This window comes from Pogoniulus pusillus, chromosome 1 (genome assembly GCF_015220805.1).
Source record: "Pogoniulus pusillus isolate bPogPus1 chromosome 1, bPogPus1.pri, whole genome shotgun sequence".
Taxonomy (NCBI): domain Eukaryota; kingdom Metazoa; phylum Chordata; class Aves; order Piciformes; family Lybiidae; genus Pogoniulus; species Pogoniulus pusillus.
The window spans coordinates 17,150,980-17,223,068 of NC_087264.1; the positions used below are offsets into that span (position 1 = coordinate 17,150,980).

The 72,089-nt window shown below is 44.0% G+C and overlaps 1 protein-coding gene across 2 annotated transcripts; it reads left to right on the plus strand.

The window, feature by feature from the left end:
• Window positions 1-899: 899 nt before the first annotated feature.
• PRIMA1 (proline rich membrane anchor 1) lies at window positions 900-60,299 on the plus strand. Of its 2 annotated transcripts, none has more exons than XM_064142454.1 (4): window positions 900-1,141; window positions 7,217-7,367; window positions 34,188-34,317; window positions 53,263-53,358. In XM_064142454.1, exons 1-4 carry the CDS (start codon window positions 1,049-1,051, stop codon window positions 53,276-53,278), a joined length of 390 nt encoding a protein of 129 aa, XP_063998524.1. In that variant the 5' UTR covers window positions 900-1,048; the 3' UTR covers window positions 53,279-53,358. The 2 variants fall into 2 exon arrangements, with proteins under 2 accessions (XP_063998524.1, XP_063998515.1); XM_064142445.1 differs by lacking the exon at window positions 53,263-53,358 and adding an exon at window positions 55,976-60,299 and having other exon boundaries at window positions 901-1,141.
• The last annotated feature ends 11,790 nt before the right edge of the window (window positions 60,300-72,089 follow it).

A 72,089-nucleotide genomic window follows, 5' to 3' on the forward strand; every position in this document is an offset into this window, starting at 1 on the left:
AAACATTTCTGCGTGCGTAGTTTTTTACACAGAGACACAAATGCCATGAAGCATCTTCCTTATGACATCCCAGAGACACCGTGCTGGGGACGAAGACTCGACAACTCTTGCCCGTCACAGGGTATGCTCTTATACTGGAAAAAACACCAACCCAACAACCAAACAAAAACCTGCCAACCCAAAAACTATCTGGTTGCAATGTGGGATGAGGTTCCTCCAGGACAGGGGGGTGCTGCTTGATCCCTCTCTTCCCTCTTGGCTTGGTCTCACGCCCGGATGCTGGGAGGGCGCGGGGGGCGGGTGCGGTCCCTCTCGGGCTTGCCGGAGCTCTCCGAGCCGCCCCGGGGGCCGCCCCTGCCCTACGCCAGCCTCGCCGGGGTCGTGTGAAGGGAAGCTGCCGCCGGGAGGAGCCCGGGCTGCGAGGGAGAGGCGAGGGGAACCAGGCGCAAGGGACTGCCTCGATGGGCTTGAAAAATCACTGCAGCAGCGGCGACGGCGGGCAGGGGGGAGATGCAGCTCCCAGGTTGCGCTGCTACACCGCTCTCCTCGCCGCTCCCCGCCGACTCCGGCAGCACCTCCGGCAGCGCCCGGCCCCTCTACCCAAGCGCCGGGCTCCAAACTTTTTCCACCGCTCGTACCCCCCGCGGGGCCTGAAGGAGCATCGGTCTCAGCGGTGAGCATCAGCCGCGGAAGCCCAGGCGCAGGCAGACTGCCGGTGGCGGCCGGCGGAGCATCCCGGGGATGGGAAGTCGGCGGGGCTGACGAGGAGGGAGGCGGGCAGGGCGAGGGTGGAGGCATGTCTCCCTCCTGAGGGAGCCGGGACTTGAAAGACGCTGGGTTTTCCCGACCACCCTTTCCCCTCCGCACCCGCCCATCTCCTGCCTCCCTCCCCCCGCTCCTTCCCTCCCTCCTTCCCTCCCTCCTCTCTAGAATTAAAGTTGGGACAGTCGTGCTCCGGGGATGGGTGCGAGCCAACGCCTCTGCTGCCGGCTCGCTCTGCTCCCTCCCCAGGTCGTCCGGAGCCCGCGCCTCCGCCCTCCCAGGAGGGATGCTGCTTCGGGAGCTGCTGGGGCTGCTCCGCTGCTGCTGGCCCTCGCTGCTGCTGCACTGTGCCCTCCACCCGCTCTGGGGCTCCGTCCAGGTAGGGCCGCCGGATCCTGCCCGTAGCTGCGCCTCGCCCGTTCCACACGGGAAGCGGGACGGGGGGCGGTGGGGCCGGGGCGGGGGCGGCAGGCAGAGCCCCGCGGCCGGCACACCCGGCAGCGCGCGTAGGGGCTGAGGCGGGCGGGCGGCGGCGGGGCGGTGGTCGCGGCGGTCCGCGGCCCCGGAGCAGGCAGAGCTGTTGCTCTTCCCGGCGCGGTCCCACCTTGCCGGCTGCCGCGGGACGGAGCGCGCTATGGCTGGCGGCCGCCTCAGGCCCTCGGGAGCCCTGAACTCGGCGTGGTCGGGCTGAGCAAGATGTAGTTGACTTTTCTTAAGCGCGCTGGCAGCCGGAGGGTTTGTAAGTGCGTTTTGCTGTGCCAAACTGCACAGAAAGAAGCGATGTACGGAGGGACGCCCCAGCAGTCTAATTTTGGTTATGTTTTACCGTGGGCTTTCAATGTCGATTGCGAATTGAGGATTCTCTGGGATGAAGCAGCTTTTGCCAACTCCGAAGCCGTGATGTTATGTGACCTTGATTGTAATGTGGGGTGACCAGCAAGGTGGACTAGGAGAAATCGGTATACAGTGAGAGAAAGTGCCTGTCCAGTTTGGAGAGTCAGAACAGCAGCAAAACTCAAATGCGTCACTTTGATATTTTAAAGTTTATTTATAATACATGCCTTGAAAGGAGTGATTGATGAGCCAGCCAAGTGCTCAAGAACAGAACAATTATAGCTTCTTTCTTGGAGAAAACACAGTGGAAACTCCACATCTTTTACTCCCTGTTCTAAACTTAGTATCACGAGATCAAAGATACGTTTGTCCTAGCGTCTTGTTGCTTGTCGTGAATGACAAGGAAGATTTACTCACCTTACAGATTAAAATGAACAGAAACACAACAAAACCGACCTCCTTTAAACCCATACTTCCTCCAGCACTACCTTCCTGCTGTCCTGTGCAAGTATTCCGGTAGATAAGCTGAAGTTAAAACCGTGCCAGCATTTGTAAGGGATGTGCAGTTGTGATGAAATTCTCCTGTAACCAGTCAAGTCAATCAAGCAAAGGAAAAAAACCCGCTTGCATAAACATCTTTCTGGCAAACTCTGATGATCTAAGCTGGTCTTTCAAAAATAATTATGTTTATAAGAATTGAAGCAGGCTCTAAGAAATGCAAAAGCCAAGGGGCCCAGCCTTACCCTGCGGTAATTTGGAAGTTTTGTTGCCCCATTCATCATCTGTACTTATGCAATGCCTGCTGTTCTGGGGAACAGCAATCAGTAAATCTGCCCATACTCAAGCTTTTTTCCCCAGATCTCCCAAACTAGGATGTACCTAAAACTCATATCAGCAGGTACAAATGGAAAGGGCAGATACGGAGGACTCATCAGCACGCTGGCCTTCCTGTGCCCAAAACACCCTCATCTTTGAATTCTTCCCATGACTCCCCTTTCCCTATATTGAGTCATGATCCTTGGTTTTATCTTCAAAGTCTCTCAAGCCATACTCTCAACTAATTCAATAATGTCACATCATGTTACTCCCCTGTTTCTGCTCAATATATAGCAGCCATTGTGTTTTCTCACATCTCCTAGCCCTTCTTCACCCATTTGTCAGTCAGATGCTAATCAGAGGGGAAGAATGTGTCTTATTAAAAACCAAACCAACCCAAACTGCATGATCTTTTCTTATTAGTGTTGCAGCCAGCACTTCAACGAGAAGGAAGGGGTGATTCTGTCTGAAGCTTCTGACATAATTAAGAAAAAGAGCAGTAAGTGTCATGATAAATAGCAGGGTCACGTTTTTTTCTGGTTTCATAAACATGGATCTGAATTAACTCTGATGTGAATTATGCAGAGCTGTCCTGGAATTTATGCAACAGTGTTGAGATCTCATCTCTGTAGACCGCTTCCAAGAGACAAAGCTCTTGCCACATCAGCAGGCTCTTAGAGGTCTCTGTGCCTTTTCAGTCAACTGCATTTTTCTTTTTTTCAAGCTTTCCTTCTTTTTACCTGATTCAAAAAGTCATAAGATGGCCATGCTCTGGGGATTGTATTAATCCTCTATTCCCATCCCACTCTGTAGAGCATGCTCCTGGACTACTGCAACCCCATGGGACTCTACTGAATTACTAAACGACTCTGACCACATGCAGATTTATTCTTCCATGCTATGCAAAGCAGAACTAGGGGCACTGTTCCTGAAGGAAATCTTGTATTAAAAAGGAATACATCACAGGCATGAACTTCAACAGAGACTGCAAAAGGAAACCACCAGTTACCACTTTCTGTTCTCTTTTCCCTGGACATTTGTGGATCAGATTTTCATTGCCATGAATATTTAAAAGCATTTGTCCGTTTTGCAAAACATATTCTTGTCAAGTCCACAGATCCATCAACATGACTGCATTTTCAGAGCAGGGCAAAAAAGGCATCAGCTTGAAGTCCAGACATCACATATATTCAAGCTGACCAAGAAGCTGGGTGTGTTAAGAAAGGCTCATGCCAAATAAGCGACCAAGTTGTAGACAGGCTAGGGAGGCATGCATTACTGGCACCTCCAGCACCCGGGGCAGAAGTAACAACTAAGGAGCAAGCCCTGTGTGGTCTATCTCCAGAGATGACATCTTTTCAGAGCAATCCCTACAAACTACCTGGCAGCACAGTGAGTATCTGATTAGTCATTATCTGCAGGGTGGTTATAGAGCCATTCTGGGGCTGTAACGGTGTCTGGGAGAACAAGCAAGCAATGAAGTTTGAAGCTGGACTTGAATTAGCAGATCTGGTCAGAGAAAGATTAGGCTCTTTCAACATTTCTTTCTTCTGCCATCTCCTGTAAAGTCAGCATAGCTTGAATTGCAGACAGTAAGAAAGAAGCATGGAGTAATATATTTCATCATCTTCTGCCAGAGCAAGATTGTTCCCTAAAGCATATTTTCTAGTGATTTGTTTTGCTTACCTTTAGAAGACACAAGTAATAGGCTTCATTCCTTTCATAGGAAGACTAATAGATGTCAACAGTGGGAATTTTGTTTTCTTGAAAGGGAGCCAAATATCTCTTCTTTTTAATTCTATCTTGCTACTGTTAATTTATCTTCTTGCAGCAGTTCTTGACTATTTCTCTCCTACTTGAGGCCCTCAACCTCAATTCAGGTCTTTCCTTTTCCTGCCAGATTCAGACAACTTATGCTATCTCTTCACTATTTTAAATTAACACTCTAAGACAAACCCCTGGTAGGAACACCCCTGGTAGGAATACCCCTGGTAGGAGTACCCCTGGTATTCCTATTCACATCACCTAACAATCAGGCATTTGACTGAGTGACAATAGAAGGGAAACAAATAGGTGAAGCCCATGCTTTTAACTCTCAGTTCTTTCCCAACCATTTAAAACTTAGGATGGACAGTTTTTTTTCTCAGATATTTCAAAAGTACACAGGAGCAGGGAGTGGCTGGGAATATATAAGGTTAATTTTGTCTGCAAAGTAATGGAGAAAAAATACCCACTGGTTTCTGAGGACAGTCTATTACCAGCCTAAGATAGAGGAGCCACCTGGGATTTAAAAGCAGTCAATAGCTCTAAAAAAAGACAGAGCAAGCATTTTGTTCTGGTTGATATTAAGTTAGAGCAATAAGCCAATGTAGCTTTTCCATACCAGCACCATCTTCAGACTTGTATACATAAAGCCAATTCTGGTCTGCACATGAAGCTGGCTCCAAGTCTGCTCAGTGTTATTCTTCCCTGACTCTGTGCTGTCCCATTGCACTGACTCTTGTGAAACTAACTAAGCTGTAGGAACTAGGCAGGGGACAGTAATTGTAGCTAGGAGTTCATATTTGCTTCCTAATCAGCTGCTAGAGCTAGTGGAGAGATGTTGACTTCTCTGTCAGTAGAGTAAATGATCTCACCTCAGTACAACTGGGAGATGCCCCAGCTGTGCCGCTGCTACTGCATGCAGTAGAGGCTCTTCCTACAGGGCTTCTCTCCGGAGAATTCCTAACACTCCAACCCAGTATGTGAATGGGTTGCAAGAGCTGAAGTATGGAGGATATTCTGCTGCCTGTGATCACTTTAAAAATAAATAAGCCTGCGCAGACAGATTTATTACCAGCCATGAGGGATTATGTAGCCACTTTGATTCATTAGAGCCTTCAGAGAGTTTGTGTAAGTTCCTGGAAGCTGTCTAGGATGGGCTTTAACCATCCTCTTACTGTTACCTGATGGTCAAGAGGAAAGCTGGGATGTGCCTGTGCAGAATTTGTTTTTCCCTATGTTTGGTAATAGATTTTGACAAGCTGTTTAAAGAACTGAGTCTTCTGACTTGTGCTGTGCTTAGCTGTCCTTCCGACTCAGCTACACATAGCCTCTTCTATTCTTTCCTCTCCCTCTCTCTCTCTAATATTTAATCAACAAAGCCCTACCTCCATTTCCCCGAGGCCAGAGTAATGCATCTTGCTGCATTTAGAAACCTCCTACGCATGCGAATATGTCCTTTGTGCTGTGTGGTTGTGTTAATTACTCATGTCTTTCTTTTTGGCCAGAAGTACATGAAATGTCTGCATACAGCTTTCCTGCAGCCAAGAGGCAGCACATCAGCCTTGATGCCCGGCTGTGGGTGGTGGGAGAGGCTCACTGACAGTGCTGTGGCTAGGGGAGGGTAGTTAGAGGTGGAAAGGCAGAGAAGACAGACTGCTTGGAGCTGGCAGTAGAAGGGAAGCAAAGTTTGGGCTGGAGAGAGGAATGGAGAGAAGGCAACCCTGCGTGACTCTAGGGATAGGCATGGAGGCAGAAGGTGCCTTCCTAAAACAGATCTGAAAACATGGCATGAGACATCTCTTCATAATAACCAGCATCTGGAGAAAAGCCAAACAAAGATGATGTTGGGCCAAAACTATTAGGACTAACCTGCCTATGATCAAACTGTACAAGGCAAGAGTTGCATGCTAGCATAGGTATCCTTAGCTTCAGCAGGACACAAGTCCGTCCCAGGTGGTTCATCCTACAAAGTGCTTGTTAGATAAGATGCTTATTTATCTTTTAGGATTTGTCTCCTTAGAATTTTATCTGGTATTTTCCATCCAAGTATCATTTCATTCAAAGAGAGCTGTCTTAAGAGACCTCTGAAGTTAAGACCTCTTAGGAGACCCTGTGATGTGCCACAAATTCCCTTTTCATTAGAGACTTACTTTTCATTTCACAGCATTAGGTTGGGAATTTTACTGGATATTCCTTAAGTCTTTACTCATGTAAAGATTACCGATAGTAAGAAGAATATGCTGTTAATAAATAGTTCTTGTCTCTGCCAAGCTATTGAATATATGGTATACCAGTACCAGCTAAAATGTTGTCCGTGACCAAATGATGCCTACACTTGGATTCTGCATTATGTGCACTTGTGTAGTGTAGTGCCTCATGTTGGGTGTTATTGGTAGCTGGCACTGCATGTTACTAAGGCTACATGTTACAGTTTGTGGCATTTCCACTTTGACTGTGCCATAGCTGTTGTTTGCAAATGAGTGAAATGTGGGCTCCCTCTCCTCTCGGTGGGAATTGAGATGCTCTGAAACACTCTCTAGAGGTAGAAGTGAGGCTGGCAAAACAGGGGAGAGACCTCCTTAGGTTTTCAGTTTTGCTGTAAGGGAGATGAATATGATCATGACCCTAACTGTCTTGTCATTTTTATTAGCTTTCTGGCTTGCAGCAATGACCCTGTGAATAATACATGCTGCTAGATGGCTTTCCTAAGGAAAGAAGGCTTACACAATCATATTGTCTGCCACTACCTACCTTCTCCTTACCCCATAATAACTCAGAAATGAAGCATCCAACATCAACCACGTTTGGCAGAGGGAAAGACATCTTGAAAATATGTGATAAGTTAAAAAATTAAATATTTTTTTAAAAAAGGGACCGTGTAGTGAAGGGACCTTTTGTGATGGCCTCAATGAGGAATATGGACTTAAATTCTAGGTGCTGGTCTGAGGTGCCACTCAGATACTCAAGTCCAAGAAACGCTTTGGTGGAAAAACATTTTTCATTGTTTCTGCTGCTCATGTAATGTCTTTTTTCTTCACAGATCACTCAGGGTGAGCCCCAGAAGTCATGTTCCAAGCCTGTAGCAGAGAAAGTCACAGAGACCTGCCAGCAAATTTGCCAGTGCAGGCCACCTCCGCCACCACCGCCGCCTCCTCCACCTCCACCGCCACCGAGGTTGATAGCAGTGCCAAGTAAGTAGCTGCTGGTTTGCTTGTAGTGTGCAGAGAGAGGACAAAGCGATGGGGATGCATGGACAGATGGAAGGAGAAAGAATGTGGGAGAGGGCACAGCTAGCTCATTTGTCATTTTCCACTTAGCAAATGGAGGAAAAAATGTTCTCAGTAGAGATGGAGATCTGTTATCTGATCAATGAATAATGCTTGGCTTTTGGAGGAAAGCCAGAGAAATTCCCTCCTTTCATTGTATTATATATGATTCCCCAGCTTTAAATGGTTCCCTGATGCCCTAGCCCTGTGAAATGGTTTCCTGTGGAGACATAATGCTGTGCTTTATACTTAAGTTACATGACCTCCTGTTTTGCCACATGTGTAGCTTGGAGATCTGTGTGCTCCAAGGCAGTTTAATGTATAAGCAGGCAAAAATTCAAACACTTCACCTAGACCATCCTGCAGGTTTGACTGTCTTCAAGACACTGGATGTCTACTGGTTTAGACACTGGATGTCTACTGGTTGACCATAGCACTGAGTCAGGTTCATTAGTTTTAATTATTTACAACTAACAAAAGTCAGAGGGGTGTCAGGAGTCAATAGCAAGTGAGCAATTTTTGTGCTAATAGCCATGCAGGCTAGGACTCATTTATTTCTCTTCATACAAATCAGTGCTCCCAAGCCTTATCCAGTCCATCCAAGCTCCTCCAAGCTTCCAGCCGTGTATCCACAGGCATGCAGTTTCTGCTGGCTGGCTCTGCCACTTTCCTTCCACATCATTATTCCTGTGATCCTGGATTCACAGATACTTTCTGGAGTCTGATAACTGTGCTGATGGTCCTTAGAAAGATAGTATTTCCACAGTGGGATGGAGCTTGCTGGTGCTACTTGGACTAGCTGGGTGTAGGAGCATGGGCTGGATCCTGCACAGACACTTTCATGTCCCAGTTATTTGGTATCCCAGCAAATCTCCTTAATACTTCTGTATATTCTCAAATTTATCTCTCCCTGAAATGATGCCTACTAATTCTTTTCTCTGCGTACATAAACTCACCCAGGAACAGTCTTACAAAGTATATCTAGTATCCTTTCCAAAGGATCTCCCAAAGGAAAAGAAGTAATTTGGTTGTTTTTCTGTATCAGTGCCATAGATGTGCAGAAAATACGAAGAGGGCTTCTGCACAGCTTTTAGCCAGGCAGAGAACAGGTGGAATTTTGCAGTGCGTTTTCTGCCAAAAGCATGGTTTGTATTTGTGCCACTCTGCAGGAATTTAAGGCAAAGGCAGGAAAAAAACCCAATGAAATACTTGGGAAAGGCAGTACAAAGACAGCTTAGAAAGCAGGAAGCGGAGATTAAAGTAGTTTTATAGTAGGAAAAATCTCTTTCCATGTTCAGGAAAGTGTCATGGACAGTAAAATTGAAAATTCCCTTGGTCTCTGTTTCATGATCAGAAAGTAAAGTACTTTTCTAGTTTGTTTTCTTGTACCTAGGCTACACCATTGCCCTGAGGGAGCTGATCTTAACCCACACAAGATGTGGCAGAGTAGTGTCATCACAGCTGCTTGGGGAAGAGGGCACCACTGCCAGGCTGCTTCCCCTCTCTGGGCTGCCATGAGGCAGCTGGTCTGACGTTGTGGATTGTGATGAGGTGGGAGAGGATTCAAAGCAGAAAAAGAGAAGTCTGTCACACATTGCAAAAAAAGGGGAAAGAGAAGTTAAATGTGACTGGGATAGCCTGCTGCTTGCTCAGGCTGGATTGCCAGGTGCTAACTCAGTTTTAAAAATTACCTATATAAATCCAGATGACTAATATTTAAACAAATTATTTCAAATGCAATTAAAAAATAGATTACACACTCCTTTTGCCAGTAAGCTTTAGAGTAGTAATCAAGTGCCTCATCTTGGAAAGTGCTTTCATTATTATCAGCTGCCCGGGCACTGTGATTTAGCCTACGTGTACAGCAACCCCTAGCCTTGTGGGAATGAGCCAGCCTTGTGGTTAAATATTGATGCTATAGGCACAACTTTTAAACAGCATTCAGAGGAGAGGGCAGTAAAGGGGCAAGACAGGATCTCATTAAATGATTTATACTAGACTTTTGCTTTGCCCTCTTAAAGTTAAGTATGGGAAAGACCTTTGCAAGAAAACAAGCCCAGGAGCTGTGAGTGTTTTACCTTCTCAAGGTGTAGTGTCTGCACTGTGAGGCACTTTGTGTGGATGTTAGCATTGCTCTCTGAGCTTTGTGAGCCACAAAAGGCTGCAGCCTGTTAGGCACTGTCCTTAAAAGCTTGATTTGCAATCAGACTAAATGTTATTGGAGGTTTGGATCGTCTCTGCACCCCTCTACAACAGTCACTGCGGCTTGGGCCTGGTGATTAAAGCAAATAGATACAAAATTCCTGTCCATTCAGTTACTATAGATATGGACAGCTCAATTATCTGCTAAACAAATCTAATGCTCTTTGACATGTCCTGTCTGGTCTCCAGCTGAAGGAGGAGACCTCTGTGTCCTATCAGCCCCACCCAATTGTTTTCCAAACCCTACTTGGATGTCTAAAATCTGTTAAATGTTTTGAATTCTTGAATTCACATATTAGTAACTGGTAGATGTTGTGTTTACTCTGACAGACAATAACCTAATTAACTCCACAGAAAATGGGGAGAATCACGCAAGTTGGCAGTCAGTTTAAATACCTGAGTGATGTTAGTAACACCAAGCTTCCAGACTTTAGGAGACACTGCACTGTTACAGTCACATATTTATGACAGGAATGTGTGGAGTGTGTTTCAGTGCACCCTGTGGAGGCATATAATTTGTTCAACAACATGAGTATGGGAAATTAAATTAGGTCCTGTAGCCCGTGTGTTTCCAAATATGCACAACAAAATTATGGGCCAGTGAATTCAGAGAATGACTCAGCCACTGGACGGATGGGCCATAGGAGAGAAAACAGACTGCTTTTGTCTTCCTTCAACCATGACCCCAAGCCTCCTTTTCTCACATTTCTTAGTCCTTTACACAGACCAGCGGGGTTTCCTAGCGTCCCTTCCAACTCCTGTTCTTACCTTCACTCCATCTGCTCTGCAGCTGTCATGGGACATTCCCTCATGGCAGCATAGCCACATGCCTCTTCCTTACTAAGTGGAGGACTCCTTGTCTTTCCCAGTGAATGTTTGCTCTGCAGTATCTAAATGAAAGCTATGATCATCCATGCTAGTCCCTGTGGATGCTGATTCTCTTGGTATTGCTAGTTCAACCTTGTCTTTTTCTGTAAAGTGGGACACATGGTGGAGCATTTCAGTTTTGAGTTTCCTGAGTTTCATTCTAGATGCAGTCGGTTGGCACTTCGCACTGTCCTGTTCAGTATAGATGCGTACCAAACTGTGAGTCTTCAAGAAGAGGGGCTCTAGCCCGTAGAAGTAACAAGGATGATGGGGACTCTGACAAAGTGATAGGAACTCTCAGAAGACATGATTGCTGAGCCAGCTGCAGTTCCTTCAGACTGTCTGGGATATTGATGTTTCCGCAGTAACTCTCCTTATGCAAGCAGCAGCCTGCTCTTTAACCTGTGCTTAGAAAACTGTTCATCGATGAAGTGAAGGGAAAACTCCTGAGGCTCTGAGGGGCCTAAGGCCAACTCAGCTTAGATGCTGACAATAAAGAAGGAGGAACTTTCAGTGAAATGGAGTGTGTTCACTATATGTGACTACTGACCTGAAGAAGAAATAGATGCTCAAAATATGGCCTTTAATTGTTTCTTTTTTTTCCCTGTCTTTCCTCCTTGCCTCTGGATTTCATCCAGGACTAAGGCAAGGTGGGTGGAGCACTTGTTTAGGCAGAATTTGTAATCCAGCTTCACAGGCTCATAAGATTAAGATTGTTCAAATTATGTTGACCCTTCAAAACCTTAAGTGCTGCTGTTGTCCACTCTTTAATACTTGGTGAGCATACAGATTTCTCCAGGAGCACTGCAAAGAAGAAAGGTCATTCTTTTAAAGTAGAAGGTAGGCCAGAAAAAAATGGATTAGAGCTGGACAAATGCTGCAGTCAGTATCACTTTTAACTTGTGTAAGATTTGGGGAAAAAACATTTCAAAAGTGTATTCTTCAAAATGTTCATCCTGGTATCCTCACTTGCTGGTTAGCAGCACTTGCTCTCTCTGCTCTACCCATCTCCCATGTTGGGTGAGGAGGTCATGCTATTGCCATCCCCTCTCTGGATGATGGAAGTGCCCAGTCAAACATTACTTCAGTCTAAATTCAGAGTAGGAAACTTAAATAAATGTTTTTATTTGAGAATATGATGAGCTGTACTCATACATCTGAATCATGTTATGTGAATCGACCTCTGACTTGTAGGATGCTTGCACTTAGGTGCAGAGTGAGGTCTTTAGCGCTCCTGACCTCAATGAAAGTTTGCCCTGAGCTATCAGTTGAGATAAAGCATAATCAAGTAAGTGCAAAGCCAAAGTGCAAAGCAAAGACATTACTGCAGGGGACTCTAATCTCTATGCCATCATACAGCGTTGTATGATTTTTGTTTTCAGGGTGCAGTCTTTATCTTTGGAGATAGTGCATCTACTTAACTAATTATTTGGGCTGGTGAAAATGTCAAAGTGAAAATGACCAACTGTAGGAGGAATGCAACTTTTTCTGGCAACTACCTGAGCACAGATGTATAGCTTCATTTCAGAAAGTGTGCAGGATCTGTTCGGTGCAAGTGGGAAAACTAAGGACATTCAAGCCTTTCAGGACAGATGGTCACAATGCGTGCATGTAGGTGAAAATCTGAGTATAGGAACAGTCTAGAACTCCTTAACATTTGAGTTGGTTTTAAAGCAACTAAAATGTGTGTATTTTACTTGTTGCCTGTTAAAAACACAGTCTTTCACAACTGAAACACAGCCTTTTAGTACTAAAAGGCATATAGCTCTTGGACATAAAGGAGTAAGAAATGTTTTTTTCCTTCAGCTTTTTGACAACCCATATCCTGGTGGTAGAATGAACCTATTATGCATCCAGAGAATGAGTCTGAGCCTCATGCTAAATACTGTCTCCACATGGTCGTTCAAATAGGAAGGCTGAGCGTCGTCTTGATGCTTCTTGTACTATACAAGTATAGATGTTGTTGTTCTTGCCTACACAGTGGTGAAAGGACTTTTGTCTTTGGCAGAGGACTATGATTGTCCTCCAGGAGCTGATTGCAAGCTGAATTGAAATCCGCGTGGAAGCCACCACATATTTAAACAAATGAGGCACCAAAAAATTTGCTGTGGGAAGTTGCTGCAGTAGGGAGCATGCAGTATGTGCATCTCAGAGACATCTGACTTTTAGGTTTCTGTTTGAGTTGCCATCCTTCTGCTGGAAGGACTGGTTCTAAATAATCATGAGATATTTGGGCACACTTGAGGAGTCTTGTATTAACTTCTTGCAAGTTCTGTTGCCCAAAGCATTTGTTAGCAAATGGTTGGGGTGATTTTGTTTTATAATCTGGGGAAGGTGTTTTCTTTTGTACTTCATAAAACAGCATCTACAAAAAACTAAACAGTAGTGGGAGAGAACTACAGTGGCAGGGGCCACATTGTCTCCTACACCAAGAGATTTATGATGATGACAGCTACTGTGAGGGAATATTGTTTTACCACAAGTCTGGTCTAGACAGTGATTTTTTTAAATGCCAGCAGAATGCTGAAACAGGGAAGCCCTTTCAGTTTTGGTAACACAGCTGTCATACTGTGAATTGCAGTCTTCTGTGAGAACATTGTTAGTAATTTACAAAGCAAAACCAAACTGTAGTTCTTGCCTTCTCACACTTACACTTTTCATTTTACTAGAGAATTGTGACTCTACAAACTGGCAGTGGGATTTTTAAGCTTTCAAATCTAAACTGAAGTCCCTTCCCACAGCCTGAAGTCACAGGTGATGACACATGCAGACTCTAGTCCAGATCCCCATCATGTTGTTTTCATGTCACAGACACTACCTTCTGTGTTAGTACACTGAACTCAATCATTAGGAATCCAAGATGAAATTTAGGCAGAATTCACCCACCTAAACCAGAAATGCAGTTATTAGATTTACTGCCCAAAACTGCAGGTATCTCTGATTTTATCACTAAAGACATAAAGACTTCAAAATCCTGGTATTTTTTTTGTATTTGGCACAGTTATTTATGGCATGAGAATAGAAGTTACAAATCTTCACATCCCAGTCAAAATGAGAAAATTATTTAGGGTGAGGAGATTTATTAAACAGCAGTCAAATAGAAAGTCTGAAATAGTTTGGACATCTGGGATGTTATATTAAGTCTGAGGAACAAGAGTAGTAACTAGAAAGCAAGTAGGTTCATGCTAATACTTCCGTGATAGGATTCTGATATCACTCATGCACCTAACATGTCTTCATATGGGGCTGCTGTAAGCTCTCTGTCTTTGTAAACCACCAGTTAGACCAGACTCTCAGTCACAGCTTCCATTGCTTTTCCTGCTCTGAGTTTTTCACTAAAACAAATTCTGAGATGTTTTGTCAAGTTTTAATTTTTATTTAAGCAGATAATTGATCTTCTGCCCTGCTCTGGGACCTTGGAGATTTGTTGTGGATTTTTCTTGCAGTAAAAAATCCATATTAGGGAAAAACTGATGCTCTTGAATTGATACTTATTCATACATTTTGAAGTATTTAAAAGTAAGGGCCTTAGGCCAGATGATACTGCAGTTCAGGAATCAGTGGGAGCTCTGTTACCTATAGATTAAAAACATTATCTAACTTTGAAAAAAAGAAGCATCAGATATTCGACTGATTCTGCAGCAGAACAGTCCTTTCTAGTCTGAGAGGCATACCCTAATGGCTCGATTGTTACTTCTTTTAAAGAAAAAGGAGTTGGCCAAACTAAAGAGATTAATTCCCTGTGTGGTTGGCAGTCCATTTGTACATGCCTACCATTTCACTGATGAAAAAGATAAGAAATCTTCAGTGAAATTACTGATGAGTCAGAGGCTGCTGATTTACAAGTAATTGTAGGTTCTCCTGCTTGTGGCAAAAGGAGTTGTGCCTCATCTCAACAAGTCAGAGAATGCTTAATTGGCACAAGCTGTTCTGGCAGAGAGGGCTAGGGAGCTGACCTTGGTAAAGCAGACCCACAGAAGTGTATGTTCGTGTAATGGTTTTCTGCATTATCTTTGTTGTAAAGGTGATATAAAGGGGTTGCACTGCCTGTTTGATTGTAATTTGGGGGTTCTTGTTATGTTGATATAGCAGGTCAAGGAAGCAACAATCTGGAGCTTTGGGATGTTATCCCAAAGTAAGTAAATGGTGTCCATTAAGACAGTAAAAACACAGGTTAATAACTGATGCTGCTGCCAGAAACTGTCATTAATAATTATGTAAGTTAATGTAATGCTTCCATCGGTGTATCATATCACACTATAACCACATATAGCAAATTGTGAATTCCAAATTGTTATTAAAATGAATTGGTTAATAATTCTCAAGTGTCTTTTAAATGGAGCTGATATTTCACCAGTTCATTGGTTAGAAATACTACATACAAAAATCTGTTCCTTGGCAAACGCTGGACTTTTACCAGGAGCACTGCTGCTATTAAACTGGTCATTTACCAATGGAGCAGATTCTATTGAATCATCCCTGGACATTTTCCTTCCCTTCTGGGAGCAATGCATAATCTTATTTCATATCCACTATCAAAGGAAGTAACTAGCGTGGAGTAAAGAGAATGGTTTAATACTGGGTTTGATTTAGCAAGCTGCAGGTGCTCAAACTCAGCTTAGAGGCATCATTCTGCAGCACTGGCTGCAGTAGGGAGCGATGGTGAGCAAAAACTGGTCTACCTGTGCAGATCCAGGTAGGACTTGTGTAAAGTTTGAGGAAAGGGCAGATAGCAACCAGCTTGCTTGCTTTTGTGACTCCTAAGGTTTGTGTCTTGTCTTTTAGCTTTCAGAGTCACAAATGTGCTCTCAGTGGTGATCAAGGACTTCACGGTGGGCATTTGGCACAGTGAAATGACTTGATCTGTTAATGCACTGTCATTGCCATTTTAGGTATTCTATGTTTTATAGACACTGAGTGAAAATGTATCAGTTGGTAAATGTCACATAGAATCACAGAATCATAGAATCAACCAGGTTGGAAGAGACCTCCAACATCATCCAGTCCAACCTATCACCCTGCCCTATCCAATCAACTAGACCATGGCACTAAGTGCCTCATCTAGGCTTTTCTTGAAGACCCCCAGGGACGGTGCCTCCACCACCTCCCTGGGCAGCCCATTCCAATGGGGAATCACTCTCTCTGTGAAGAACTTCTTCCTAATATCCAGCCTATACCTACCCTGGCACAACTTGAGACTGTGTCCCCTTGTTCTATTGCTGGTTACCTGGGAGAAGAGGCCACCCTCCACCTGGCTACAATGCCCTTTCAGGTAGTTGTAGACAGTAGTAAGATCACCCCTGAGCCTCCTCCTCTCCAGGCTAAACAGGCCCAGCTCCCTCAACCTCTCCTTATAGGATTTGTGCTCCAGGCCCCTCACCAGCCTTGTCGCCCTTCTCTGGACATGTTCCAGCACCTCAACATCCTTCTTGAATTGAGGGGCCCAGAACTGGACACAGTACTCAAGGTGTGGTCTGACCAGTGCTGAGTACAGGGGAAGAATAACCTCCCTTGTCCTACTGGCCACACTGTTCCTGATGCAGGCCAGGATGCCATTGGGCACACTGCTGGCTCATCTTCAGCTTACTGTCTATCGGTACCCCCAGGTCCCTTTCCTCCTGGCTGCTCTCCAGCCACTCAGTCCCCAGCCTATAGCGCTGCTTGGGGTTGTTGTGGCCAAAGTGCAGAACCCTGCACTTTGTAATAGTATTTTAAAGAAAATTAAATTTACCTCTGGTTTGGAAGTCATTTCACACTTCAATTCCATTGTACTCTGGCTGGATCATCAGTTTCATTTCCATTAAGTTGAACATGAATACAATTTGGAAAAGGAACTTGAGTGCACTAGATATAGGACTTATTAACTGGTCTCCTCAGGGACATTTTTAAGTGTTATCCGTATCCCTTACTTCCAGCAATAACTGAGCCATTGAAATAAGACGAGGAATAAACTGTGCAATATCAAGCAGGGATTATGCTTATGTAGGTGCTGCACACTAATAGAATTATCTGCTGCATAGTCAGCTGGCTGTTGCCTAAAACTCAGGCATACAATTTTGCTGTATGGCTTTCTTTGTAAAGTGAATTCTTTAAAGGCAACTGTACTTGCCAACTTAAAGTATATACATGTCCGTTATAGCCTCTCCATATAGTATCTGAATGCCCAGCAGACAAATGGTTTGTTTTTCCAAGACAGACATAAACCAGTGCCTTAGAAATTGCTGCTGCTAACACTTTAGGAAAATATTCCAAGTATTTCCAAGTCTTCCACAATCTATGTTACCAAATTCAATCTGCAGCTGTCTGAAACTGGTTTTGTTTCTGGTTTCCCTGAAGGTGCTGATTTTGACAAAGTTTCAAATCTAAGATACGAGGCTTGTCCAATCTTTGCTATTATCTGGAGGTTCCTCAACTCATTAAAAAGCTGCTAAGGATCTGAGAGATAATATCTTAATGATACCAGTATCATTGAAATTTGCTCACAGTTCATAGCCAGTGACTTTGAGGGTGCACTTACGTGCATACCGTTCAGTCTGAAGAAGTTCTGCAAATCTGGACCTTAATTCAAATTATGTGGAGAACATTATGCCAAGAAAATCTGTCACCTTTCTGTGGGATTGAATCTGCCAACCTTGAGGTATCTTATTAATCATTTGCTGGCAAAAGACTGGTTGTCCACATAGGAGCTTAGACTTCCAGAATCATATTTCATTTCTTTGAATGTCAACATATATCATCTCTCCTTTGAAGACCTGTTTACTGCAAGAGCTGGACAATGAATAAGCTTTCAGGTGACTTGATGGTGAGCTACCATGACTTCCAGAAAGGAGGCAACTTGCCCACCCTGCAGGGAACAGCAAAAAGAGGGTCCAAGGTGATGCTTATTTCTCTGCCATCAACCTGCTGGGAGATCCCAAGAAAGTCACCCACCCTATCAGCCACTCAGAGTTATCATATTTGAAATGGAGATACTGTTTCACCTCTGTAAACTTTGGATTTGAGACTAGTGAATGTCAGGTGCTGAAGATTATTGTTTTTTTAAGGCTCAAAAATGGACAGTAATTGCTACAGAATTGGTCAGTCCTGCCACTTGTCAAAGAGGAAGCTGCACCACCACACACAGCAAGCAGGATAAGGCATTCACTGTGCTAGGAGCAAGGGGCAGAGCCTATGGCCATGCCCTCACTTTGTAGTAACGAAAGAAAGGCAGCCTGAGGGAGTGGACAAGAACTCATGGTGCAAAACAGCACTGTGTCATGTCTTATTTCTCCTCTGTCAGTGGTGATACAGCTTCAACAAAACCCTGACAAAGGAGCATACATCAGCAAATACAGAAATTAACAGCCTGGAAGGGCTCTCACTATATGTAGCTACTGTGTCCATATGGGTGCCACTACCAGCAGTACCTTAACAGGCTCAGCTGTACCTGCCTTCACAGCACTTGTTGGGGAATGGATTCATTCAGGGGTGCCTGAGGCTTAATAAAAGCAAAGGCTAGCTTTTTAAAGACTTTTAACACCTAAAAATGTGCTTAACTCCCAGCAGTTTTCCTAAGCCATTATTTTGAAGAGAACCTTCCACCTTATTTTGAAGAGAACAAATGCTTTCTGTGTGCAATTTACTAAGCACTACCTCACTGTTGATCTGAGATGAGTGGGGGGCAGCAGGTCTCAAGGGAGGCCACAGGGGGAAAAGGACAATTTTCTGCTCATGTCTTTTCCCCTTGGCAGTCACTTCTTCGTGAGATGCTCTCCCTAGATGCACAGCCCCAGGCAGGAGCCTGTCTCTCTGAAATAGTTGGCAGCTGGTGATGAGCCTCTGTTCTACCCTTATTACAGCCTCTGAAACAGCCTGAAAGAAAAACTAGCTTGCCTGGAGGAGACAACAGTCCACAAGGCACTTTCTCTTCTTATGTATCTTACTGCAGTGGATATTTTTAATGTGATGAAGGAGAGCTCTGTGGGCAAATGGATCTCTTGTCCCCAATGAGTTCCAGTTTGGAAGTGACACTTTACTTCTTTAATTGCTCACTACTTTTGACTGGTGTTAAATGCCTCATGGTCCAATGCTTGTCCTCTTCCCAAGAAGCTTGAAGAAGTCTCCACATAGTTGATGCACAGCAGCAAACCTCCTGTCCATGTTGAAGCTGCTCAGGCTTGCTCTGAGCTCTGTGGGTCTCAGTGGACAGGAGGCCCTCTTCAGCAAATGCCAAAATAGAAGCTTCTGAATTTTTTCAACTTTGTTACGAGACACAGCAAGAAAGCCAGAGCCTCACACAGCGAGGCAGTCAACTGCATCCTCTCAAAAGCAGTCATGGGACATACTGGGGCATGGGGCATACTGGCAAGAGATGGGCAGCAGCGCTGGGTCTGCAAAGCCAGTTACAGCCTATTACAGGAGTTAAGTTCATCCTTAGAACTTGTGGGGAGTTTACTCACCTCTGCATATCATATTCATTGTTAAATGCTCTCTAGAAAATCTGTGCCAGCCAAAGCAGAATAGAAGAGGGAAATGGATAGATACCTGCATGTGAATAGATGCACACACCTGATGTGTGTGTGCATGCTTGTGTGTGTGCTTGTTGAATACTGATTGAACACTGCTTGTTGAATACTGAATACTGGAAAATGCTAATATGTTTTCAGGTATAAGAGTGCTGAAATGGCAAACGCAGACTTAATATGAAGGTTCAGTGCTTTCGGGCCTCTTTTTCTCCAGGATGTGTTTTCCACTGTTGTGATATGATGAGGTCCCACAGCTTTCTAAAGCAGGCAGATGATCCTCGGATCTGATACTTCTCTGGAGAATAGCTGCTGCTCTCTGTGTATATTGCTCATCACTGGAGAGGCAGAATGTGAGTTCGTGCAATGAAGTGGATGGTACTGTGCTGGCACATCTCTGTGTCTCTCAGTTGTGCCTCTGTTCAAAAGAACTGAGAAATTACTGTCCCTAGATCAGTGTTGTACTCCTGTTGTTCTGCCATTTAACATGCCCTCGTTGCTGTGTTTGCTGAATAGGTAGTTGGTGGGAAGGTTGGGGAAATGCAGCTAGTTCTTACAGAAATGTAGGTAAAGTACTTTTACATTTATCTATCTGCCCTATCGCAGAGTTGCAAAAGGAGTAACAAGAGTGCTAATGTACAGCCTTTGTGATGCACTTTTTTTAACCCCTGCATCGTGAAACAGTTTGAATCTGTCCCCATCCTGGAGAATGAGTAACAGAGTGGGGAGAAAATCTTTCCAAAATCACCAAGCAAGCAAGGTGGAGAGCTGAGGCAGGAACCCACATTCTGAGGCGAATATCTGCCCCCTATGCATAGTGATACTCTGCCTAAGGAAAGAGAGGATAAAGCTTGTGTCATAAAACTCAGAAGATTAAACTTGAAGTTGTGTATGTATGTACCCAAGGTAAAGCAACCTGGCTTTCTGAGTGCTCAGAACCTCTGGAAATCAGGTCACCTTCTAAAATAAATTCCAGAGTACTAATTTAACAACAGATTTTCTGGCACTTGAGACCTGTCTCTTAGAGGCACCAGATACCCACTAATCTGATTGACAACTCCTGCATTTCAGAAAGCAGGTCACCAAATGCAGCAGGATTCTCCTAAGCGACAATTCTCACGGGGAGGCAGTGCTTAGGACTATCTGGGGATGTCACTGGGACTATCTTGGTGCTGCCCAAAGCGGCACTGTTGCAGGTTGTGGAGCGCAGGGAAGTGTGTTGGTGCTCATGGAGCCCTTCAGAATGACCATGTTGCTGCAAGGAGGAGGCTGCCTTGCAAGGCGCAGGCTTCGATTCTCATTCGCTCGGGACAGAAAGCAATGGGGTGTGATTTAATTAGGGTTAAAACAATTCCACTCTTCTTGCTGAGAGGGAATCAGAGGGCAAGGGAGAAACAGTGTCTCATCGGGAGGCTGCTGCTGAGGAGAGCATGTGACAAAGTCAGATCAGAGGGCAGTGGCTGACGCGAGCCTCCGTTATATAGATAAATGCCAGAGCCGAGGGTTAACACAGAACTAGCTGTGATGTAATCTCCTTAAAAGCCTTTTACCCACAAGGCCTTTAAATGCTACCCCTTCTCCAGATTATGCTTTAGAGAACAGACTCTCCCTCTATGCTCGCCAACCCTGCTCTCCTCCAAAAGACCTTGGCAACTGAAACCATCTTTTGTGCCTATCTGTGGGGTCATACCTCAGTTCTGGCAGGTCCCATCAGCTTCAGCAAGAGCCTAATAAGATTAAGGCTGGTAGATCTGGCTCTCAGCCTGTTGATCATTTAGAGCACAGACTTTCCCTTCTGACTTTTTTTGATAGTCCTTTGATTGCTCTGCTGTATGCATCATCATCCTTCCATAAGCATGTAGGAATCTGAACTGAAATCCTAGTTTGTATTGGCAGCTGTGCAAAACCAGTACAAGCTATCCCACAAGCTTAAGGTCAGCCCTTCCTGGTCATCTTATGGGATCTCACCTTGTTTCTGTCCATAGGTTTCAGATGCACAGAGCTCATGGGCACGGCGTCAGCATGCCGGCTTCAGGCAGAGATTTGGCACCTGCCCAGGAAGTCAGCTAGGGAGTTTGCTGCTTCCAGTCCTGTAATGTAGTTATGGCCAAATCCAGTGTTTGCATCTACTCCTGAGGTGGAGGCAACATGATCCAGAGGGTAGGACTGGCCAGGAGTCAAAAGACATTTTGTTTCTTGGCTTTTTCACTGAGCTGTGGTGACTTTGCACAAGCTGCTTCTTCACAACGTGCTTCTTTCCTGCTTGGGCAACTGCTTCTTACTCCTGCTATTATTTTTATTTTGGTCCTACTGATATGTACATTTTCTAAAGGACTCTTGAATCTACCAAAGAAAAGCAGCTGCCTTAGACCTACCAAGACATCAAAGCAACATGGGGAGTTAGTGAAATTCACTGCAAAACCCAAACATAAATACATGCAGCTTCAGTAATCTCTAAAGCTTAGATATTAAACACCACATTTCAAACTCCCCCAGCCAGCTCCTTTCTTTTTCACTGGCTGTATTTGCACTGATAGTTCCAGTCCTGTCTTGCAATGAGCTGTGCACTACTCTGTCGCCCATGACCTTCCTAAAACTCCTGCAGAGCTGCCCCTTTTTTCCTCCTCCTGCAAACTCCAGTCTCCACAGTCAAGCACAAAACTGAGCATGTTTCTTGTTTCAGAAGGTGAGTATTTTTAGAAAGGGGGAGAAAACTAAGATGAGGGAACCAAGAGTGTAGAATAACAGCATCTATAGTGTCGAAGCTGCAGGGGAGAGAATTTCTCCAGCATCATCCCACACATTTTTATTATAGCAGACGTTCCCACTGTGTAGCAATTGCAATATCCCCCTTAAAAGTGTAGTAGAAGCATATGCACAGAGCAGCTGCATGGCATAAACTTGTCTGCAATATAATGTGATAAACAGAAGTATCATTTGCTACAGGAATAGCTGATTTCCACTAGTGTTATTTAACCTAGCTACTCCAGGGAGGCAGTAAATCAGGACAGCCTTTCTGCTGAGCACACCACTATTTCCTGGAAAATAGTTGTTTACACAACTAGCTCATGGCACTCTGGAAATGACCCTAACATTGCAAGCAACAACAGGAATGGCACAGGTCTGTAAGGAAGTTTAAAAAAAAAAAGGTGAACCAACCTAGATTTTTTTTTCTGTTTCAAAATTTGCTCCAAAATCAGTGATTCTTATTTTCTTTGAGCCAATCCATTGCACATTATATACAGTTACAATTCCAAAGGAGAGGGTAGTGGGATAGGATATTGCTGGTCTAAAGCAGATTTTTCTTTGCTGGGTAGCATCTTCTTTCTGTGCTTGTTCCCTGTTCTGGGATCTTGGGGAACAAGTCCAGCAGAGAAGCTTTCTGGGTCATTGCTCCTTGGAGACTAATCCTTTCCATCATGTTTGTGTTTACTGGAGATGAACTTGTCTCAAGTGGACTTCATCTGTTGTTGAAGCTGTCATCCACTCCTGCTTTTCATTCCTGCAGCACTGCTCCAGGTCCTGTGGTTAATGATGGTTGTTAATAGGTGTGATGCCCATCCTGCACTCTTTTCTCCAACTCCCTAAATAGGTAACAGTGTGGCTACCAATTAATCCACTCTGCTTCAGTGTTTGTATCTCTCTTCTGGAGCTTGTTTATTTCTGCTTAGCAGCAGGGCTGGGGTCACATCCCAACTGTTGCACCCAGAAGCTACAATACCAAAGCACCTTTGTACCAGACAATTAAACATCATAGAAGCAACATAATGGTTAGGTCAGAAGACGTTTTTAAAGCTCATCTAGATCACCTTTCCCTCACCGTGGGCAGAGATATTACTCACTAGATGAGGTTGCTCAAAGCCCTTTTCAGCCCAGCCCTGAACACTTTCAAGTATGGGGCATCCACAGCTTCTTGGCATATATATGCAAGCATACAGCAGTACATGTGACACTGTCTTGCTCCTCTAAGGTGATCTGCTCTCAATATCTCCTCTAAGTCATTTTGTATTTACAGAGGTTGACACTGTAGCTGCCACGGAGGTGCCAGGAGGGGAGCAGTCTGTGTGCAAAGCCCTCCAGCCAGCAGCTAAGTGCATTTGGTTATAACCATGGCTTCCCATGGAGCAAAGAAATTGCCTCATAGCAGTTATGGCCAAATCCAGTTTTTCTTTCTGCAAGGTTTAATTGTGTGCACACACTGCTGACAATGGTGACTGTTGCCACCACCAGCTCATGTTGTTTATGCTGGCTTACCCAAACAGCTCCTGTCTTGGATCCACTGTAGGTGCAGTCTGCAAATGTCTCTACCTTCCCTTCTCTCAGTCTGTTCACAGTCTTTGCTCTGTGTTTGCCATGCATTCTGCAGGCGGTGCAGAGGATTATAGCCTTTTGCAAGCTGTCTCTGATGCTGCAGCTGCCCAGCCAAGGAGGGGAGCTGACCCAGCTTGCAGGGCTCCCATTGATACTAACATTGTCTTTGGCATTTGACTTGATGTGCTGCCACATCTCCCCTTCAGCAGTTCAAGTGTGTCCGGGTGTGAATGCCTGCAGGCAATGACTGTGAAGGGAGGCTGATGAAGTGATTTTTGTACTTGCCAGGGAGACAGACAGCAAATGCATCCATTCATATCTTATAGCTCCTGTGTCTTCAGAATTAATCATTTCAGGTACATACAAAGGTGCTCCAAATGCGAACGTTTGCCATTACATGTTCAGCCCAGGTGCAGGGAAGAGGGAGAAGAAAAAAAGGGGTTCATAGAATGATAGAATGTTTTGAGTTGGAAGGGTCCTTAAAGATACCTAATTCTAACTCCCTTGCCACGGGCAGGGACACCTTCCACTAGAGTGTTCCTCTCAAAGCATACAGAGACATGACATGGTTAGATAAGCCTCTTCATCTGCCAGTGGAAAATGATAATCCTTCCTTCTGTAAGCCTATCTTTGTACCTGATTGCCAGTTGCTTTCTGTGGGCAGCAGTGGTTGCAATGTGAATGTGAGCTCAGGTTTCCCTGTGTGTTGGGGCAGGTGAGTGGAGGATCTGCTCCATGGCCACACTCGTGCATAGCTTTCTGCCCTGCGAGGAGGCAACAAGGTCCCACATCTCCTAGTCATCTCCCCCCATCCTTCCAGGAAATTTTCCCATCAAATCCAGGAGTGTCAGTGGATATGGTTTGAAGGGAACACATAACTTTGTCCCTTCTTGAAATGCCTTTTAGAATAGTTGCTCAAGATCCATACTTGTCAAGCAGTACCACAAACTTCATTAGAAGCTCTTTTGAAGGTTTTGTTTTTCCCATGCTGTCTGCCTGTTGCTGTTAGCAATCCTAGGTAGACACAGCATGTTCTTACCGTGTGGATTATCCAAACCTGTATGTGGCAGTTCCTATATGACAAAATACAGCAAAGAGGAGACCCTTGAGCTGACACTGACTCGCAGATCATAAAATCGTGGGATCATTTCAGTTGGAAGTCACCTCTAAGATCATCAAATTCATTGACCTCATACCACTATGACCATTAAACCATGTCCTGAAATGTCATGTCTACACTTTTTTTTAACATCTCCAGGCATGGTGACTCCACCCTTCTCTGGGCAGCCTTTTCCAATACCTGACCACTCTTCCAGTACAGAACTTTTTCCTAATATGAGATCTCACTTTCCTAATATGAGATCTCCCTTCAGTCTCCTCCAGGCTGATCAACTCCAGTTCCCTTAGCCACTTCTCATAAAGCACAGAGTCCTGCACCTGGGAAGGAACAATAAACTATACCAGTTCAGGTTAGGAAGTGATCTGCGAGAGAGCAGTCCCATGGAGAAGGACCTAGGAGTCCTGGTGGGCAAGAAGTTATTCATGGGTCAGCAACGTGCCCTAGTAGCCAAGAATGCCAGTGGTATCCTGGGGTGCATTAAGAAGAGTGCATCCAGCAGATCGAGGGAGGGTCTCCTCTCCTTTACTCTGCTCCACCTAGAATATTGCATCCAGTTCTGGGCTCACCAGTTCAGGATAGACAGGGATTTATTTCAGAGTCCAATGGAAGGCTAAAAGGATGATTAAGGACCTCATGAGGAGAGACTGAGAGACCTGGAGCATTTTAGTCTGGAGAGGAGAAGGCTGAGAGGGGATCTAATAAATGTATATAAATATATGAGGGCTGGGTGTCAGTAGGGAGGGGACAGCCTCTTCTCAGTTGTGCCCTGTGGTATGACAAGGAGCAATGAGTGTAAACTACAGCATAGGAAGGTCCACTTCAGCATGAGGAAGAACTCCTTTACTATAAGGGAGCACTGGAAAAGGCTACCCAGAGAGGTTGTGGAGTCTCCTTCTCTGGAGCCTTTCAAGACTCGTCTGGATGCGTTCCTGTGTGACCTGAGCTAGATGATATGGTCATGCTCTGACAGGGCAGTTGAGCCCAAATTTCTCCTGATGTCACTTCCAATCCCTAACATCTTGTGACCCTGACCTGTTCTCTAGACCCTTCATCAGCTTTCTTGTCCATCTGTGGACCCACTTGAGCACCTCAATGCCTTTCTTGTATTTAGGGCCCAAAACTGAACACAGCACTCAAGGTACAGCCTGTCCAGTGCTGAGTACAGGACAGCAATCACTTCCCTGGTCCTACTGGCCACACTATTCTTGTTACTAGTCAGAATGCTGTTGGCCTTCTTGGCTCACTCACACACTATAGCTCATGTTCAGCCAGCTGTAAACCTATGTCCCTAGGTCCTTTTCTGCTGGGCACCTTTCCAGCCACTCTGTCCCAAGCCTGTGTAGCACTGCTGGGGGTTGTTGTGACCTAAGTGCAGGATCCAGCACTTGGTCATGTTGAATCTCATATGATTGATCTCAGTCCATTGATCCAGACTGTCCATCATCCCAGGATAGGTTACAAATCCTGCACCTGGAGAACCCACAGTCTCCAGGGCTTTGGGGGCTGAGCTCCTGACCTTCAACAAAACTTGGAGCCATGCTTAGGAGCATCATTATCCAGATGTTAGGACAAGGTCCTCAGGTGGCACTAGCCTCATGGCTAGGTGGGCTTCTACTAATTTACATCACTTGAACTCTTGGCCCTTTTTTATTATCTGCCTAAGACTTCATTTTAATGTATAATTACATTAATCAGCATTAAGTTAATCAGCAGTCACTTGACGATGAATTTACACTGCTGGGGGGAGTGAAGAGTCTTCTGTGAAAATATATACCAGGCCTTAGGCTCAGCACTGAAATTAGCTTTCTCAGAAAAGATGTGGGTATGTAGTGAAGGCTTTTCTTGGTTCTTGTCTTTTACACAACACAGTGCTTATAGAAGAGTATCCAAACCTTAGTGTCTGTGCGTGTAACTGTTCCTCTGTAGGGTTTCACCTCCCAGAACTGAAGTTATTTCACGTAATTAGTGGAATGTCCTGGGAGTTTTTTCATATACCTCAATATGTGAAATCACATCCAAACCTTTCCACATTTTCTGAGCTTGTTTCTGCATCCCAGTGTGATAATGGCTGTAGGAACTACTGGTTTCTTTCTGCCTTGTGAATGGAGATGCCAATGTGCAAATGATGTAAATATATCAAACTAATACACCAAATAAGAGTCAAGATGAGACTAGAAACCCAACCCCCCACCTTAGCCAGCAGATCAGTGGGTCTTTAAAATACATGACTGAGGCCCTTGGAATAGGAACCTGTCTTTAAAATAAAATCCACTCTTGCTTCCTAGCATGCTAATTAAAAGTGCATGGCTGATTCAGGCAGCCCTGCAACAGCAAGAGGAATGCTGCAGGCAAAAAGATGGCAGGGTTTAGCCTGCTGTTTGTATATGATATTAAAAACGGGCAGATGTCTCATAAAGATGATTACTACAGCATTCTTGACCTTCTGCAAGAGCAGGAATAAAAGCAGGAGGAAAACCAATAATCACTTCTGATTTATCTTGAAACTGTGCTTCCTTTTAAGGCATGAAGTTGCTGTTGTAGAGAAATGGGGTGGGGTGGGGGGTGTTTACTGTCACCCTTCCATGTCATGTCAGTGCATACTCATCAGCTGTCTGGAACTGAACCTGTAAGTGGATTGACACACTCAGACCTCATTCAGAGACACTTCCCCTGGGATTGGGAGCATGGAGTACTTGGGAGCATGGATCACTGCCTCCCTTAGCTATTTTCCAGCTCAGCCCTAGCCCTGTGTTTGGTTTGGGTTTGTTTTTTTTCTGTTTTGTTTTCCATTGCTTTGCTTTGTTGGGCTGGCTGATGAGTGAGAGCTGGTGGGGAGGGATGCCTTGATCCACACTCCCTGCCTTAGCATTGCTTCTGAGGGCTGCACCGAGGCACCAACTCTGCCAAGCGTAACCCTCGTGATGAAGTAATTACTGTGTCCTGACAGACTTAGTGGCTGCATCCTGATGTCTCAGCATTCCCACACAAAAGAGCTACTAGCTTACAACCCACATCGCAGTGGAAAGTAATAACCCCAGTACAAATAAATGATGGGAGTACTAAATTCCCAAAATCTGAGCTCCATAAAGCACAGCCATGCTCACTACAGATAATCTGAGGCTATAGCCAAGGATTCCAAGTGTCGTTTCTCTATTCTGTCACAGGCAGCATAAGCTGCTGTGGGTCAATTTTCTAGCATCCACAAAGCAATTTTATGCTTAATCCAGAAGGTTAAACAGCTTCATCCCTGTTTTGTGGGGTTGGTAGCGCCAAGCAATTTTGAGAGCGACTCACTCTTAGGTTTCCTAAAAAGAAATCAGAGACTTCTTTGTAATTCTATGGAAACTTCCTTTCTGGTGACACAACCTCTATTTTTGTGCTTGGACACCGAGGGAAACCCTCTGTAGCTAAGATAATCTTCCTGGTATGCACATTTCTGGCTAGAAGCATGTGTGTGCAGATACCTGCTAACATTAGAACTAGAGCTATGTCTTTATGCTGAGCCTTCAAAACAAACTTAGAGGACACAAGTGTGTAAGTTTTTTGGTACTGAAATAGCTTGCAGGATGGCTTGACTTTGGAAGTGCTTTTCATGAGTTTGTTTTCAGTAAGTTGGATCCAGTCACCCCCTGTACATCTGAAAGGGATCTATTCATTTTATTCATTTAGTCCGGGCGCTGTTTGTAGTGGGAGAAGGTGCTGGCCCTCCAAGAGTAAACCTAACTGACAATCTATACTTCATAAACTGTAAGGACAAGGGGGAAAGGACATTGTGCTCATGTGGACTTTCCAGAGACAAAGGATTTTAGGAAGGGCAGTTCCTGCTTGACCAACCTGATCTCCTTTTATGATCAGGTTCCCTGCCTGGTGAATGTGCGGTAGGCTGTGGGTGTAGTCTGCCTGAACATCAGCAAAGCCTTTGACACTGTCTGCCGCAACAAGCTCCTGGCAAAGCTGGCAGCTCATAGCTTGGACAGATTCACTCTGATATGTGTCAAGAACTGGCTGGAGGGCCAGGCCCAGAGAGAGGTGGTGAATGATGCCACATTCAGTTGGCAGCTGTCACTAGTGGTGTTCCCCAAGGACCAGTGCTGGGCCCAGTCCTGTTGAATATCTTTATTGATGATCTGGATGAGGGGATTGAGTCCAGCATCAGTAAGTTTGCAGATGACACCAAGCTAGAAGCAGGTGTGGAGCTGTTGGAAGGTAGGAGAGCCCTGCAGAGGGACCTGGACAGGCTGGATGGGTGGGCAGAGGCCAATGGGATGAGATTTAACAAGGCCAAGTGCAGGGTTCTGCACTTTGGCCACAACAACCCCAAGCAGCTCTACAGGGTGGGGACAGAGTGGCTGGAGAGCAGCCAGGCAGAAAGGGACCTGGGGGAAACTGGTGGATAGCAGGCTGAAGATGAGCCAGCAGTGTGCCCAGGTGGCCAAGAGAGCCAATGGCATCCTGGCCTGTATCAGGAACAGTGTGGCAAATAGGACAAGGGAGGTTATTCTTCCCCTGTACTCAGCACTGGTCAGGCCACATCTTGAGTACTGTGTGCAGTTCTGGGCTCCTCAATTCAAGAGAGATGTTGAGGTGCTGGAAGGTGTCCCGAGAAGGGCGGCAAAGCTGGAACACAAATCCTATGAGGAGAGGCTGAAGGAGCTGAGGGTGTGCAGCCTGGAGAAGAGGAGGCTCAGGGGTGACCTCATTGCTGTCTATAACTCCATGAAGGGAGGCTGTAGCCAGGTGGGGTTGGTCTCTTCTCCCAGGCAACCAGCAACAGAACAAGAGGACACAGTCTCAAGTTGTGCCAGCGGAGGTCTAGGCTGGATGTTAGGAGGAAGTTCTTGCCAGAGAGAGTGATTGGCATTGGAATGGGCTGCCCAGGGAGGTGGTGGAGTCGCCGTCCCTGGAGGTGTTCAAGAAAAGACTGGCTGAGGCACTTAGTGCCATGGTCTAGTTGACTGGATAGGGCTGGGTGCTAGGTTGGACTGGATGATGTTGGAGGCCTCTTCCAATCTGGCTGATTCTATGATTTTGTAATTCTACAGTTTTGAGACATACCAGTTCTGGCTTTTAATTCAATTTACTTGTGCTACACAGTAAGTGTGGCTTTATATTTTTGTAATCCAAACATCATGTGGAATTAAGTGAGATGTCATACCAAGGTTTAAAGGTATCACACAAGCACTAACACATCTATTTACCAAACTCTTAATCTTCTCAGAAAGTGTCTAGTTAGTTTGACAAGGTATGTTTTCCTAAACCTATGCTGTTTAGCATCACTTTTTTATTTTAATATTTTATTAATTGAATGAGAACTTTATTTTGGCAGGATGTCTGTGAGGATGACAGACTGTGAGTGCTTAACTCACTCTGCTTATCTTCTTTAAAATGTCATCACTTTCCTACTGCTTTCCACCCAACCATGTGTTCTATGGGCAGAAAGACACTTCAGAGCTTAGGAGGAAAAGCACATTTTCCTTGAGTTGTTTGGCACTGTGTAAGTCATTTTCTCCATTCAGCTGATCTTGAGACCAGTGAAGAGCAGCCAGGAATTAGTCAAATCAGGGGGATATAATGCTCTGAACAGCTGAAGTCGCTCACATGAGACTGGGCATGAGTGTCAGAGTCAAAATCAGAGGCTATCCAGTCCTCAGCTCTTGGTAATCCTCTGGTGATGACAAAGGAACTCCCTGAGTCTAGCAATATCTTCCTCATATACATCACTGTGAATGACCACAGTATGTGGCTTGTTGTTCCTTTTACACACCAAGAAGAAGAGCACAACTTGATTCTGAATCCACACACCTTTTAGAGGTTTATAATGGATTTGAAAGAGGTGATAGAAAGAAGGAAGTGCCCATGAAAATTGTTTTCCTGAATTTTGTCAAAGCTTTTATGACATGAGTATATGATCAGGCATTGTCATTGGTTTAGGTAGGTGGTTTTGGTTAGAAATGCAATATCTTAGAGGAGAGTTTGGAACCATGTCTTTGCTCCTCCAGAGAGTGCCTGAGAAATGCTTTGCTATTCTGTGCAAAGTGGCACAGTCTCAAGAGGATGTCCTCACCCCAGGATAATTTGTTCTCATCAATGCCATGATGCATGTGGGCTCAACCCTGGCCAGGTGCAAGCTGTTTTTTCTCCACTGTAGGCAATGAGTGGGGCCTGGGACCCATGCACAGGACAGATAGCCTCCCCAGCCCTGGGCTTCCCCAAGGAGCAGAGCTGCCAACCCCAGACTGAGGGGTTCACCAAGAGCTCAGTATAGGACCCACCAAGAGGCACCTCTCTGATGATGTGGCACTTCCCCGGCATCTTGCTGGCTCTTTGGGAACTTCCTCCTCTCACATGACTTTCCCAACTGCACACAGAGGCATCCATGCAAAAAGGGCTTGGGCTCCCCATCATCAAAAGGGACACAGGCAGGAAGATGAAGGGGTTGAGAGAGGCCCTGTGGAGAAGGACTTTCGGTAGCATTGGTGCATGAGACATGAGGTGATGATGTACACTTGAAGTCCAGAAAGGCAACTGTGTTCTGGGCTGCATCAAAAGAAGCATGGCCAGTAGGTCAAGCAAGGTGATGACTCTGCTCTATTCTAGTGAGACCCCAGCTAGAGTACTGTGTTCAGCTCTGGAGTCCTCAGCACAAGAAAGACAGGGACCTGTTGAAGTGAATCCAGAGGATGACCACAAAAATTATGAGAGATGGAACACCTCTTCTATGAAGAGAGGCAGAGACAGTTAGGCTTTGATCAGCCTAGAGAAAAAAAGGTTCTGGGGAGACCTTATTGCAGCCTTTCAGTACTAAAAGGGAGTCTCCAGAAAAGATGAAGACAATCTTTTCACCAGGGCCTGTTGCAGGAGGACTAGCAGCAATGGTTTTAAGTCTAAAAGAAGGTAAATTTAGACTAGATATAAGGAAGAATTTTTTATGAGGAGGGTGGTGAAACCCTGGCACAGGTTGCCTAGAGAGGTGGTAGAAGCACATTCAAGGTCAGGTTGGACAGGGCTCTGAGCAACCTGATCTAGTTGAAGATGTCCTGGCTTATTGGAGGGGAGGTGGACTAGTTGAACTACAAAGGTCCTTTTCATAGAATCAACCAGGTTGGATGAGACCTCCAAAATCATCCAATCCAACCTATCCATCCAGTCCAACCTATCCAACCAAGATCATCCAGTCCAGCCCTATCCAATCAACTAGACCATGGCACTAAGTGCCTCATGCAGTCTTTTCTTGAACTCCATCACCTCCCAAAATATTCTATGATTCTGTGATTAAAAGCAGTTCTGTTCATCCTTGGAGGATAATTGTGAAGAAAAATGTATTAAGGACATAGAAATACCATGGTAATGAGGGCTATGTGAATGCATACTGAGAAAGGCAGAAAAGAGTGTGCAACTAGGAACTTTCTGGAAAAAGAGTGGACTTTTTAAAGGAAAATAAGATTATCTAGCACTGCAGTAATAACTAGAAATAGAAAATAGTTTTTAAAGCACTAGCCACTAAGAAACAGGCTTCAGTAGCTTCCAGTGTCATTTCCTGTGCTTCTTTCTGAGTGCTTAATCTGGAAAGTGGAGAAGGGAGCTGAGCTAGGTGGGTTAAAGATTGCCTCCACATCTGCAATTCTTCTTTTCCTGTCAGTAGCTACATAGAGGCTCTCAAGAGTTGTATTAATTATTAAATCCTACATATTTCTGTGATAAACTATCAAAGAGCACATGGTGCACTGGCATGGCACAAACCTTGCTTTATATCCTCTCTCTGCCATTTGTCAGCCTCGTTGTGCCAAGAAGCAGCTCGGTTTGCTCACTCTCTCATTTTGCTGTATGAGTAGTTGGGTTGATCTTGCCTTTGAGAAAGAACAGAGACTAAATAAAGGTAGCTGCACTTGCCTCATTTTTTATGATCTGATCAAGTCCTACACAGGACCTGCTGATTTTCTTTGATTTCACCACAACCTTTTGTGTTTGTCAGGACAATACAAGGAGGGTAGAGTCAGCCCTGAGACTGCCTGATTCTTCAAGCAAACATGTCATCTGTGAAATGCCTACTGTTCTGGAGTCTTAGAGGATAACACTATTGAGAACTTTCAGAGAATACTAAAAACATCAGCTCTGTCACAAGGCAACAGATAGTTTTGTCACCCACTGAAAACTGACTTCTGCAGTTGACACAGTAATAAAGTAGAAATTCAGTTGTTGAGTTAGTCTGGAAGTTGACACATTGTCAGAAGAGGAGCCATGAACTAGTCCTTTAAATTACTTAATCTTTGAGCTCTGTTTTTCTCCCCCACAAACCCAAAATGCATAAACATGCACATCCCACACCCCACAGTCAATATGTGTGCAATAAACTGAAGATGATATTTGCTGGACAAATATGATAGTGTGTGTCACCAAATGCTGAACTGCCTGTGACTTATCAAGATGTTTGCTTTATTATTTTGATGGCTTCTTGTAGTTCTTCACTTAGTCTTTTTGTAAGGTGCTCCTGTGGGTTTCTTGGTGTGAATGTTGCCAGTTCTTTCACAGATCGTGCAACTGGGGGGGGGAAAGTCTTTTCTCAGTAATTGTGTACTTCAGAGTTTAACCTAGTGAGCACTAACCTAAGGGTATATGTATGTCTTTTCCTAACCAAACACAGGAGGCACAGGAGATGTTGGATCACAATAAAGGATGCAAGTGTGATGCCATTTTAACTTGTGCGGCTATCAGTGATGTGTGAAGTTGAGAATATATTATACATCAGATCAAATCATTAAGACTCAAAAAAAGTCTTTTGCTGTGTGTGATTCTCTCCCATACTTAACCGAACATAGAGACTTAGACATCCACATTTACTAAACTTCATTTATGAAACGTCATTTACAGTGACCCAGATTCTCATGGAGTTTATGTGGTTGCACACATTGCATTAAGGGTCTCTTCCCCCTCTGCAGTGCACTGATACTGCTCATGGCATTGTTGCTCACTATCCTTCAGGAAATGTGTCCCCTCAAACCATGTGAACAGGAATATGGCCCTGAAGGAAAATACTTTAGCTAAATGCCACGAGTATTCCTTCTGATGCAAAAACATTACTTGTTTTGGGTGGTACTTAGCCATAAATTGGATGGGGGAGAAAAAGTAATAATAACTGCTTATAATTTCATGAGCTAAGGTTTTTAAATATTGGACTTAACAGTTCAAAGACAGTGCAGTAAGAAAGCAGCTTGTCAGCTATAGTCTTCTAAAAGCATTTATAAATACAATGAACTCCCATTCTTGTAAAGAGTCCCCCTTCCTTGCTCCAGTGATAGAAGCTGAAATCCTGATTAGTAGGCTCTGCTGTGGGGCCCTGAAAAACCTCCCCTAATTGGCCTTGAAAGTCTACCTTTATCAGCTGAGCAGCTCTCTCCAAAACTCTGCAGAAGCCAGCAAATGCAGAGGGAGAAGGAGTTTCCCACAAGTAGCAGAGCTGAGACTTTTGCTTTCGTGTTCAGCACTGGGTTGTGAACAACACTGACACAGGGGACTTGGTCATCTGGGCACCATGACAAGAAATAGATGTTATCAAACAGAGCAGCTGATTGAGCAAAAAATAGGTTCTAAAGGTGAAATAGCCTCTTTGCATTTATCTGTAAATAGCCTCTTTGCATTTATCTGTGGACCTGGCACGGTGCTATTGCATGGGCGACTGAAGCATGTCTGATTACATACACACTGTCCATTTGGGAGAACTCATCTATTTTTCTGCACTCTTTACAGCTCCCAAGTCTACCTTTTGTCCCACTGAAGAAACCTGGTGGCCAGGCCTGGTTATTATCATTGCAGTATGCTGTGCCACACTAGTGTTCCTCCTCGTAGTTGTCATCATTTGCTACAAAGCCATAAAAAGGTAAGATTCCAGATGCTTTTAATGTGCTTAGGGCAATGTAATTCCATAAAGGTTGAGCCAAGGCTTGCTTGACACATTGTTTTGTTTAAAAGGCATCCTAAAGGCAAAATGCATTCTGTAGCCAACGTGTGTTTTAATTGGGAAGTCACTTTTTTACACTGTACCCTACCTGTGTAAAGGTAGGTGCACATTCAGTGCACAGTCTGAGTGTGAGGAGGAGAAATAGGAGAGCACCATCATGTTCTGATTAGTAAGAACTTGTCCAAAATGAGATTGCTGTGAGTTGCTGGGGAATGGTGCTAGCTTTGGCTTGGCCAGCTGTAGAGACAGGAAACACTGGCCTATCCATTTCTGCTAGTGTTCAAAATTTGCATGTGGGATGTGAGAGTTTTGGCTCAGACCCATCGCTAATTGTAACATTTTGAATTGATGCAAGCTCTTTTAACTCAAACTGTATGGTAGTCTGTGTGATTTTTCATCCAGGGACCCCACTTGCCATTTTTTCTTGCTTCAATATCATCACCTCCAGAATCAAATTTGAACCTCGTTTCTTTTAATGTAAACCCATACATGAATCCAGAACTGTGTGTGGAAGCTGTTTAAGTTCACTGTCTTTGCAATAGATGTGCTTGCATAGGTCTCCAGCAGTTAGAAAGTATTGACTTGGGTTACCTTGAGAAGTAGGAATGGGAATTATTTCTCCACCTAAATAATATATCATATTTCTGATGGGAAAAGATAACGTTTGAACATTTCTGTATGAAGGTTCCAACTGCAAAACCAAAGCATTTATTTACAGAAGAAAGTACCTTGTGGCAATTATAGCCTGAATGGATAGAGTTTTCTTTCCTCCTCTTGTAGTCTCCATACAGCTCTGGCAACACCTCACTGTTCTGGCTTCATGATGTCACTCTTTTATCCCATGAGGGTCTGCAATTCTGTTAGCACAGCTGAGTGATACAGCCTGTGGGAGAGAATGCAGTATGGGACCCCTAATACTTGTGAGATAGTGTAGTGACATCTGAATTGCAGCTTGGATTAAATGATGTTTTTTTCAACATTGTGATTTTTGAGTCACGTTTGGGGGGGAGGGGAAGAAGGAAAAAAAAAATTAAACTCTTTCATTTTAGATGTTATGAGACTTGGCTAGGATATCCCAGTGGTAGACCACTGCACGTATTTTGTGGCTGCCTGAAAAATGTGTGCAAGGTTTGCAGGATAGTGCATCCAAGATCATCAAAAAGGGAGCATTCAAACAAGAAAACAGAAGTCTGTATTGAATTTCTTATTAAATTTACTTAAGTATCTTTGCTATTCTAGTTTAACTAAAATGAATGCTTATTAGTTTGTTGGAGTTGGAAAGCTTTCACTGTAGTGGCTGCACTTTTAAAGTTCAGCTGTGGAAGACTGAAACTAGAGCCCAGTTGAACTGGGACCACTGTACCTCTTACCTGTAATTCCTAATCTACCATTGGCTGCTTGTAGGGGATTGATCCAATTCCATGTGGAAAGCTGTATTCATTTCAAAACGAGCTATTGTATCAGTCTGCTTAGTGCCAAATAGTGAATTATTTCTGCCAAGGATGCAACATACACCTATAGGAGCATCTCCAGGGCAACTTGTGTCTACCAATGAATCACTCTTCAAATCTGCTGTGATGGGAGAAACAAAAAAGAAATGCAAGCAGACACATTTAGAGCTGCCTTGAAAGGTTTTGGGAGTTCACTTAACAGTCTTATACTTCATGTTGATGAACAATAATCCCAGTACTCAATGTGGACACCTGTTATTTGTAAATAGTGTGAATATCAACATACAAGGCAGATGCTTGAACAGACATTAGGCTCGGAGAAAAGTGACATTTCCTCTTAGATCTTCTTATTGTTGAAATTCATGCTGCTGGCAAAGACTAAGCTGAAAAGTGCTCAGATTTGAGATAGACAGCTATAACAGAAAATCCTATTAATTTTATTTTAACAGAGTAAATAGAGCAATTCTTTTCATCAATGAATCCTTCCTAAAACAGCTCTGCTAAAAGGATGTGCTAAAGTGCCTGGCAGCATTCCCTAGTAATTCAGATTCCTTGATCCACTGTAAAAGATACTTATTGATAAAATCTGGGAAATCAGATGCTTCACCACAGAGGCATCTCTGCCTTTGGCACAGCACATTATCACATGTTGTTGAGCTGAAGTGGCTTAACCCAGTGAGAGTGAGAAATCCTTCAGTCAATTTTTGGCTGGGAGGTGGAGGTGGTTAGAGACAGAGTAAGGGGATTAATCTGGGTGCTGCCAAAGTTAAAGAGTCTCTGCACTGTGTTGGCAGCCTCTGACTCTGTAACCGTGCTTTGCTCTGTCCTTTCTCACATCCCCATCTGACCACCTCTCCTCCTCTGTCCTCCTCCCTGGCCCTTGTTCTATGTATCTCCTGGGATTAGGACTTCTGTCATTGCAGCATCTCTGACAGATCTGTCTCCTACCTCCACTGAAGTGAAATAAGAGCAGTCATCTGCTTGCAGGGGATAGCAAGACTTAAATGTTATGGTAGGAAAGTGCAGGCAGAAATTTATTTGCACAGAGCTTGGATCTGTTGTATTAATGCCTCACTTTCACAAGAATCCAATTTGATGTAGAAAGAAAAAGAAAAATCCGATTGTGCCTAAGTTAAAATCCCATTTAGTGGTTTCAGAGGGCCAGATCCAATCAAACTCCCTCATGTCTGCTTTTCTATAGCAGGAAGAAAGGGAGTGACTGTCTCCAAGGTATCACAGTTCTACTGTAGTTTTGTTTCATCTGTCTAAAGCTGTTTCCTCTGAGGTACTTTATTTTCCCCTGTAAAAGCTAGAACTTCAGCATATCACCAAATTTAGGCATTAAGGCTTTCTGTGATAAAGTGCAACCCAGTAGATCAGTGCTTTTTATGTAAAATAACTATTAGAAGCATCCTGCAACCTTCACACCTGCATTTTTCCGGGAAATACTCCAGTTCTTCCAATACAGAATGGTCATAAGAAATGCCAAAGACCATTCCATTGGATGAATTTAACCTGTCTCATTAGGGAACTAATACCAAAAGGTGTCAGTCAACTTCAATAACTGGAAAACTACTAGATGCCTTAAACTCCTAGGAAGATACTGTAGCAGGTTAAAGTGCTATGAACAGATTAACTTGCCTGTTTACCCCCAGCACAGAAATGAAGGTTGAGATTAAAGACTCGGGGTTGAGATAAAAAGAGTTGAGATAAAAAGTTTCACTGAGCAAATCAGATAATAATAATAATACAACACACAACGACCTTAACTAATAATATAATGCACAGTTACCTTAGCCTATTTGCAGGAAATGAAGAGTGCAGCGTAAAGCAGACAAGCAGTAGCATAAAGCAGAGAAACAGGGAACTAGCCAGTTCCCATCCGTCTCACTGCCATTCCCACAGGAAAGAGCCAACACCCAAAATCTGCAAGGCAAAAGCAGCAACCACAACAGGAAGCCTCTCGTGTTGCAACCTGAACTTCAAGCGCCATAATACTTTGCTCCAGACAGCACTTCCATTGTGAAGGTGGCATGAGGCAGGATGGTCTTGAATAACAGCAGCAAATATTCAACTTAACCCATGACAGCTTTATATGAGATGATTCTTCAAAGGCTCTTTAAGCATCCTCTGAGTTTCCTATGTCTGATGCTGGTGTCTGCAGTGCTGAGCACTGCATGATGAGCGCAGAGTACGGATGTGTGCTGCTGCATGGAGCAAGCACCAGAGGCAACCACGCAACATGGTAACATGTTGTGCTGCAGCAAGTCACACACATGGTGACAGCACCCTCAGTTTGGTAGTGGAGGAACAACTTCTTTTCTCTGGTCTTGGTGACAAAGGGGTATTTCCTCTTCTTAAGAATATTTCTTTTCTCTTAAGAATCTTGCCCATGGCACTTTAATACAAAAAAAAGGATTGGTGCTTAGCACTGGCAGCAGCCACTTTTGTAGATTTCTAGGACAGGCCTAACCATTGGCTGTGCCCCAGACCCACTGTCAGCAGTGGGACTTGCCTGTTTGTTTTGTAAGGGAACTGATTTCACAACCAGTGATTTCTGTAACATGTAACAAGAGCAGGTGAATGACAGGTTCAACATTTGGAATACCTCTAGGTATTGCTTTACCACGTCTCAGTCTATAAACACCTGCCATTCTTTCTCCTTCCCTGAAAGACTTGTCACCAAGAAGTAAAAGCAGGATGTCAAAGGACAATTCAGAAATGTTAAGAGTTAGGGCTGGGCCAACCACTTGACAAATTACAGATACTCTCTATTAAGTACTCTCCCTTATTCCCAAAGGGAAAGACAAAGGGAATAAGGGGGAGACACTTATGAAATGAAAAAAATATAACTAAAAAAGCTTTAATGAAAACAATAATGGTAATTTAAAAATTAAATGTATATAAAAATATATGCAAACCCAATATTGAACCCAATCCCCTTGATGGCAGTTGCATCACTGTCACTACTGGTGCTATGGGCAGGCACTTAGGAACTGGCATCAGCAGCAGACAGAAATAAGATTCAGGAACTGGATTCTGGAACTGGATTCAGGAACTCCTGGATTGGGGTTGAAAGCAGAATGCACAGAGTCCTCCTCTGATGCCTGCTGTTGAAGAAGAGATCTTGACTCTCATAATCTCTCATCTTTATACCAAACACAACGTGTACAGGATTGGAATACCTTGTTAGTTTAGTATCACCTGCCAGGTCACAGGTGTGGCCCTTTACTATCTGCACCCACAATGTGGTACACAAAACTTGGCAGCTATCTTGGTCTTCGTAGGAGCAAGGACCTCTCTGCATACCTATGGTGATGGTTTGGGTGTTCCCCATCCTCCCACACTTTGTAAAATCACCCAGGCTAGACTCAGCAGCTCTGGAAATTGAATGAAGCTTTATATTTACAGCTTAGCTCAATATACAAGCAGATATTTACAATATATATACAGTTACATGCAGAAGTATACAAGTTAAAAAGTAGTGCCGAAACACAACAGCCCTCCCAGAAACCTGAGTCCCCAGGAGAGGCTCACAACCACCTTTCCACCTTCCTCCCACCTCCCTCTACCTTACCCTAGATCTTGCCTTATGTTTAAGGTAGTTTGGAGGGTCGGCTGGGGGGTTAGGAAGCAGATGGATTAGTCACACAGATGGCAGGTTAGGTTAGAGAGAGAGGGGGAGCCCACAAAACCCAGAGAGCGACTCTGTTATCTATATTTATGTTCTTGTTCTTATACATCTCAACAAGCCTATGAGTGAAGTAGACATCACCATTGTTTCCTTTTCACAGCCTGTAATCTAATTCTACTCACCAAAACATTCTAGATAGCTTCAAAATAGCACACCTGTCCTTAGTAGCAACTATTAACATCAAGCATTCATTTTTGTCTGCAAAAGTATGCTGTTCACCTCAGAAAATGCAGTTACTTTTAAGAGACTGAGCCGAAAAGTGCAATCACTGAGCAGAACTAGTTCTGTCCTAACTCAGACCAGGACAATAAATGAGCACAGGTTGTAGGAAGCTGGATTATATTAGTGTTACATGGTTTGTGGATTTGGGCAAGTGCACCATGAATGCTAGCAGCTCTAACAAACATTCATCTAGTGTAAATCAGCGTGGATCCAAGAACAGTCGGTGGTGTGCGCTTGAGTTTAATCAGCTCTGGAGCTGACTGTCTCTTAAGCTTTTCTTTTTTCTTTTAACATCTCCAAGCCCCTGACAGTAAGACTGGTGGGAAGCGGGAAGTAAACCCAGTAAAATGGATTAGTGAGAGTGGTTTGGTAAATAAGCAACTGAGAGGGAGGAGAGAGGACCTGCAGTATGTAATCCTATTTCTGCAGCTCACTGGTGTGTCAGTGTCTCTGAGGGAAATAAGATATTTACATAAAAGGGGAAAATAAATCCCTGACTCCCTGTATACAGTTAAGATACTGGAGCTCTCTCTCAAACCTTGAAGTGGAAAGCAAAGCTGAGCATCATGGTCTGTGTGCCAGCTGATAGGACAGCTATGCAGCTTGGCAGGAGATGTTTTGGATGTTTTTTCCAACATGTAGAAAACCTGTACTTAGTATCTCCAGAACATCCAGGTGGTCTGACACGGCTCTGAGTCACCAGTTGTGCCTAGGAATGTGACTTCTTGGCTCTGGTGGGTTTTAGGCAGGATTAATACCTCTGTTCTTAGGTGTACCACAGGGTTTGATGACAAAAATTCCTCTTGCTAAGTCGGCAGAGAAGGCAGGCTGGTGATAGCAAAGTTTTGCATGATTCACATTATACTCACTATTCTGACTTTGTTGTGTGTGTCCCATAGTCTAAGAAAAAGGCACCATAAATGCCTATACATGCACTTCCTTAAATAGACACCGAGTTCACCTTCAAATGATAATTACATGGAAGAAAACATTGTACTGGAACAAAATGACAGGTCATATTTAATCTGTCTTAAAATTCATTGCTCAGGTATTTTCTAGGGTACCAAGCTTTAGTGTATGATTTATGGACTCTCTTTACTGCAAGGTCTAGTTTCAGTAGTGGGAGCAACGTCCTGAAAGTTGGCTTTGTTGAACAAAATGAGACAGGTGCTTGTAAGGGGCTTTATAAGGAGGGCAAAAAGTGGGGGTGGGGGCTATGGTGACTGTATGCCATGATTCAGGGATGTATGTCCCACTAAGCAGGCATCGTTGGGGATTTTGGATGAGGGACTACTAGTTGGCACTAAGTGTGGGTTTTTTGGGTGCATCGAGATGAGGAACAACTGGCCTAGTTTTTTTAAATAGAATAGCAGAAGTGTTGCTACTACTTGTCAGCAGGTTCATTTGGCAGATCAAGGGCTGATGAGTAAAGTCGATAAAATAACCTCTCATTCCAACAGGTGGCTGAGCAAAGCCACATAGGCAGTGACATGCAGGAAAATGTGCTTTGCTGTTACCTCTGCAGTGTGTGTTGGTCAGATAAGCAGGAGGATCTACTCTTCAATGCTGTCAATCTGGGATTTTTATAAGCATTGCATGTTTGCATAAGTGTTACAGGGAAGAATTTTATCTGTCTCTTTTTAAGTTATATCAGTTGGCAGCCAGTCACTAGTGGAGTTCCCCGAGGATCAGTGCTGGGGCCAGTCATGTTCAGTATCTTTATTGATGATCTGGATGAGGGGATTGAGTCCAGCATCAGTAAGTTTGCAGATGACACCAAGCTAGAAGCAGGTGTTGATCTGTTGGAAGGTAGCAGAGCACTGCAGAGGGACCTAGACAGGCTGGATGGGTGGGCAGAGGCCAATGGGATGAGATTTAACAAGGCCAAGTGCAGGGTTCTGCACTTTGGCACAACAACCCCAAGCAGTGCTACAGGCTGGGGCCAGAGTGGCTGGAGAGCAGCCAGGAGGAAAGGGACCTAGGGGTACTGGTGGATAGTAGGCTGAAGATGAGCCATCAGTGTGCCCAGGTGGCCTGGATCAGGAACAGTGTGGCCAGTAGGACAAGGGAGGTTATTCTTCCTCTGTGCTCAGCACTGGTCAGGCCACACCTTGAGTACTGTGTCCAGTTCTGGGCCCCTCAATTCAAGAGAGATGTTGAGGTGCTGGAAGGTGTCCAGAGAAGGGTGATGAAGCTGGTGAGGGGCCTGGAACACAGATCCTATAAGGAGAGGCTGAGGGAGCTGGGGGTGTTTAGTCTGGAGAAGAGGAGGCTCAGGGGTGACCTTATTGCTGTCTACAACTACCTGAAGGGAGGCTGCAGCCAGGTGAGGGGTGGCCTCTTCTCCCAGGCAACCAGCAACAGAACAAGGGGACACAGTCTCGGGTTGTGCCGGGGGAGGTCTAGGCTGGATGTTAGGAGGAAGTTGTTGCCAGAGAGAGTGATTGGCATTGGAATGGGCTGCCCAGGGAGGTGGTGGAGGCACCGTCCCTGGAGGTGTTCAGGAAAAGCCTGGATGAGGCACTTAGTGCCATGGTCTGGTTGACTGGCTAGGGCTGGGTGCTAGGTTGGACTGGATGATCTTGGTGGTCTCTTCCAACTTGGATGATTCAATGATTCAATGGTTCTATCAAAGCCACAATCTTTTAGGAAGAAAGTTTGCACTCAGAAGTGGATGCAGTGCCCCACTGTTTTTCTTAACTGAGTAAACGTGACCAGAAACAAACTTCCATTGCAAATGAAATGAGCAAAAATCGTTGAACAGATTCAAGTCTTGCACTGTTACCATGGCCTCAGAGCAAATCTGCACTAGCCATGGGTGGATTTTATAGGACTATGCCAAAGTATTAATGCTGCTATTGGTCTGATTGTATCAGCTGAACTACTTCTAACTTATTCTGGCCCAGTTAGAGGATAAAAGTGGATACTAGAGCTTGGAAACATATAGGAGAGCTACCAGGTTTATCCTGAGATTCTTATTACTTTTTTTTCCCTGAAGCCATAGCTTCTGAAGAGATCATAGTAAGTGAGAGAACAAAGCTCAACTATTAGTCTAAAAACTGACTTTAAACTCAAGGCTCTTCAATATTCAAAACTGTACAGGGCAAAGAAATAAGATTTATCAGAAATTCCTTTTATATTTAAGTCAATCACAATTTACAGGCTGACACAAGGGCAATTGTTTGCTGACCCTCCTGGTGAAAAGCCACAGCTGTGGCTGAGATGTACTGAGCAGAGTGTGCAGGGATATTTGAAGAAAGTTCTTAGCTCGATTATCTGGGATATCTGAGCTGATTATCTGGGATATCTGATCTTAGGACTGTGGTTGTCACATCCTGTAAGAACCCAGCAGCAGAACCCTGAGGTGCCTGGGACAATTTTTTGTATGACTCAGAGAAAATTTGACCTGTGGTAGTAGGCTGGGGATATAGATTCATTACTCCAGCTTTGTATCACTCAGGAATTCCCTCCACACAACCAGGATCCCATAGGAACTCACTGGGTGCTTTTATTGCACCCTTTTGCTTTCCATGAAGGATTTGCAGCACATCTGGAGTGAAAGCAGCAAAGCCTGATTTCTCCAGTTGCTGAACAACTGCAGCTCCCAGTGGGTTCAGCAGACACTGTGGATTTGCAGAAGGGACATTGTAGCCAGGTGGGGGGTGGCCTCTTCTGCCAGGCAACCAGCAGTAGAACAAGGGGACACAGTCCCAAGTTGTGCCAGGGAAAGTATAGGCTGGATGTTAGGAGGAAGTTCTTCACAGAGAGAGTGATTGGCATTGGAATGGGCTGCCCAGGGAGGTGGTGGAGGCACCGTTCCTGGAGGTGTTCAAGAAAAGCCTGGATGAGGCACTTAGTGCCATGGTCTGGTTGACTGGATAGGGCTGGGGAATAGGTTGGACTGGATGATCTTGGAGGTCTCTTCCAACCTGGTTGATTCTATGATTCTAAGGTCTGAAAGCCCAGAAGTTAGAATGAGAAAGCTGAAAAATTATGGAGGTGCCCCAGCAGTTCCCACGCATGCCCCAGCCAGGCTCTGCCCCATCTGGTTACAAGAAATTAGACCCAACCGTGAAGCAGCCAAGCAACAGTCCCCTCCCCATCGCATGCATCCAGCCACCTTCACGATGATCAGGACTGTTCAGCACACCTCACCACCCTGTGAGCATGCTCCATTTGCCCTCTAGTCTCTGCAGTTTCCTCTTTTCTGCAGAGCTGTGTTTCCTTGCACTGCCCCTGCATCGCCCCAGGTTTGCCCATGCAGAACATAGCCTCTTGCTCCCTGAGTTTTCAGCACACTTCTGGCCAGCAGCCTCGACTTGCTACCACCCTTGGCCTCTGCAGCTTCTGCTGATTCTGGTCTTGATGCCTGAGTCTAACCTGAACTTCTGTGCAGGAAAGGCAGAGCTCAGGGAACGAATGGCAGGAGCTGCAGTCAGGCACACTTGCTCCTCTTCAGAGAATCTCAGCCAGAGGTAACGAGGCATCTGACCATGGCAGTGTTATTTCCCACTGTAACTTATGCGCCTTAGTTTCACTAATTAGTCACAACTTGATGTGCAGAGATCTCTTTCTCCCTGCCTTATGTAAGAAAAGGTGCTGATAAGGGAAGGCTCAGAGGCTTCGGGAGTACCCTCTGCTCTAAAGGGAGACTGCATCACACACTCCCACGTTGCTGTGCTGTTTGCTGTTGTGCAGACACACTGTCTGGAGGGAAAGGGTACAGACAGGGTTCCCCTTTGCAGAGCTGCGTCTTACCCTGGAGTTTATAACTCATTACCCCAATATGTCATACTTTTGAATTACTCTTCCAGACTAGGAAGTTTTATAGGTAACCTGGGTGGTATTACCTGCATTGTTTGGAAGGACTGTGTATACTGGATTACTTTCAGTTTGGGACACTTGATGGAGGTCTCCTTCATCAAGCTGTAGAGCCACTTTGCTCCTTGTAGGGGTGTGATTAGTGAGGGGTGTCTGGTGAATCAGAAAAGGCTGGTTTTTCCCTAGAGATCTTTGAGTACTCCTGTCTTAGCCAGATCAGCTGATAGTCAGCAAGTGGTCAGCTGATAAATAAGATTTACAAAAGAAAGTAAGCATACAGTTTTTAACATCTTCAGACCTTTTCTGTCTTCATGTGAGAAGGGAAGAATATCTGTGCAAGTGCACACTGCTAGGACCCTTATGCAAAAGGAGGAAGTCATGTTGCAGCAATGGGCTCTGCCCTAACCCCAAGATACCATCTCCTGTGAAGAGTTCCTTCTTTTCTGGCCGTTCACATGAGCTTTTTCAAGCCTGCAATATATGGCTAATTCAGCTCTCCCTCAGACATTTTTAGCTGACCAGTTTCTAGAGTACATTTAAACAAGCCCTGCAGGCGTGTGGGCGATTGCTGTTTTGGAGTGTTTCATGTTCCCCTGTGACAGTCAAATCCCCCTTGCTGTGCACAGATTGAAGATCTGGCCTTTGCTGAGTGCTTCTCTCAGGGAAACAAAACAATCCATATGGAGACACTCTGCAGCCATTCATCAGCACTTGGAGGTTCCCGACCTGGTGGGCAGATCTCTTTCTGCAGAGGTGCATATATCTCAGCCTGCTGAAGCTGTTCTGGGTATATCAGGAGAGGATCTGGCCCGTTCAGATTGCAAGTAATTGCAGTAGATTGCTGAGCCACACGTGAAATTCGAGAAGTGGAGTTTAGACTTCGTTTATTTTCAGCAGTGCAAAGTCAAAGTAATTCCACAGTCTTTGTCGGGCTTGAGGAGGGTTTGTCCTGATTTACAGAGGAAGATCTGTCCCTGGAAGACTAAGGTGATGCAACCATGTTTCCTACTCAGTCTTCAATTAAGCTGACTTCAGAATTACGCTCCTACGCAAAACTGAGCTCAAGGAAGAGTAGCAGCTTTAGTATTAGGATGCTGGATTATGAACTGACATAAGGGATTAAAGTACTTTCAGTGACCCCTCATATTACAGCCCATTCTTTACATTCCCTTTAATGATCTTTAAAAGGTTTTATTGACTGGGGGGATATTACAATGGATGTTATCCGTCAGGTGTTCTCAATGTGATGTCAATATGCTGTGATGACAAAAGGAATACCTGAATAGGTCTAATGTTAAAACAAAAATGAGCTCTTGTTGCCAATATTCCAACCTGGCAAAAAGCCACTACATGAAAACAACAACAACAACAACAAAGACATTAAATGCATGGAATGAAGGCACCTTGCTTTGAACACAGCCAAAACGTATCTGGAGGATGGCCATTGCCATGCCTTGCAGTGTCCCATTGTCCCTTTGGGGATGACCTGGGCACATTCTTGCTTCTCAAAGGCCTGCCTTGTCACAGAGCAGTGTAGGCAGCTCAGGTACACCCATGGAGCTCAGTTCAAGGCGCATCATTCTCCGCCAAGCAATGCAGAAACAGCCTGGGATTGTCGATGTGTGCAGCACCCAGATAACTGGGATTGTATGTATCTCTATTTCATGGGCATGATCTGTCCTAACAAGTCAGTAACTTACAGAGTAGCTAGCTCGAATATCTGTCCTAATTTCTTATAGAAGACAGTAAACAAGCTTGAATAGTCTCATCTAACAAAAAAGAAACAGGGGATGGGATTGGTTGCAGGGAACGCTAGGAAAGAAAAGGGTATTTGAAAGGAAGGAATGAGGGAAAGCTACAGATAAATTTGGGCTGGAGATGCAAAACTGCTTTTTTTTTTTGAATCTCAGAAGAATAATGGTTTGAACTGGGACTGCTGGAGGAGGGAGCAGGGAGAGGGGGAAAACTGCACGGCTTCAAGAAAGAGGCTGATGTTTATGAGAAGGATCAAATGCCACAGTGCTCACAATATCAGGGACAGACAGGGTGACCCAAGGGTCTTGTTCCAGTTCCATGTTACTAAGATGTCTAGGCTGCCACTCCAAAGTATCAAAGAAGGAGTACTGACTGCTGCAGGGAACTGAAATAACCAATGTAACAGGAAAAAAAATCACTGAACTTCAGGTGCAGCCTCTGCTTCTCTCTGGATTCTCAGTGATCAAGACAATACCTATGGTCAGAGCTGGACACAAAGTGAGCTGTTCTGCTGTGGCACCCAGGTCTGAGTGATGGCTGAGAACAGGCAACACCTGATACTGAAGGCAGCACATTCTCCTGTTCTCTCTTTTTCCCAATTTCATGCAGATCAGGAGGAAGAGTGCAGCGTTCCCCAGAGGCCTTCTCTAAACATTCTCCAGACTAGTGCAGTCTGGATGCATTACTGCAGTAGTGGCACTGTGCTAGTGTCTCACTAAAATCATAGTCATGAAGCTTGTGTAACACTGCACAGAAGTTTAAGGCTGCATGCTCTCTATGAATGCATGTTCAAGTCTGATCCTTCATTTCTGCATATATTTGTGACAGCTGCTTGTGACCCACAACAAAACTGAAACACAGATGTTTTCATGGGTACTGGCATGAAGGCAACGAGCACTTCTCTGCTTATGTCTGCCACTCAGTAGTACAAAAACACCAGTGGAAGCCCAAACTGACATCTTTCTTTTAGTCCTTTAAAATTCATCACTTTTGGAACACAGTGAACAACACCTACCACTATTCAATACTTTCTATCTTCAGTGAGCTTAGCAAACATTAATTAGGAAATCTGAAAAAAAAAAAAAACATGCTTTTCAAGTGCCCAGCTGTACCAATCCAGTTTTTTTTAAAGATAGACAATACATCTAAAACATACACCTTGAACAAAACTTGACAACTACCTAACTGATTCTACTCAGCTACACTGAGGCCAGAAAAAAGACATTTGAAAAAGATTAGTTCTCTGGACTCCCACTTTAAAGTTGTCCTTATAAAAAGATATCTTATATTTCAGGGGGAAGCAGAGAAGGTAAAAGGTGCAGGAACCCCCCACCATGTCTGCAGACTGGTGCTGTGCTCTAGGTCAGAGTGGGCATCAGTACCACAAAAACATGGGGTTGCAATAATAAAGGCAGAGAGAGAGGATGAGCGAGGGCTGCTCTTCACTGCTCTCTTGCTGTCTCTGACAGGTACTGTGTCTCTCACCAGCTAAGCCACTTTTCCATCCCCAAAACAAAGTTGATCATCTGTGCTACTTTGTGCCCAGATCTTTTTCTCAATGTAGATAACTACCTTGCTATTTGATTCTTGCAAATATAGGCAGCAGTTTGAATGATCACTTGATCCATGCAGCAGAACAAAGCTACTGCCATTTCACTGAAGTATTTAAATAGAATGTCACAAAATCATTTAAATAATAATGATTAATTTCTATGCAGATGAACTACAGCTCTCTGCAGATTTTCTGTGATAGAAATATCTTTAATAGAAGACACTTTGCAACATGAATAAATGCAAGGAGCTGAAAAAGTTAGAACTTGTGAGACTAACATAGAATCATAGAATCAACCAGGTTGGAAGAGACCTCCAAGGTCATCCAGTCCAACCTATCACCCAGCCCTATCCAGTCAACTAGACCATGGCACTAAGTGCCTCATCCAGTCTTTTCTTGAACACCCCCAAGGATGGTGCCTCCACCACCTCCCTGGGCAGCCAGTTTTTCAACTATTGAGATCACTTTGGATTTGAAGTAACCTGTCTCTTCCGCCAACTACAGTAAGACCATTGATTTACAAGAGCTGCTTCTGACTTCCCTCACTCAAAGAGAAGAGTCTGCAGAGCCAGATCCTGCTCTTTTCATGAGAAATGCAAGCCCACTGTAAGTGGATGATATAGGCTGGTCCCAGCCTTCCTGGGCTCTAGGCATACAAATAGGGTGGGTCCATACAGAGGCAGGGCAAATCCTGCACACCATGATGTCTACACAAATATTTGGGTTTCTGCAGTAAGATTTAGACAGTTGGAACAGAAAGCAATTTCTGAGGAAGGATTTGAGTTCAGCTGATCTCCACACTGGTTTCCTAGAGCTCAGAGCAATTGCACTAAAGAACCAGGAGCCTGCAGTTCCTCTTCTTTGGGAGTATTAACATTTTTCTAAGTTTTCATGCTACTGTCTCAAAAAGCAGACACCAAAATAGGCACCATTTCTCCACCTGGGAACTCTTTGTGTGGCCTTTCTTCAAAGGCCATAATGAGGAATGACCCTATTTTCTGACTCTTGCCTTGCACATACCTGAGATCAGACCCTTTAGATCAGAACCCCTTTTAGTACTTCACTCCATCACCTGGCATTAGCTTGGTGTGATGTTTTGGGTGTTACCTGTTCCCCCCCTCACTTAAGAAAAATCACTCAGACTCAGCCAGTTGAAATTGAATGAAGCTTTATACTTGCAGCTTAGCACAATATACAAGCAGGTATTTACAATATTTACAGCTATATACAGAAGTATACCAGGTAAAAAGTAATACAGAAACACAACAGCCCTCCCAGAAACCTGAGTCCCCAGGAGGAGCTCCCAACCACCCTTCCACCTTCCTCCCACCCCTCTACCTTACCCTAGACTTTGCCTTATGCTCAAGGTAGTTTGGAGGGTCAGACAGGGGTGTTAGGAAGCAGAAGGAGTAGTGACACAGACAGCAGGTTAGGTTAGAGAGAAGCGCAGCCCAGAAAGCCCAGAGAGCAACTCCCTTAGCTATATTTGTGGTCTTGGTTTTATACATCTCAAGCCTATGAGTGAAGTAGACATCACCATTGTTTCCTTTTCACATCCTATAATCTAATTCTTCTCACCAAGATAGCCCATCTAGGCTCAAACTAGCAGACTGTAGTAGTGGATGCTGTGATGCCCATCTGCAGGAATGCTCTCTGGCACGGCTATGTAGGGAACAACTCTCTAACGAATCAGGAGCATCATTCTCCAGCATAGCCATACCAGAGGGAGTGGCCACATGCCTGCTGACAGAAAGGATACCAGAGTCAGAGTAAGGTAAAAGTGACAGAGCAGGACCACCCCAGCAGATCTTCTTGCAATGCAGCTCTTCCCATGCTGACCTACTGTGCATCTTGCCTTCACAGCAAAGCTCTTCAGAGCATGAAGCTTTGTGCTGCTTAGCAACCCCAGAGTATGCATACGTAGCAGTAAGTATAGAGGATACAGAGAAGCAAGGATAGAGGTAAATAGAAATCAGACCATGCAGCACAAAAATGATGGCAGCACAGCTGCCAGAGGCTCAACGGTGGCTGCAAGTAATTGATGTGTGCCTTTTAGTTGCTGGACTATCTGACTTAACAGACTGGAGATGTAAACACAGAGAATATGTGAAAAGGCTTTGAGCAACTGAGAGCATGGAGACTGAGAGTATTGAACACTGGTCCTCAACAAACACTGAGTGGTAGTGAGTGCATTAATGAAAGTTGTCCAGATGGAGCTGCTTATTATTATAACTGAAGTATTTGCTTTGTACATGGGATGTAGTTGAGCCAGTAACCTCTTCCTACAAGTAATGAATAGTATTCTGCTTGTTTTCTGGACAGATAGATGCTCCACATGTGGCTTTGGTCTGACTTAACATAGAAAAACTAAGATTTCAGAGATTTGTTTTTTATCATTAATGTTTCTCCTTTGATTTCTGTCTTTACATTGTCAACTAAGAAATATCCTGCCTGAATTTTTCTGGTGACTTCCTTTCCATGACTCTAAAAACTATCTCCAGAAAAATGTCCTTTAACATGAGCCCAGTATGTCTGAGCATCAGTACCAGGCTGGCCATCCCTGATTGGTCATTAGGCCACCAGGTCGGTCACTGTGGGCAGCTGCAGTGGCTGTATCCCAGAAAGCAATTGCTGTCAATGCACCGAGCCCCTCTAGCAAGAGTCTAGCAGTCTTAGAAAGCAAGTCTGATTCTGCTACCAGTTGCTGTTGTGGAAACTGATTCACCCCTGATGGCTGATGGCCAGCATGAATCAAATGGCCTTTTGTTGAACAACCTAAGTACTGAGATGTAAAGAGCCCTCATTCACCTTCTTTTTGTTCTTACAAACGTTCAGGCTATTTGGAGACATGGCCTAGTAATTGAATAACGTTAGAAAATTCATTCCTCTGTTCTGATCCTGTATCTGCTAAATAAGAATGTTTTTGAAGTGTGACTGTGGCCCATACATCATCTTGTCTGGGCTTCTAGCAGTGAAGTCTAGCCAAGAGCTATAAACATAGCTGCCACAGGTACTGCTAGCATCCTAGCTCAGGAGGTGAAGCTGAGTAAACATATATTTGCCAGGTGTTGACCCTGTTTCTTGGAGAACGTTTTAACCCAGGAAGATTGCTTGCTGCAGTTGGAGCTCTACTGGTATATAGATAGTTGTGAACTGGGGGCACGTCAGGATAGACCAATCCCATTAAGCAAATGAGTGTGTCATTCGAGACCAAATTTTACTGAAAATCATTAATTTTTATGTGTTGATAGCTAATGAAATATTCATCAGTATGGAGAAGAGCTTTGAAGCTCAGTTGCACATATAAACGATGCATCTTCAGCTCTCTGATTTGCCTCTTCCGTTCTGTCACTGTGCCCCAGGGATCGGCAGCTGCACACATGACCCAGTACAGGCCATTGCCAGCGCAGGCAGGCCACAGTGATGCTCACCAGTAAAGCTCAGCAGCTGCTCATCTTTCCCCACAGCACAGACCTGGGCTTTATGTGGAGCTGCCCACAGAGCTCGGTAGTAGCTTTGTTGATGGTAGGAGGCAGCTTGAGGTGCAATTGCTTTGAGAGGAGAAACAAGTTGCTTATGTGTTATTAAAAGTGCCCTCATGTGAGGAACTGAAAACACAAAAGAATTTTTGCCGCAGGTACCTTGTACACTGGCACAGGTAGAGGTGTGCAAAGGCAGTAGAGAGATGCCTCATGGCTTTCGTTGCCAGTAAAACACCAGTCGATAATGATATTCAGACAATGTAATGTAAAAAAAATTAGGTGCATCTTAAATAAGTTTTACAGTGTTATGTCACTGCCCACAAAACAGCAGAGCTGCACTGTGACCTTGTCATCACTGGGCATCTCTTCCAACACTACACTGCAGAGGCTAAATGGCCTTTCCTCTTCTAATTGTGTTTTAAAAGAAGAATGACACTATTCCTGTTTTGTAAGAAAAGGCATTTCTCTCTGAGGATAATCCAGGACAGCAAATCCCAAGTGGAGACAGCTGTCTCCTGGCAGTGCTGAGTCAGGCATGGGAGTCCCAGACGGAGGTGGATTTAAAATCCTTTCAATTCTCTGGTACCAGCCCAGTCACCCCCTCCTATTTGGATGTGTTTCCCTGGGGCCTGACAGTCACAGCTGCTGGCCATGGTGCACTGGCATTCCATAGAGACATTGCCATGGAGGTAGGCAGTAGGAAGCAGGTCTGCAACCGTCAGGCTTGTCTTATGAAATCAGGTTTTATTTACAACTCACCCCTTCCAAGCACAGAGCACTATGAAAAATAGGAGCCTGTGGATAACGTGCCTTTTAAATGCTGTTGTGCTTTACTCTTCTGAACGGGACTTATATTTCCGTTTCTAAGGGATCTTGAATAGCTTCCATAAGGCCTGATTAAATGAATAATTTTCTCAGATTTTGCTTGCTTTTGTCTGAAAAGTCATATATAGAGATTTTTCTTAAGTGTATATGTGATGGTTTGGGGGTTACCCCGCCCCCCCACACTTTTGAATTTGCCCCAGCTAACTCAGACGGACCCTGGGAATATAGATGAAGCAATTTATTTACAGCTAGCAGAATTTACAAGCAGCTATTTACAATATATACAGTTATATACAGTTATATACAAAAATATACAAAGGATAAACAATACAAAAAAGCACAACTCCCCTCCCAGAAACCTAGGTCCCCAGGAGGGGCTCTCAAACCACCCCAACACCTCCCCCCGGCCCTCTCAACCTTACCCCAGTTCTCAGGAAGAAGAGAGGTGCGGCCAAGAGGTTAGGGAGCAGGGTTAGTAGGAGCAGGGTTAATGAGATGTGACCAGGTCTAAGGCCAAAGCAAGAGTGAAAACAAAATGGAGAAAAAGTCTTTCTTCTTCCCAGAGCTCTCAGTGTGACTGTGAGAGAAGTAGACACAATTGTTTTTCATTTCACTGCCCGTTATCTAGTTCTGTTACCAAAACATTCCAGCTTGCTTCAAACTAGCACAGTATACAAGTAAGAGAAGAGGTAGGACTCTACCATGCAGCTGTCTTGCAGACAGTAGACCTATGCCAAAATTGCTTGCATAGTCAAAGGTGGCAGAGCAGGTTTTCTCAAATATACCAGCTGTTTTTTCTGACTAGACATGATAAAGGCCCAAAAACTGTGTTTCCTCTAGGATATTTTCTAAAGACAGAACATACAAATAACATCTGAATATGCATCATTACATTAATCTTTACACAAGCCTCTGCAGAGAACTGGTACAAGCCAATCTGACAAGCTAATACAGGTTTCTTTGATAATAAGATTTATACTAAAATGAGAACTCCTTTTGAAATTTAAACTTGATGTATGAAATACACTATTAAATGGTTGTTTGATGATTTCTTGATTTTAGGACTCGTGCAGATTAATGCATGCATGGTGGAGAGATCATTATGGACTCTGACACATCGTTTCAGGGGCGCACTAAGCCGTACAAAGTTGCATGTCTCATTCACAGATGTTTGGCATGAAGAGCATGCCAGTTTGTTTGCTAAACATCAAAGCACAATGGGTAGCGGGTCGTACTGTAAAGCAATGCAAACTATTTAGCAGACAGCCCATTTCGCCTGACACCAAGTGAGTATGTCACAGATATGAGCAGTTCCCTACTCTCTCCCTCACTAATTTGCACCATCCCTTTTACCAATGAAGAGCAACTCCGGAATGGAAACGCGCAAATACGTGGCCATAGTGCTTCATCTGAAAGGGGACTTGGAGTATTACATGTAGGAAGGTCACGCATAATCTTTCTTGTCAGGTAGAAAATAGGATAAAAGGGTTCTCCTGGGTGTGTAAGAGGAAAGCTTGCATGCTTGGATCTCAACAGCCAATGAAATTTGAGGTAAAAATGAGCCAGTGATGCACAGAGCTAGAGGTACAAAAAGAGCTGCTGCCCTAATGCATAAGGGCAGCTGAAAAGTAGCAAGAAGCCAAAATGACTTTGCATACATAAATAGACAGGTCTATTTTGATCACTGGGACAGGTGCATATAAGTCTGCCAAACCAGTAATTTAAATGGTGTAACTGAGGCATGTTTCACCCCAAATCCGTGCCTGATACACATTTAGAAACAAACAGACTGAAGGGTTTAAACAGAGTCGTTCTAAGCCTGAACTTTCGTGCCTGCCAAAAGTAAATAAATAAATAAATGCTTCCAATAGCCATTTCATTGAGACCAAAGAAAGTAGTTGCTCTGCTGCACTAACAATATCCCTTAGCTATTGATAAACCAGAAGCAGAACCTTGATAAAATCTCCATTCCACTATTGGCAGGCTCTGAAAAAAATACAGGCAGCAAAAGAAAATGCAGGAGGTGCAGAAACACGTGGAAGACCAAATTAAAGAGAAGGGAGTTAACAGGACACAAACACCATACATTTTTTGACCATTCATGAACTGATTGTCAGGGTTGGAAATGAGGACAGAAAAAGGAAAGAATTTTTGGGAGCAGCAGAGAGGTTTAGACAGCCACACCACTTTTCTGCTCAGGAAAACAGAAGTATTGCCATCAGATTGTCTGTTCTCTTGTCACCTCCACCCTTTGGCACCTGGGTGCTTTACTGTGTCATGAAAGACAGAGACACAGGAACTTGTATCAGATGCAGACAGACACAGCATGTCTGGAAAAGGGTCAACAAACCTCGTTCTAAACAGCTCTTTGTCTCCCTTTTCTTGCCTTTCCATTTTGTAGTAGCTGGAATCATGTCTAATATTAACAAGCCTTAACTCTTATCACCTAAAGAGAACAATAAGATGTCACAACCAGAAATATTTTTGAGGTTACAAGCAATGCAAATTTACCTCCCTGTAATCATTTTCCATAAGTCCTTCATTACTACTTTGCTAAAATTAAATGTCATTAACCACTTTTTATTAACTGTTGTTTTTTTTTCTCTAACAATGCCAAGAACAGATCACAGATTGACTGTTGTATTGCATTTATCTGGTCCTCTTTATGCCCTCAGAGGCATCGTGAACTCAAGGCACTCGTGTCTGAAATATTTGTGTGGCAACAACAAAGATTTTTCCCCTTTGCTGTATCTAAACCTCAGCTTTAAATACAGGTCACGTCACTTCTGAGAAGGGAATTTGTAGGGGAAATGCTTACATGATGTAACCATGGTCTGTTACAGGGCTTATGCTTAGGTCTCCCTTCACAAAGTCACTTTAAAATCCCACATAAGATGTGATGTGCAGGTGCTTGTTATTTTTCTGCACTTGCTGGGCATTTTCTGTGTCTCACGATTAGCACAATTAGGTAGTCCTGCACTGTGTTATCAAATGGTACCAGTGGCCACCAAACAAAGTAAAAAGGGTGATTGGTGCTAGGCGGCTGGCAGATCACAGCAGGCATCACATTTCTGTCACTAGCTCAGACACTTAGAACATGGACATCTGTGTATGGACTAGCAAACTTGGCTCCATTCACAGACAGCGCAGAAGAACACGGAAAACATGAGTGCCTTGAGCACGAAGCAGCTGACTTAGTTTGGGTGTCCACTTTAAGCTGTTCTGAACTGCATGTTTCTCTCCATTGACCGTGAAGGTAGTTTGAGGTGGTCACCGCAGATGCACCTACCTGCACTGGTCAGGTGAGTCCTCCTCTAGTGACCAAACGCTGTGATTTTACAGTGACTGGTGAGCAAGTTGGGCCCTCAGTGGAAACAACTGGTTGTTATCCCAGTTTGAATGATGTGGCACTCTCAAGAGAACGGAGTGCCCTAGGGCATAGCCTAGCCCAGCACCCCAGCCTCCATTGAAGGGATGAAGGTGGTAGTGAAAGCAGCCTTCATCTGACACAACATTCACAAGACAAATAGCCCACCTTGAGGCCTTGGGACCAGACTGCTCATCTGTCAGGTGGACTGTGCAGCTTGACAGAGTTTACCTTATTGTTTGGCCTGTGTCTGGAAAGTGAGAAATAGACAGGGCGAGTTCAGTATTATGATGCCTCTTAACATGTCCTTGCTCTCAATTTGTATTGAAAAAGAAATGTTTATGTCTGTCCTTTCTTCTCCTCCTCACCCTGCCTATCTATACATCACCAAACCTGGGACCACTCAAGGAAACCAATGAGGAAAGAAGAGAATGGAACCAGTCGGGCTGAATATGCAATGACCTCCTCCCAAAACAACAGAACAGTTGATAACAATGCGGTCGTATAATCCCCGAAAGCCCGCCGAGGCGCAGGAGGTGGTAAACTTTCAAAGCACACATGCGGAGCATGCAAGGTGGGTCAGATAAGGCAGCGAGAGGAGCTCTGTGGCCAAGGACTTCATTTCAGAATCAGTGATTCAGAAGAGAAACGCAGGCTGCTCTTCAGGCTTGCTGCTTCTCCAGGAGAGGATAAACTCACCCACTTGGGCTGCCCAGAGAAAAGGCCTCACAAAGGCAAAAGCACTGCATGCTGCATCTCGTGAAAGCGATGTCACGATGCCTCCCACTCCTTCCTCTCTTCCACCCAACTTTTCAGTTTGAATTGAGTGTCCACAAAAAGCTGCTGAAATGGGATCTTTTTAGGAGATGATCTGCCAGAATGGCAGCAGCTTTTTATGGTTCTGAGGGTCAGGGGTGGGAGGTGTCACCTACGTTCTTCTCCAGCCTGCAAGGTTTTGTACGCCTATACTTCATTCTTATCACTCATGTTATTTCGTTATTTAAAAGGGAACAAAGGGTTCTGTTAAGCCATCAAGCAAACAAAAATTGCATGAACTTGTGACTTATCCCAGGAAATTAATCTATGGTCTGATGACTATGCAATTTCCATGGCAGAAGATTTTTCAGGCAAAAGAAATCAAAATGTAAGTTTTTGGCAATTAACATTGCTATTTAAAGGGAGATGTTAAAAGATGCTTTGAACGTTATTACTTCATATCTTTCCATCACACTTCATTTTTGTATCTTTAAGAATGTTTTTCCTTTGTGAAACTTTACATGTTTCTCTGTGTTTGCATCATGCTGATTCCCCAGGGAGACCTTTGCAGGAAAGATGTTTTGTACACCTTAGTGTGAGTATTTGGGCAGGAATGTGTTAAAAGGACTAGCAGCCCTTTGAAGTCCTCTTCATCCACTGATCAGTGTTGTTTCCTGAAAGTGTCAAATCTTCTGAACTGACCTATCAAGGACATTTTAGGTCTGTCTTGGAGGACCACTTTTGAGGGTCTGGTAAGCTGGTTGTAACCCGCTGTGTTTATTCAGTCTCTGCCTCTTCTTGGCAGAGACTGCCGATTGTGCCAAATTCAGCATAGTAGCTTAGTGTTGTACTTTCCATAACGTGGATTGCAGACTACTTAAAGCAAAGCTGAATCCACCCAAACTCATTTCAGATAGGATCTCAGGTTAGACTCAGTAGGAAGCCCTTGGGATAAAGGCAATGAAGCTAGTCTCTCCCCACTGCCTGAAAACTTTCCTTTGTGTCACACCTCCTTGTGTATGTCTCCGCTTACCTCTGTGCTGAAAGCAGTGATGCAGCAAAAGGCAAATTTCCACTCTGGCTTCTCGTCTGGACATCAAGCTTCAATACTACTCAGTTTCCATGTTGGTGAGTAACTCCCAGGCGCTGAATCAGTCTTGCTCCAGGATGTGGCTGTGCCCCGGCCATCACATCTCTTAGTACTGCAACACACTGATGTTTTCAGTTTTATATAAGGATGTGCCTGAACTGCAGAAATCAGACCTCGATTTTGAATGCATTCCTGTCTGTGACTGCTCTGTCACCAGGATGCAGAGTTTGGCCTGAAGACAAAGTTTTGCGGACCTTCACCAAAAGAGCTCCAGGATATTTAAATCAGCAGTTTCAGCTCAGGCCCATCTGTAGTTTTCTACTGCCTATTGAACAATAGGGTATATGTAAATGTAAGTATCTTTTCAATGATAAAATTAAATGCTGCTATGTACTGCTGTGGAGGAATTTATGGAATTATTCATTCAGCTTTTTAGCCTGTCATCACTATGTAGAAGAAGTTTAGCTACATGAAATTATTTCTAAAGGCTATACTTTCTCAAGAAATGAATGCAGTTACAAAAGTGAAAGGGAGTAGGTGACCCTTTGCCCAAGAGTATGATCATTCTCTGCCATATTCATGTTGTATGCTTGCACAAGAGACGGTGATACATTCTTAGACCCAAAATGGGAGTAAAACGACAGAATTCACACCTCAAGTCTAGTATCCCAAATGTTGATTGCCTAAAGCACTTAGTCCCTAAATACTATAATAAAAGTATTGCAGGTATATTTCTAGAATATTTTCTAAGCTATAACATTAATTTTGGTGTAGTTACCTATGTTTGCCTTTCTTTTTGTTTTTTACTCCAGTTGTTTCTGCCTAAACATGGCATAGTCTGAGACTGGTTGCATGTTTAGCTGAGAGTATAAAGCGTAACTGCAAATGAGTTTAGCATGATACAGGCTCAGGATTAGCACTTTCTCCTAATGGTTGTTGATTTTATTTCTTCCCTAATACAGCTTTAAAGGCGTGTTCGGTAAGGCCAAAATCACAAATGTGATTTGCAGCTTATGTCCATCAAAAAATGTGTCTGTTTTTGCAAGAAAGAGTCCAAAGAGATGGCCACCAGACACTGTCACATTTTCAGTGATGTCAATAGTAAAATGTCCTTGCTTGTGAAAATCTTGGTGCATGACTTAACTCAGAAGCAAACTTCGTGGAGAGCAAGGAGACAGGGCATAAGGAAGAAGACACAAGGACTAGGACCTGTTTTCAACTCTCCTGCTGATCTGATGTTTACTAGCAAGTAAATTTGCCTCTCTGTGCCTCAATTTACCCACCTGTATAATCAAGTTAAAAATACTTACCAGCTCTATGGCAGTATTCTGTGAGCTATAGATGTATCTTATTTGCATAGGCAGATACACGCTATTGTTATATCCAACATGCTGATATCAAATACATGTACTTAGGCACACCACTACCACCACTACCATAATGGTTCTTAAGCAGACATTCCCCAATGTGCTTTTCTAATCCACTGGCCATAGAAGAGCTGCAGCAGACAGACTGAGAGCTACTCCTCTGCTTGTCCAGAACCTTTGCTCTCAGCACTCACACAGCTGCACAGCAGGGAAAGCTGGAAAATCTTGCATGGGATAGTTTTGTCTTTAGCCTCCTACAATTGACTACACTGCACCAAAATTTAAGATGATTTTCAGAAAGGCACTTGCAAAAGTACAGTGGAAGCAGAGGTAATTCTTCAGAAAAGAGAAGTGAGAAAAGCATTGGAGGAATAATTTCTGAAGTTTACTGATGTGATTTAAGGTTGTTTAACACTCTACAGATTACTTGCAAAGCTTTTATTAAGAGGCTTCTGTGCTTCCTTGCCATACTGTAATTCAGAGCTTTACTAAGCAGTGACCCTGGATGTGGGAGACTGGCAATGAAAATGCAGCTTTATGAGTGCGAGTTTAGTTTTAGCCACCAAAAATAGCAGGTTTGAAAGGTCCTGCATAGCTGCTTTCATAAAATAGCCAGCAGATGCAAAGGTGGCCAGTTTCTACACAGAAGTTAACTATTCTGCTTTGACCACCACCAGAGAGACTCAGAAAACCTGCTGTGTTCAGTCTGAGGGAGAGCATCAACTCAAAATGTCTTCTCAAAGATCACTACTAGCAGCCACAAGCAGGGAATGCACTTTAAGAGCCTGAGCTTCAAAGTGTTGAGTTTCCCCAATCCTCAGCAGTGCCAGGAAAGCAAAGCTGAAGCCTCAGTCTGGCCACACTTCGAGTCTCAGACCTGACAAAATGGCGTGCCCAGGAAAGCATCTCTATCTTGGATAGATGCTGCAAAAACAGACATGGGAGGAAAGAGGAAAGTTCTACTCAGTATAAGTTAAAAATGCATTGATACATATCTGTACAGAGACCTACTTGTCCAGGTCCTTGCACCCCTTATGGCCACAGCACGTGAAGCGAGTGCGGTCCTCCTGCTCTAACCAGGACACAACCATAGGATGCTGCCAAGTGATGGAGAATCAGGTCTATGATAGATATGTATCTACAAGACTCCCTGCACCTGTACAAACAGAAATATATTCATTTAAGTTGCAGAATAGTATGTTTAAATCAATGCATGAATGTAAATATTCTAAGATCTGCCTTCTTGACTGTGTACCACATGTACAGATAAAAACAAATATTGTTCATAGGAAATCTGTATCAGTGGTTAAATGACTAAAGAGGAAAAAAAAGAACCTGAATTAATGTTGTCATGTTTCTCAAACAAGCCATTAATGTATATTTAGTATTTAAGGATATTGCTCAATAAGTATGTTCTGTACCAAAAACTGTGTTGCATATACAGATTGTGCAGTACCCTATTTTAAAGAGGAACCATAATTAATTTTTATTTTAAATAAAAAGGTACCTTGTAAAAGTTTCCTGTGTCCTGTCAGTTATGTAGCTGAGAACATTGAGGAGAAACACTTTTTATGTTCTGGTTTTAGAGAAGCTCATGGCTGCTGCTGTCACCTGTCTTCAGCAGGGTTCTGGCTCTGTCTCTCCTAACCTTGCAGTTTGAATCCTAGATATGGCCACTGCTGAAGCTTTATAAACAAAATAATTAAGCTTCCTCAAGAAAACCCTTCTCTTTGTAGCAAAGAGGCAAAGTTTCCCTAACAACAAACTCCACTTGTAGAGTGATTTCTTCATCTTTCACATAATACTCTGTACCTTTGTTTATTTTGGTGCAAAAGATTATTTGCAACATTTTATAGTCTTAACTCCCTGTAGGGACTTTACCCTCCCTTTTCCACACAGGAACAAAAGCAAAATTTCCACCAGTCCTTCAGCAGACTAACACTGACAAAGCTAAATCCTTTGGTTGGGATTCACCCCTCAGTTTTGTGCCTTTACCAGACAGGTGAAGAGCATAGTCTGTGTGTGATCCTCTGAAGGGCAATGAAGCTGCTGAGGGGCCTGGAACACAGCCCTACGAGGAGAGGCTGAGGGAGCTGGGGGTGTGCAGCCTGGAGAAGAGGAGGCTCAGGGCTGACCTCATTGCTGTCTACAACTACCTGAAGGGAGGCTGTAGCCAGGTGAGGGTTGGTCTCTTCTGCCAGGCAACCAGCAATAGAACAAGGGGACACAGTCTCAAGCTGTGCCAGGGGAGGTCTAGGCTGGATGTTAGGAGGGAGTTCTTGCCAGAGAGAATGATTGGCACTGGAATGGGCTGCCCAGGGAGGTGGTGGAGTTGGCGTCCCTGGAGGACTGGATAAGGTGCTTAGTGCCAGGGCCTAGTTGATTGGCTAGGGTTGGGTGATCTTTGAAGTCTCTTCCAACCTGGTTGATTCTATGATTCTCCTTCACTGTAGGGATCTTCCTTCCTCAGCCACAGAAGAAGCCTAAACTGCCCAGAGACTACAAAGTGCCTAAGTGTGGTCAGCTAAATACAAGACAGGGAACAGGAGGATTTTAATTCAAACAGAAAGGCAGCTTGATTACCTTCCAGTCCAGTATTCCCAGTTTTCTTTAGTCCCTTTGGAATGATTTCATATTCAGTTTAAAGGAGCCCTTAAATAGGACAGACCAACATGAATGGAAAGCTACACAGTGGCAGTTCAATGAATTATAGCAGTAATCATGATATCATCTACTATAATAGCAGGGATCGGGATGTTTTGCCAAAGAAAACTTCTAGATTAAAATCTTGTGACCACTGAGAAAGAAAATCTTTCCAGAAGCCATTGGACCCTACTTCAGGCATCAAAGCTGCTGTGTCAACATCCATATCTCCAGTCTGCAGCAGCAGAAGAGGGACAACACTTTGCAGAGACTGCCATGACTGGCAAGAGACCACTGGGAAACCAGTCAGCAGAAAAAGATAGGGCACAGCCTTGATGAAATTCAAGTAATGTCCCTCAAGACCTATAAAGAGTAAAAATACCAGCCCAGAATTGGCTGCCCTTTGGCTGAGCTTTTGTCATGCTTTAGTCACGGTGAGATCGTCACAGGAATCAATGCAGTATCGCTGCTCTTCAGCAAGCAATGTGAGTCCTAGGTGCACATCTGCTTAGACCAGAGCTCAGCTGAAGAGCTCCAAAGCTAAAACCAAGGTTATGTCTTGAGCATAGCTAAATACTGTAAGACACAGGACCTTGCCGTGCTGAAAAGCCTGGTGCTGCCTAGCGTGCTTTTTCTCCACTGCCCCATCACTGGGAAGCAGCATTATACTGCCAAGAGAGAAATTAGATTACTGGATTTTAATATTGTTTGGAGAGGGAGCAAGAGATTTGTAATGACAGATATTCTGTGAATTATGTGGGTTTGGTAATAAGCAATCATTATCAAGTGATTTCACTGGTTTCTTCTGGACACATGCATTGTCAACATCATTCTGATAGATGTCCACTACAATTAGTTTCAAACTACAGCCTTCTCTCTTTCTGAAAGAAGCTCTGATTTAGCCATGCTTGTCCTGCAGGTGTTATCTTTGACCTCAGAAGAATCACATTTTAACAAACCCCACAACTGATAGTTTGGTATCTAGTAATCTTTGGTCACTAAATTGTTAACATTCCTAATATTGAAAGAGAATTCTTTTCCATCAAGGATATTCCATGGATTTTGTCTTCCATTTCATAAAGATTTTAGCCATTTCTTTAAGGTTCTTTCATAACTATTATGTCTTCACCCAGTTTTGTATCACAAAAACAATTGGCTCACTGCAAGTTAGCAGAGGAGTTGCCCTTGAATGAAGCCTGAATCTAGTTAATTATATTTTTTTATATTCAGGGGAAAAATCTGGGAATATTAATACCAAGATTCCTGGCATGTTCTGAACTTGTATTGTATTTTGTTCTAGCAAACAAAAGCACTCACTGCCACATCTAAACACTTGTCCTGCTGCTCCTGTCATGCACTGTGGCTTGATTTGGTATATCCATGGGGATTAGCAAGTCTTGTGATTAGACTGAGCATCTGAGCAGTGCCTGTGCCATGCTTGTGCCCTCCCATCCCAGGCCATCCTGGTGTGAGCATCCATACACTGCTGTAAGCTCTAGCTAGGGCCCCTTACCTGAGCAGCTAACACAGAGCACATGAGATGTTCTGACAGCCACGGAGAGAGGCACCAATGCCTGAATCAATTGTGCAACCCCTGAAGGGTATTTTCTGGGGAGAGGTAGAGATAAGGCAGCTACTGGGCACAGGATGCAGCACCATCATCCACTTTGTGCCACTGGTACTGACAATCACTGAACAAGTTACAGTATGACAACAGAACAATTGAAGCAGGGGGTAGGTAATGAAAGACCCCTGCATAACCTATTCTAAAATTACATGCAGGTATTACACCCATGAAATACATTGCACTGACCAGAGTTTCTGATTAGCCTCCAGCGCTGCTGGAGCAGGGGCTGGTCAGGGCAAATGTGAGGCATGGAAACTCAGCTCTGTCTCCCTTAACAACTTGGGGGGGGGGGGGGGGGGAAGAAAATCCTATAAGCTTGAATTTCTACATCACTGTAAAAATGGAAAGGCTCTAAAAGAAGCTGATTTTATCGTGAATGCTGGAGACATATATCAAATCTTCTTTCTGCCCTGTTGGTTTCCTTTATCTGTGAGCTCTCATTAAAAAGGAAAAAAAAAAAAAGAAGTTAAATGGTATTTATATAGATCTGCCCGAAAGCATTTCATATGATATATTACTGCAGCTGAAAGAGAAAGGAAGTTCCTTTGTAAATAGCAGCTGGCTGGTTTGCTTTCCTATGCATTGACAGAAATTTCATGAGCGCGTTTTCGTGCGGCGCAAAAAGAACACAGAGCCAGAACGTGAATAAATTTCCTTCCCCATTCGGCTCCGCTTCCTCCCTGCACACGCAAACAGAAATGGGTTTGGTGTTTAAGGTTTCATTTAACACAGTCAGAGTCGGAGGCAGAAAGAAAATAATAACGAGAAGCAGCAGCATGGCAGACACATCCCAGTGAGCGAGCCTGTGACTCAGAGACAGCCTTTCCTATTTTGATTTGTAATTTGAGGATAATTCAATTAGACATTTCAAGCAATTTAAACATTCATGCATTGTCCAGCACCAAAGCATGAACTGTTCAGCAGCAAACTAGACTTGACAGCCTTAGCAGGCCGAGTGAAAACCCCAATGTTTGGAATGGAAAGCCCTCACCTAATTGATGTCTACCAGAAAATACAATAAATAAATAAATTATATTAAAAAAACAAAACGGGGGGGGGGGGGGGGGGAGTAGGGGGGGCAGAAGGCAAGGACAAGGCCAGTGAGAAAAGTACAAGGGGCAAAATGAGGGCCATATCCTGGCTGGATGCTTCACACCTCATTTGCAGCCATTTGCTTAACAGATTATTTCAAGGCCTGTGTGTTCCTTTTATGGAGAGAGATTAAAAACCAAATGCACCTGATCACCCATCTGCTCCACCTCTCTGGCAGTCGCTGAAAAGCAGGCAGGTGTTCAGGAGCAGAATGGAAGGGAGCTGCCGCTGCTGATGAAAGCTAGAACCCGCCTGCCAACCCTCAAAGCACCCAGGCATTGGAAGGCATCACCTGATGATGATGTCTAGGCACTGTGCCCACACAGCAGAAGAAAATCCTGCATAGACTTGTGCCCCACTCGAGCATGGCCAGGAGAAGTTGGAAATTTTGAAAACTTGTCCATGTGCCCATTTCACATGTGGAAAAGCATTGTATGGGCCCCTGCCTGGCATCACACATGGACCCTACAAGAGCTTGCCCACTGCCCTGCTCTTCCTGGCTGGCTGCCAGGGGCCAAATCCCTGCAGGGGCCAGTGATGTGGTGCGTGGCCCTCCACACCCACAAAACAGTGATGCTTGGGTGAGAGCTCAGTGATGCTAAATCATTGTATGTAATGACAATGCAAGAATTTCAAACAAGGGTGTTTCAGGGCCTTGTTCATTTTAAATGTGCTGTCTCTTGTGACACTCTTGAGTCCAGGGGAAGGAAAGGTTATTTGTCTTTTCCCCAGCTAGCTCTCATAGAAGAAGAAGGTCATACTAACCTATGGACCAGCTGGCTGACAGGCAAGACTGCTTTGATGGACACAGATCTGGGCTGCCCAAAGTCATTGTTTTGGTAAAAACGTTTAAAGGAAGGTGATGAAAGTATCATAAATCATCAAGTAAAACACTGCATACCTTTGGAGTCCCTTCACTGGCTCCTCAGGGAATCTCTGGAACAGAAAACTCAACCACAACACTTTTCAGGAAAGTATCACACCTATCCCCTTGTCACTGTAAGCATTGTTTGGGATCAAGTTTGGGTGGTGAAACCCCGAAACATACATACAATACATGCAGATGCCAGGTAGAGTGATGATATTCCTTACCCAGTGGTCAGTGTGCTTATAACCTATTCAAGTGTGAAGAGCTTGTGCTGAGATTTTCCATGCAGAGTGTCTGCTATAAGCTGACCTTTGTCTAGGAGTTGCAGAACTATTCTGTTGCTTTCAAGGTACTGAAACAAAACCCAGCAGAAACTTCTGACTGGTTTGTTGTTTGTTTTTTTAAATCTCCAATTCTCCAAACCTTTGGAGAAGGGATTAAATTTGACAAGCAGATCAATGTTTTTATGCCAGTTAAAAGCCCCAGGAAACTCGTGGCTTCCCTTCTTTTCAGGTCAGTTAAACCGGATGGGTAAATCCTGTGGAAAAGTCTGTCTGCAGGGAGGTTGCTCTGTCTCTGACTTCCCTACTGAAATTAAGATACGACTTTTAGTCAGTTCTTGTCAAGAATTAATCAATTCAATACCTGTGGATAAAGTCAAGGGTAGAGATGGGTGAAAGTAACTCAACTAATTTGTTTTTAAAAGCACCATTCTGAAAGATAAAACTCTTTGCAAATTCCGTTAAAACTTAGCAATGAGTCTAACTCAAAATGTTTGCAGTAGTTGTTAGATGCTCTCATCTTGGCAGAAAACAGACCTCAGTAGAATAGAAAAAACACTTAGCAGAAATAAGCAAAGTCTCATCAAAGGAGAATCTTCCTACCCACTGTGTTAGTGGGAATGAAGGGTATTTCCAACGTTGCCTTGAAACAAGTGAATGCTGATCCCACACACAGGTAAAGACCCTCAGCCTGAGAAGTCCCTCAAATGAATGACCACATGAATCTGCTCCACCTCCCTTTTTCCTTGGGTACTTTGAACAGTGCTTAGACAGAGCTACAGATCAATGCTATTCAGAGGGATATATACACATGGTGTCCATCTATATATCAGCAGCAACTATCTGCAATTTCCCATTGCAGAGGATGTATGAGAGCATCTTTTGAAGCAAGTTTTTTTCCCTGCCTGAACCACTAAAGCAAAATTGTTATAATCTGATTCTCCTTCCATGGAATCATAGAATCAACGAGGTTGGAAGAGACCTCCAAGATCATCCAGTCCAACCTATCCCCCAGCCCTATCCAGTCAACTAGACCATGGCACCAAGTGCCTCATCCAGTCTCTTCTTGAAGACCCCCAGGGACGGTGCCTCCACCACCTCCCTGGGCAGCCCATTCCAATGGGAAATCACTCTCTCTTTGAAAAGTAACAGGAGGGAAATGGAGGGGGAGACATCTCTGCTTAGTTTTTGCTGTTTGGTTGGTTGGGGGTTGGGTGTTTCTTTAACTTTTTAAAATACTGATGGTGCACATCTGAAGTTAGTGAAGCTTTACAGAGACAGAGGAATGTACCTGAATGAAGAAATTACAGATTCAGCAGCTGCGTTGTTTTTATTCTCATGCCTCATCACCTATGATAAGAATGTAGGTCTCTGAAATGGGCTTTTGGCTGCATTTGAGAGACTCATTATTTTCAGGTGATCATCTTTCCAATCCACAGCTGTTTTCAAAGAAATTGTCCAGTAAGACAAATAGTGTGAAATTTAGCAAGCAGTTCCCTAGGCTGAGACTGCATGGTACCCATAAGGTCACCTGCCAGTTTCATTGGCCTCTGCTGCAAGCAGTAAAACTATTCCATAGCAATAGGCATGGGGAAAAGTATCAGAATTTTAGTAATTGTAATTTCATGTAGGAATTGTATTGTTAGGATACCACAGAAGTTGGAGCCAAACACTTTTAGAATAAAAATTTATCATTTCTGAGCGAAAATAGTCTCATCTGAAATGCTGTTGACTGTAGCAACAGGAAACTGATCCACCACAGGTTTAAGGGATGCTCTGAATGCAGCATTCTCTTTTAAAAGAGTTTCAACTTGCCAAGATGTGTCTTGTGATGAGATCCCATTTTGTATTTCTGCTGTGCTGGCTCCTGTCTCATGTGGTGAGAGACAGCCTCTGCCTAGCACCATGTAATCTGAACAGACTCAGCTTTTGCTGTCAGGACCTTGAGAGTTATCAATCATATTGCAGTTTCATTTGTCATGAGTGAAGAGGTTTACTCTCAACACTTATGATGTATCAGGCCTGACTTATGAAGCCACTGGGTTGCTCTCACCTAATTTAAAACAAACTAAAACTGTGGCATTTAATACATCTAAATAATCTGGAATCTTGCCATCAATGGAGAAAGATGGCACCACCAGATGGTAGCTCACCTTAAGCCAAAATAAGTCCCCATGCCTGGAGAGGGATGAACAGTCCATGTCTGTTTGGTTGCACTGGAACAACTGCTGTGGCTCCCATGGTCTGAATTTCTTGATGGTAGAGGGCAGATGCTGCTGCTTGCAGGCATTTCAAGCAGAGGGATGTTATCCAGTCCAGCAACATCAGATGCCCATCCTACTGGGAAATAATGTTAAATTAATTAATAGCAACAATCAATAAACAGAGTAGGAACAATCCACCCCAAACTGGACACCTTCATGCAAACTGGTATAGAACACTCAGGCTAATTCTGGAAAACATGGTGAATTAATCAATGCAAACCAAGACTTTAGAGCGTTTGCAGAAACGCAGCATGTGTGTGCATGTGCATTTATGTGTGCACGTGTGTGCACTTCAGCCTAAGTACAAAAATGTTCTTCTGAAAATAAAAACTCTTGTGCAGGCAATACCTTTGTGGTCACTTGCAGCATCTGGGCAGACATCCACTGAATGGGCCAACTGAAAAACCTGCAGTGAATCCTCCTCACTCCTGGTTAGCAGCACCGCATTCGAGGCAGGCTTCCAAAGCAGGTGTGGGGTCACAGCTGGTCATAGCCTCAGCTTCCCACTCTGGAGACAGAAACCCAAGTAGGATCTTATGAGGATCTGGAGAACATATGGAAGAGGCACTCAAGGTCCCGGAAGAGGCACTCAAGGTCCCATCTCAGCTTTCATAGAATCATAGAATTGTCAGGGCTGGAAGAGACCCCAAGGATTATCTAGTTCTAACCCCCTGCCGTGGGCAGGGACATCTCACACCAGATCAGATTGCTCAAAGCCTCATCCAGCCTGGACTTAAAAACTTCCAGGAATGAGGCTTCTACCACCTCCCTGGGCAACCTGTTCCAGTGTCTTACCACCCTCATGGTAAAGAGCTTCCTCCTGACATCCACTCTGAATCTACCCACTTCTAGTTCTACCCCATTCCTCCTAGTCCTATCACTACCTGACATCCAGAAAAGTCCCTCACCAGCTTTCCTGTAGCCCCCCTTATGATACCAGAAGCGTTCTCCTCTCCAGACTGAACAGCCCCAACTCTCTCAGCCTGTTTCCACAGGAGAGGTGCTCCAGCCCTCTGATGATCCTTGTGGCCCTTCTCTGGACAAGTTCCAGCACATTCACATCCTTCTTGTAACAGGGGCTCCAGAACTGGATGTATTATTCAAGGTGGTTTCTCACCAGGGTGGAGTAGAGGGGGAGCTTTCTGTCAAAGCAATCTCTCCAGTGCTGAAGTGAACAGATATTGGGTAATAGGTTGGAATTTGATGATCTCAAAGGTTTTTTCCAACCTGATCAATTCTGTGATTCTGTGATAAACATAATAAAACATGAAGCTCCTCTCCCCACAACTAGCTTTCATTTTAGGTTAAGAAAAACTCCAGCAGCCATAGGACACCTGCCACAAATACATTTTCCCTCCTGTTATTGAGCAATTTCTTATCTCAGGGAAAACCACTCAGGTGTGTAAGTGAGGAAACAAACACCCTTTGAACTGACTCGACTCTAGGTCATTTGTCCAGGATGGCTAGTCACACACTGTCAACGAGAATGACTGGAGGTGCCCAAAAAGTCAGCTCATCCCTTCTGATGCCTGCAGCCTGTCAGTGCCACCTGGATTCAGCACGCATTGCACAGACGTGCCCTTTCTCCAAGGGAACTGAGCAGCTGAAAGCAACATGACACCCCATCAGCTTAGGAAAGCTTCAAAACAATCAGCACTGAGTTAGTGTTTGGGTTTTCAAGGATTTTATACCTTGACTTTCTTTTAATCATCAGAAACAAGGAAATTTTTTTTCAATCTTCAATACACTAGTTCCCAAACCACCTTTCCAACACTGAAGCCCTGTTTACTCCAGGAAAACATACCTTTATTCCAGGAATGTTCCCAACTATGTTACTTGTAGCATGAACAGATTGATTTTGTTTCAATAGGTATTTCACAATTGCCTTTCAAACCTGTCTATACAGAAGGAGATCTGCTTCAGAACAGTTTCTCTCAGTCAGATTGTCAGAATTTGCCTGGGACATGATCATAATTTAAAATCTTGCTTTGAACTGTGTTATTTCTCTACTGTAACTGAATTAGGACAATGACCAATAAATAATGTGTACAAATGTGGCAAATCATCAGCTGAGGCTGCAAAACCTTGATGCTAGATTGAAGAAGGGGATTTCAGCTGTCAAAGGCATTGCAGCAAGCATAGTGCCCAGCAAATGATCCTGGCTGCTAACAATTAAGGATCTGCTGAAGCCACTAAATCTGAAGGAGTGAGGAGGGGAATCAGAGCTATGTGATCAATGTTTTTTAATAGGGTGGTGCACCACGTTTACTGATTTCAGTGGCTGGGTTCCCATGGACTTGTAGCCTACAGATCCTACCCTTGGGTGGTGTAGGATCTGGCTGCTAGTGGGGTCATGCTCAGGCTTTGAAGACCAAAGAGAAAGCTGTCATGTTTTGTGCAGAGTTCTGGCACTTGAAGTAGATAAAAGGAAGATTGTTAAAACCAAAATACAAAACATTTGTCTGACATTATTACCTTTTGCATGAATAAATGCATTTTTAAACAACAGGAGACAAACCCAATTAATTCCATATTGCATTCTGCACATTTTGTTCCATACTTACTGGGCTAGGAGAAAAACTGAGGAGATGCAGAAGTGATGAGTTTGTTATTTGCAAGAGAAGGGAAAAACCCTTTCAGAATTGAAGGCAGAATTCACCCACATGATAGTGATAAATAAACTGGTATAAATTAGACATGACATCTGGATGACGAAGAATAACCTACATTTCATGTTTGTTGTGATGATTCATGGCAATGAACTTGACCCAAAAAACACCACTCAAGTGCTCAGCGTTATTAATAATAATAATCATTATTCAGAGAATTCCCAGATGGATTAATTCTACTTCCTTTCTGCAACAGCTCTGATCTCCTTTCACTCAGTGTGTTCATTTTCTTCCCTTCTAATTAAATGTGATTTTCTTAGCAGATGCCTTTATGTTTTGTTCAAATATTTGACTCAGTAGAGCTGAGCAATGGGCATCCCATCCCGCTCACCAACTCACCGCTCCAGTTCTGCACCGCAGCCCCATGCACTGTGTGCAGCCATCCCCAGAGACAGTCACAGCCCTGGAAACGCACTGAAGGGAACATCTGTCATGTGTTGATGAGGTCCACAGTGCAGATCTTGCCCTCCTCTCTGGATTGATGTCAAATGATAATCACGAGGCCGGCCTATGCATTCTTGATACTTTTAGGGCATCAGTCTTGCCATCATAATAACCAAAACAGGGACCTTGAAAACACAACCTGAAACTGGTTGGAAAACTAAGGTGTTTTTTTCTAGTTCTTCATAATCATTATTCAAAATAACAAAAAGACATATTTTTAGCTAAGAGCTGCATTCTCAGGCCAAATTTAAAACTTCCTCATCTGCTTTTATAAATGAAACTGTACTTTGATGAATTCCACCTGCATCCATAAACCAGCTGTGAAGATTTCTCATCAGCTCAGATACCATCACCAGCTGTGTGGAAACTGAATGTACACTACTAGGGACCGCAGTTTTTCCCCATGACCTCTAGCAGTCTGGGAGGATCTATGTGAGGCTATAGAGATGCAGACACCTGTACCTGTTTTTTTGGCACAAGAGCCTGTGGGTGTTGTCAGGTTCTAAAGAGAGATGCAGGTATCCAGGCATTCACCTCCAGATCCAGCACTATAGTCTATACAAGCATTTGCTTCTTTGCTGGTCGCCTAGCTGGATCTCATCTCATATAAAGCTGCATGGTTTGGTTTTGTTTGTTTCATTTGGGGTTTTGGTGGTTTTGGTTTTGTTGCTGTTGGGTTTTGGTTTGTTCTGGTTGGGTTTTGTGGTTTTGGTTTTTTTTCTGGATGTAGCTTGTACCTTAAAGCTTTGGACAAAGGAAGAATCAAAGCCTCAGTTTCTCCTGGATGATGTGAGTGAAAGAGGCAACAGGCAAAAATCATCAGCCTTCACTGCTCACAAAGAATGTCTGGTTTGTCTCCTGGCAGGCATCAGTGGATATGGTCTCAAAGCTGAGGTAAACTGCAGCAACTAATTTGAAGACATTGATAGAGGGCCTGCAAAAAGCAATTGCTGGAATTAAGAGGGTCTGAGGAAAGCAGAGGTATGTATTTCTATATGCACCTGTTACCTCCCTCAAGGCAAACATAACTAACTTACCAGACAGAATCCCTTCAGCTTCCCAGTGGGGACATATACTCCGGGTTTACTGGCACTGATCTCATTTCCGAGGCACTAATGATGGAGGTAACAGAACCGACACTAATCTTCAACGTTTTGTTCTTCTTTGTTCTCTCTTTTCTATCTATTGTTCAGTTTTTTAGTTATTTACTGGTTTATTGTGGTTTATTACATTTTCCCCCAACTGCCTGGATTTATGGTCATTTTTTTCTTCTCAAAAGCCAAGGCACTGAAAGAAAGAACTCTCTCATGGGTAAATTATCAATTTCTGATGAAAAGGAGTCACCCAAGAACAGAAATAATGCACAATCTTGCCCAAGTTGTGGCTGCATGCTACAATCTGTCCCTCTCATAGAATTAAAC

Excerpts from the sequence above, each read along its gene's own strand:
- PRIMA1 (XM_064142445.1), top strand. The coding sequence starts at position 1,049 with ATGCTGCTTCGGGAGCTGCTGGGGCTGCTCCGCTGCTGCTGGCCCTCG. Across the intron at positions 7,368-34,187 it reads GAGGTTGATAGCAGTGCCAA|CTCCCAAGTCTACCTTTTGT; the intron begins GTAAGTAGCTGC and ends CACTCTTTACAG. Across the intron at positions 34,318-55,975 it reads TGCTACAAAGCCATAAAAAG|GAAACCAATGAGGAAAGAAG; the intron begins GTAAGATTCCAG and ends GGACCACTCAAG.